Below are 72,089 nucleotides of genomic sequence, written 5' to 3'. Positions count from 1 at the left end.
TGTTATTATATGCGAGTAAATCAGTTCTAGGTATTTTGGTCATGATTTCACTTGCTCTATTGAGTGACCATGTGGGATAACCTCTTGCTCTAAGTCTAGTTTATTCGTAATTTGACTGTGAAAAAACATTTCCTTGGGCAGGAGACCCTCCCTCTGGATGATGTTCCAACTTCATCTCCCCCTACCACATCTGTTGAAGAGTGCGTCCTTCCAGCTCATCCGCCACCTAGTCTCGAACAATTCTCCTTTCAAGAACTTACCACCTTAGCAGCTCTGGATCACCTGCGTACGGAAACCTATAATCAAACGGTGACTACAGCCCCAAATTTTCGTACTTCCAACCCCAAGTTCTACCCAACGAACTCTAGAACTGACTCGATGGACCGTTTCCAAACGGTAATGGAAAAAGAATTACAAAACTTGGCGGACAGCCTCAAATCCCAATACCCAACAACAAATATGACGATCCAACACAAACAAGCGGTTAAGTCTTTACATGACAACAAAGACATAGTGATAAAAATGGCGGATAAAGGAGGCAGTGTTACTGTAATGAATAAGAACGATTATAAACAATCCATTACCAACCTGCTAAGTGACAAAACAACCTATAAAATACTGGAGAACAACCCAGTAGACAACATAAAAAATCGCATGAACAAACTCTTAAAAGATGGCGAACGAGGAGGTTTCTTAAATAAAAAACAAGCCGAATTTATTCTTGTTGATCAACCCATTACGCCAATTTTTCATGCGCTTCCAAAAACCCACAAGCTAATCTTTCCACCACCAATGAGACCCATTGTCTCAGGTATAGGTTCAATTTTAGAACGATTGTCGGAATGGTTAGATACATTACTGCAACCATTAGCACAAACAGCCCCTGGATTTTTAAAGGATACTAAAAATGTCCTTAATTCACTATGCCATAAAAAATGGGAGAAAAATTACACTTGGCTCACGTGTGATGTCGTGTCTTTATACACTTCTATTCCGCATCACATTGCTTATGCCGCTCTTGACTACCACTTAACCAAACACAGTTTGTATGATAAAAACTTCCAAGTATTCATTCTGGAAGTACTCATGTTTCTAATGACTAATAATTACTTTCAATTTGACACAAAATATTACCTCCAACTCAAGGGCGTATCCATGGGAGCCAAGTTTTCTCCATCGATAGCCAATTTAGTCATGTCCTGGTGGGAACAGTCCTACATCTTTTCTACCGATAATACATATGGCCACTGCATTGAATGGTATGGGAGGTATATTGACGATATTTTACTAATCTGGAAAGGAGACACTGACACTATCCCGGTTTTTGTAGAAACCCTCAATCAAAATCACTGCAATCTTAAATTTACTTACAAATTTGATAACACCAATATCATATTTTTAGATCTTGAATTAAACGGAAAAGAAGGGCAAATAATCTCTACCCAGACTCACCGAAAACCTACCTCCTCAAATAATATCCTTCATGCAAGAAGCAATCATTCAATACAGACCATAAAGGCCATACCAGTGGGTGAGTTGCATCGTGCCAAAAGGAATTGCACCTCCCACAGTCAGTTTGAAGTTGAACAAAAGGAAATCAAAACTAGACTTAGAGCAAGAGGTTATCCCACATGGTCACTCAATAGAGCAAGTGAAATCATGACCAAAATACCTAGAACTGATTTACTCGCATATAATAACAAATATACCAAAACAAGTCCTAAAATTCAATCTAAAGACAACCAACCCACTTTAATCTTACAACAGAGCAACCAGTTTATGCAAATCAAAAAATTAGTCACCAACAACTTACCTATCCTCCAAGAAGATGACGGTCTACGTTCCATCTTGGCCGAAGGTTGTCGTATCGTGGCAAGAAAGGCACCCTCCTTGGGCAGCGTGTTGTCTCCGTCACTGTTCACACCAAACGAAAATGTTAAAACAACATGGCTAGAAACAAAAGGCTTCTACAGATGTGGGCAACATCCATGCAAGACTTGCTCCTTTGCCCATCCAACTAAAATATTCAGCAACTCTACACAAACAGATACATACAGCATCCAGAATTATATCAATTGTAACAGCGAATCCGTAATTTACGTCATAGAATGTACTGAATGTCAACTAAAATACGTGGGTTGTACAAACAGAAAACTGAAAACAAGAATTCTTGAACACCTTAGTTACGTGAGAAATATTAATATCACTAACATCTCCAATGTATCAAAACATTTTATTGTACAACACAACCGTAACACAAAAAATTTACGTTGCTACGCTATTGAAAAAATCTACCCCCCAAAAAGGGGAGGCGACCTCAAACATAAAACCCACCTTAGGGAGGCATTTTGGATTTACAGATTAAAAACTAGATATCCAGATGGCCTAAACCTCAGAAGAGATCTAATGTTTCAGTATTAATAACAGATCTCTGAGCCTCCCATCGTGGTTACCAAGACCAAGAAAAATAATAATAACCATACCAATAAAAATTTCATAAAAATAATCCATTTATTGGAGATCATCCAATACCATGGTATTCCAGGACTTCCTTCCCCGCATATTTACAGCCTGTACATGCATAACATGTGCTTTTTGCCATGTACATTACTGTTCATATCTTTTAAACCACTTTTTCGTTAGTCACAATCACTAATTAGGTTTTTAATTAATTTTTTGCTCCAGTTGTTGTCCTACCCTCACTTCCTTCCCTGGTCACATCCTCATTATCAAAAGTAAGCGCCCGTCTCTGTCCTTCGTTAATCCATAAGAGAACATTGACTATACCTCTTTAACAACACTGTCTAATTTTACAATCAATACTGCCAACATATAAAAACAAATAACAGCGTACTATCGACTGACAGTATAAAATACATCATCTTAAAAATCAAAGTAAAATACTCTGACACCTACATGACTATGCACATCAACTATGTCTAAGTAATTGTTTGATTTCTAGAAATAAATAATACTCACCAATTTTATATGCACCATCGTCTATAAGATAGCCATCTGGACAATAGCGAATAGGCAAAATGACAGCATCTTCCGTCGATATAGTCTCCACTCCATACAACAAAACACCATCTGAAATACACAATACACTTATGTTAGGTTGAACTTACATAACCCTACATTCTCAATCATGATACTAACGCAGCTACTAGTTGAGAGTACGCAAGTGAAAATACAAACAACAGAATGGGCAGCAACCATTCCTACTTCCGGCTTGCGTTCCAAAGGGATAACAACAGTGGAACGCACTCAGCAATCAGCTGTACCATACAGACTAGGATAAAAACGAGACAACGCGCGCTATTCAAAAACAGACATCACAGCCAAGACTAAGGATGCAGCAGCATCCGAAACGCGTAGGCTTTTGAGGACATTACCGCCCGCTTACCCTCACATCAGGACTATTCTTCTGGACTATTTTAATTGAATATTATTAAACTTGGAAACCTGCTTCCATTCTAACTACTTTATACAGCGCTGGAACAACTCTTTCCTCTTCTTCCGTACTTCAACGTGTGCCGACACGAGATTCCGGGCGCTGCTGAGACACACTCCCGTAGTGTCAGGTGAGCTGGAGGATTCCTCCCCCCTCTTCTTCTATTTTTGTGATACCATCGGCCTTTTCCTACGAGCTCCCTAATTTTTCATGTTCTAATACAGAACACCGGAGGGTCCACAACAGATGTGTGCATCGTAAGCGTGACTTTGTATAGATTTTCTAACATAACAAGGGTCTAGACAACTAAACAAAAATCATATATACCACTGAAACGAAGACTTTGGTTTTGGTTTTGTATTGTGAATTGCATTGTTTTTAAATTCACCACATTTTGCAACAGTGTCCTGGAGAACATTTCTTGGCCTTAACATGACGCATCAATCTGCCAACATGCCCCCTGGGGTTCAAATGTCTCGCTCTGAACTAGCTGAAAAAGTCTTTGGCAATCAAGATAATCACATCGGAAACAATCTAGAACTCGAAGATTTATTTCATACTTTAGAAAAGCACCTCGCACAACAGGCCAAAATTTGGTGGGACCTTACAACCTTAAAGAATTACATCGCAAAAGATATGATACCTAGAGGTCTACGCCTCAGGAAAACTCCAACTTTCATCTACACGGAAGAATTTCTAAAGGAATGGAACCAGACCCTCTCCACATGTTCCATGAATTTGATGAAACTAATTACTAAACAAGAGGAGATTAAACTATCCGAATTAGACATCAATATCACTGATATTAGAAAATCAATTGATGTTTATTCTGACTCACCTTCCTTTTCTTTTCTTCAAATCCGTACAACGACTGCTATTGATAAATTAGATCAATCCATTGCTGAAACGAAAAAAAGCAAGTTCCAACGAGATATGAGAGATTATACACATAACGAAATTTACAATTGGAGTCAGAGAACAAGAAACTACACAAGACCTAGACCCATTCTCAAAAAACGGAACCAATACCGCAACCAATACAGGGATTTACCGAACAGAGTGAGTTTCAGCTCCACAGAACCAGACTCCGCTGACGGCCTGTCAGAAGATGATAATTCAAGGACTCGCCCACACTCTACCCATAGAACACAAAACCAAAGTTATCAGTCAAAAAACGAGGTAGGAGGGGGGGCAGGAAGCACAAATCGAATAAATCAAGATTTCAACCGTTGCCTGCGCCCCCGGAAATTCCAACAGTACTAGAATTGAACGTCACCAACTTATCCTCCTTCACTCTAACCACGGCACAAACTGAAGTTTTATCCTTGGGTCTCAATTTTGCCCCAAAAAACAATTTCAACCTATTTAATACGCTACTGGACATTAATAAATTTATTCGTAATTTGACTGTGAAAAAACATTTCCTTGGGCAGGAGACCCTCCCTCTGGATGATGTTCCAACTTCATCTCCCCCTACCACATCTGTTGAAGAGTGCGTCCTTCCAGCTCATCCGCCACCTAGTCTCGAACAATTCTCCTTTCAAGAACTTACCACCTTAGCAGCTCTGGATCACCTGCGTACGGAAACCTATAATCAAACGGTGACTACAGCCCCAAATTTTCGTACTTCCAACCCCAAGTTCTACCCAACGAACTCTAGAACTGACTCGATGGACCGTTTCCAAACGGTAATGGAAAAAGAATTACAAAACTTGGCGGACAGCCTCAAATCCCAATACCCAACAACAAATATGACGATCCAACACAAACAAGCGGTTAAGTCTTTACATGACAACAAAGACATAGTGATAAAAATGGCCGATAAAGGAGGCAGTGTTACTGTAATGAATAAGAACGATTATAAACAATCCATTACCAACCTGCTAAGTGACAAAACAACCTATAAAATACTGGAGAACAACCCAGTAGACAACATAAAAAATCGCATGAACAAACTCTTAAAAGATGGCGAACGAGGAGGTTTCTTAAATAAAAAACAAGCCGAATTTATTCTTGTTGATCAACCCATTACGCCAATTTTTCATGCGCTTCCAAAAACCCACAAGCTAATCTTTCCACCACCAATGAGACCCATTGTCTCAGGTATAGGTTCAATTTTAGAACGATTGTCGGAATGGTTAGATACATTACTGCAACCATTAGCACAAACAGCCCCTGGATTTTTAAAGGATACTAAAAATGTCCTTAATTCACTATGCCATAAAAAATGGGAGAAAAATTACACTTGGCTCACGTGTGATGTCGTGTCTTTATACACTTCTATTCCGCATCACATTGCTTATGCCGCTCTTGACTACCACTTAACCAAACACAGTTTGTATGATAAAAACTTCCAAGTATTCATTCTGGAAGTACTCATGTTTCTAATGACTAATAATTACTTTCAATTTGACACAAAATATTACCTCCAACTCAAGGGCGTATCCATGGGAGCCAAGTTTTCTCCATCGATAGCCAATTTAGTCATGTCCTGGTGGGAACAGTCCTACATCTTTTCTACCGATAATACATATGGCCACTGCATTGAATGGTATGGGAGGTATATTGACGATATTTTACTAATCTGGAAAGGAGACACTGACACTATCCCGGTTTTTGTAGAAACCCTCAATCAAAATCACTGCAATCTTAAATTTACTTACAAATTTGATAACACCAATATCATATTTTTAGATCTTGAATTAAACGGAAAAGAAGGGCAAATAATCTCTACCCAGACTCACCGAAAACCTACCTCCTCAAATAATATCCTTCATGCAAGAAGCAATCATTCAATACAGACCATAAAGGCCATACCAGTGGGTGAGTTGCATCGTGCCAAAAGGAATTGCACCTCCCACAGTCAGTTTGAAGTTGAACAAAAGGAAATCAAAACTAGACTTAGAGCAAGAGGTTATCCCACATGGTCACTCAATAGAGCAAGTGAAATCATGACCAAAATACCTAGAACTGATTTACTCGCATATAATAACAAATATACCAAAACAAGTCCTAAAATTCAATCTAAAGACAACCAACCCACTTTAATCTTACAACAGAGCAACCAGTTTATGCAAATCAAAAAATTAGTCACCAACAACTTACCTATCCTCCAAGAAGATGACGGTCTACGTTCCATCTTGGCCGAAGGTTGTCGTATCGTGGCAAGAAAGGCACCCTCCTTGGGCAGCGTGTTGTCTCCGTCACTGTTCACACCAAACGAAAATGTTAAAACAACATGGCTAGAAACAAAAGGCTTCTACAGATGTGGGCAACATCCATGCAAGACTTGCTCCTTTGCCCATCCAACTAAAATATTCAGCAACTCTACACAAACAGATACATACAGCATCCAGAATTATATCAATTGTAACAGCGAATCCGTAATTTACGTCATAGAATGTACTGAATGTCAACTAAAATACGTGGGTTGTACAAACAGAAAACTGAAAACAAGAATTCTTGAACACCTTAGCTACGTGAGAAATATTAATATCACTAACATCTCCAATGTATCAAAACATTTTATTGTACAACACAACCGTAACACAAAAAATTTACGTTGCTACGCTATTGAAAAAATCTACCCCCCAAAAAGGGGAGGCGACCTTAAACATAAAACCCACCTTAGGGAGGCATTTTGGATTTACAGATTAAAAACTAGATATCCAGATGGCCTAAACCTCAGAAGAGATCTAATGTTTCAGTATTAATAACAGATCTCTGAGCCTCCCATCGTGGTTACCAAGACCAAGAAAAATAATAATAACCATACCAATAAAAATTTCATAAAAATAATCCATTTATTGGAGATCATCCAATACCATGGTATTCCAGGACTTCCTTCCCCGCATATTTACAGCCTGTACATGCATAACATGTGCTTTTTGCCATGTACATTACTGTTCATATCTTTTAAACCACTTTTTCGTTAGTCACAATCACTAATTAGGTTTTTAATTAATTTTTTGCTCCAGTTGTTGTCCTACCCTCACTTCCTTCCCTGGTCACATCCTCATTATCAAAAGTAAGCGCCCGTCTCTGTCCTTCGTTAATCCATAAGAGAACATTGACTATACCTCTTTAACAACACTGTCTAATTTTACAATCAATACTGCCAACATATAAAAACAAATAACAGCGTACTATCGACTGACAGTATAAAATACATCATCTTAAAAATCAAAGTAAAATACTCTGACACCTACATGACTATGCACATCAACTATGTCTAAGTAATTGTTTGATTTCTAGAAATAAATAATACTCACCAATTTTATATGCACCATCGTCTATAAGATAGCCATCTGGACAATAGCGAATAGGCAAAATGACAGCATCTTCCGTCGATATAGTCTCCACTCCATACAACAAAACACCATCTGAAATACACAATACACTTATGTTAGGTTGAACTTACATAACCCTACATTCTCAATCATGATACTAACGCAGCTACTAGTTGAGAGTACGCAAGTGAAAATACAAACAACAGAATGGGCAGCAACCATTCCTACTTCCGGCTTGCGTTCCAAAGGGATAACAACAGTGGAACGCACTCAGCAATCAGCTGTACCATACAGACTAGGATAAAAACGAGACAACGCGCGCTATTCAAAAACAGACATCACAGCCAAGACTAAGGATGCAGCAGCATCCGAAACGCGTAGGCTTTTGAGGACATTACCGCCCGCTTACCCTCACATCAGGACTATTCTTCTGGACTATTTTAATTGAATATTATTAAACTTGGAAACCTGCTTCCATTCTAACTACTTTATACAGCGCTGGAACAACTCTTTCCTCTTCTTCCGTACTTCAACGTGTGCCGACACGAGATTCCGGGCGCTGCTGAGACACACTCCCGTAGTGTCAGGTGAGCTGGAGGATTCCTCCCCCCTCTTCTTCTATTTTTGTGATACCATCGGCCTTTTCCTACGAGCTCCCTAATTTTTCATGTTCTAATACAGAACACCGGAGGGTCCACAACAGATGTGTGCATCGTAAGCGTGACTTTGTATAGATTTTCTAACATAACAAGGGTCTAGACAACTAAACAAAAATCATATATACCACTGAAACGAAGACTTTGGTTTTGGTTTTGTATTGTGAATTGCATTGTTTTTAAATTCACCACATTTTGCAACAGTGTCCTGGAGAACATTTCTTGGCCTTAACATGACGCATCAATCTGCCAACATGCCCCCTGGGGTTCAAATGTCTCGCTCTGAACTAGCTGAAAAAGTCTTTGGCAATCAAGATAATCACATCGGAAACAATCTAGAACTCGAAGATTTATTTCATACTTTAGAAAAGCACCTCGCACAACAGGCCAAAATTTGGTGGGACCTTACAACCTTAAAGAATTACATCGCAAAAGATATGATACCTAGAGGTCTACGCCTCAGGAAAACTCCAACTTTCATCTACACGGAAGAATTTCTAAAGGAATGGAACCAGACCCTCTCCACATGTTCCATGAATTTGATGAAACTAATTACTAAACAAGAGGAGATTAAACTATCCGAATTAGACATCAATATCACTGATATTAGAAAATCAATTGATGTTTATTCTGACTCACCTTCCTTTTCTTTTCTTCAAATCCGTACAACGACTGCTATTGATAAATTAGATCAATCCATTGCTGAAACGAAAAAAAGCAAGTTCCAACGAGATATGAGAGATTATACACATAACGAAATTTACAATTGGAGTCAGAGAACAAGAAACTACACAAGACCTAGACCCATTCTCAAAAAACGGAACCAATACCGCAACCAATACAGGGATTTACCGAACAGAGTGAGTTTCAGCTCCACAGAACCAGACTCCGCTGACGGCCTGTCAGAAGATGATAATTCAAGGACTCGCCCACACTCTACCCATAGAACACAAAACCAAAGTTATCAGTCAAAAAACGAGGTAGGAGGGGGGGCAGGAAGCACAAATCGAATAAATCAAGATTTCAACCGTTGCCTGCGCCCCCGGAAATTCCAACAGTACTAGAATTGAACGTCACCAACTTATCCTCCTTCACTCTAACCACGGCACAAACTGAAGTTTTATCCTTGGGTCTCAATTTTGCCCCAAAAAACAATTTCAACCTATTTAATACGCTACTGGACATTAATAAATTTATTCGTAATTTGACTGTGAAAAAACATTTCCTTGGGCAGGAGACCCTCCCTCTGGATGATGTTCCAACTTCATCTCCCCCTACCACATCTGTTGAAGATTGCGTCCTTCCAGCTCATCCGCCACCTAGTCTCGAACAATTCTCCTTTCAAGAACTTACCACCTTAGCAGCTCTGGATCACCTGCGTACGGAAACCTATAATCAAACGGTGACTACAGCCCCAAATTTTCGTACTTCCAACCCCAAGTTCTACCCAACGAACTCTAGAACTGACTCGATGGACCGTTTCCAAACGGTAATGGAAAAAGAATTACAAAACTTGGCGGACAGCCTCAAATCCCAATACCCAACAACAAATATGACGATCCAACACAAACAAGCGGTTAAGTCTTTACATGACAACAAAGACATAGTGATAAAAATGGCGGATAAAGGAGGCAGTGTTACTGTAATGAATAAGAACGATTATAAACAATCCATTACCAACCTGCTAAGTGACAAAACAACCTATAAAATACTGGAGAACAACCCAGTAGACAACATAAAAAATCGCATGAACAAACTCTTAAAAGATGGCGAACGAGGAGGTTTCTTAAATAAAAAACAAGCCGAATTTATTCTTGTTGATCAACCCATTACGCCAATTTTTCATGCGCTTCCAAAAACCCACAAGCTAATCTTTCCACCACCAATGAGACCCATTGTCTCAGGTATAGGTTCAATTTTAGAACGATTGTCGGAATGGTTAGATACATTACTGCAACCATTAGCACAAACAGCCCCTGGATTTTTAAAGGATACTAAAAATGTCCTTAATTCACTATGCCATAAAAAATGGGAGAAAAATTACACTTGGCTCACGTGTGATGTCGTGTCTTTATACACTTCTATTCCGCATCACATTGCTTATGCCGCTCTTGACTACCACTTAACCAAACACAGTTTGTATGATAAAAACTTCCAAGTATTCATTCTGGAAGTACTCATGTTTCTAATGACTAATAATTACTTTCAATTTGACACAAAATATTACCTCCAACTCAAGGGCGTATCCATGGGAGCCAAGTTTTCTCCATCGATAGCCAATTTAGTCATGTCCTGGTGGGAACAGTCCTACATCTTTTCTACCGATAATACATATGGCCACTGCATTGAATGGTATGGGAGGTATATTGACGATATTTTACTAATCTGGAAAGGAGACACTGACACTATCCCGGTTTTTGTAGAAACCCTCAATCAAAATCACTGCAATCTTAAATTTACTTACAAATTTGATAACACCAATATCATATTTTTAGATCTTGAATTAAACGGAAAAGAAGGGCAAATAATCTCTACCCAGACTCACCGAAAACCTACCTCCTCAAATAATATCCTTCATGCAAGAAGCAATCATTCAATACAGACCATAAAGGCCATACCAGTGGGTGAGTTGCATCGTGCCAAAAGGAATTGCACCTCCCACAGTCAGTTTGAAGTTGAACAAAAGGAAATCAAAACTAGACTTAGAGCAAGAGGTTATCCCACATGGTCACTCAATAGAGCAAGTGAAATCATGACCAAAATACCTAGAACTGATTTACTCGCATATAATAACAAATATACCAAAACAAGTCCTAAAATTCAATCTAAAGACAACCAACCCACTTTAATCTTACAACAGAGCAACCAGTTTATGCAAATCAAAAAATTAGTAACCAACAACTTACCTATCCTCCAAGAAGATGACGGTCTACGTTCCATCTTGGCCGAAGGTTGTCGTATCGTGGCAAGAAAGGCACCCTCCTTGGGCAGCGTGTTGTCTCCGTCACTGTTCACACCAAACGAAAATGTTAAAACAACATGGCTAGAAACAAAAGGCTTCTACAGATGTGGGCAACATCCATGCAAGACTTGCTCCTTTGCCCATCCAACTAAAATATTCAGCAACTCTACACAAACAGATACATACAGCATCCAGAATTATATCAATTGTAACAGCGAATCCGTAATTTACGTCATAGAATGTACTGAATGTCAACTAAAATACGTGGGTTGTACAAACAGAAAACTGAAAACAAGAATTCTTGAACACCTTAGTTACGTGAGAAATATTAATATCACTAACATCTCCAATGTATCAAAACATTTTATTGTACAACACAACCGTAACACAAAAAATTTACGTTGCTACGCTATTGAAAAAATCTACCCCCCAAAAAGGGGAGGCGACCTTAAACATAAAACCCACCTTAGGGAGGCATTTTGGATTTACAGATTAAAAACTAGATATCCAGATGGCCTAAACCTCAGAAGAGATCTAATGTTTCAGTATTAATAACAGATCTCTGAGCCTCCCATCGTGGTTACCAAGACCAAGAAAAATAATAATAACCATACCAATAAAAATTTCATAAAAATAATCCATTTATTGGAGATCATCCAATACCATGGTATTCCAGGACTTCCTTCCCCGCATATTTACAGCCTGTACATGCATAACATGTGCTTTTTGCCATGTACATTACTGTTCATATCTTTTAAACCACTTTTTCGTTAGTCACAATCACTAATTAGGTTTTTAATTAATTTTTTGCTCCAGTTGTTGTCCTACCCTCACTTCCTTCCCTGGTCACATCCTCATTATCAAAAGTAAGCGCCCGTCTCTGTCCTTCGTTAATCCATAAGAGAACATTGACTATACCTCTTTAACAACACTGTCTAATTTTACAATCAATACTGCCAACATATAAAAACAAATAACAGCGTACTATCGACTGACAGTATAAAATACATCATCTTAAAAATCAAAGTTAAATACTCTGACACCTACATGACTATGCACATCAACTATGTCTAAGTAATTGTTTGATTTCTAGAAATAAATAATACTCACCAATTTTATATGCACCATCGTCTATAAGATAGCCATCTGGACAATAGCGAATAGGCAAAATGACAGCATCTTCCGTCGATATAGTCTCCACTCCATACAACAAAACACCATCTGAAATACACAATACACTTATGTTAGGTTGAACTTACATAACCCTACATTCTCAATCATGATACTAACGCAGCTACTAGTTGAGAGTACGCAAGTGAAAATACAAACAACAGAATGGGCAGCAACCATTCCTACTTCCGGCTTGCGTTCCAAAGGGATAACAACAGTGGAACGCACTCAGCAATCAGCTGTACCATACAGACTAGGATAAAAACGAGACAACGCGCGCTATTCAAAAACAGACATCACAGCCAAGACTAAGGATGCAGCAGCATCCGAAACGCGTAGGCTTTTGAGGACATTACCGCCCGCTTACCCTCACATCAGGACTATTCTTCTGGACTATTTTAATTGAATATTATTAAACTTGGAAACCTGCTTCCATTCTAACTACTTTATACAGCGCTGGAACAACTCTTTCCTCTTCTTCCGTACTTCAACGTGTGCCGACACGAGATTCCGGGCGCTGCTGAGACACACTCCCGTAGTGTCAGGTGAGCTGGAGGATTCCTCCCCCCTCTTCTTCTACAGTTGCTCTGTATTCTCTATAAAGAGCAGCTGTATCGTTCACTTTACAGTGAACCCGTCAGTCCCACGGACCTGACAGGTTCAGTGTCGGTGGGTTCTGCGTGTCCCTGACACGTAGGATCCACCTGTAAACGATCACATCTAAGTTCATAATTTAGATGTGATCGATTACAGGTGGATCCTGCGTGTGTGACCCACCGACACTGAACCCGTCAGGTCCGCGGGACTGACGGATTCAGTGCAAAGTGAACGATAAAGCTGCTCTGTATAGACAATATAGAACAGCTGTATCTCCAAAAGTAAAACGAATTTTGATCAAAATAATTTACAAAGTTACATAATTCACACTGACTAATTTATTTATATAAAAAAAAATATACCCTCAAAGATTTACATAGCCTTTATTGCTGCCAAGGATTAATTTTGTATCAGGCACAACCACAGTAAGTTTAAAATACAACTGAATGTGGAGCAAAGTTAATGCTGAATGGGTTAATCTTTCTACCCATTTCACGGGAACTGGGTACAAAGACCCCACACAGAGTTCGCTTTATATATTACACTTTGGACTTAATGGACTGAACATTTACAGAGATGTCAGGACTTCTAATTACAGCTGTTAGAGCACATTAGAGTAGGAGGGGAGAAAGGGAAATGGAGAAGGAAGGAGAGCAGCGAGCTGGAGAATAATAGTTCAGAAATCAGATGCAGAGAGGTAAAAGGCAGGACGGGGGCAAGAACTGGATGAAAAGAGCAAAATGGGACATTAAGGGTTTGGTGTTTGTGAGGCAGTAAATGAAGAGGAGCAATTAAAGAACTCTGGGAACTGCGTAGGATGAGAAGTGGGGGATATGAGTCTTGAGAAGGAGAGAAAACCTGCGTGATACGTCATCTGAAGGAGCATGCCACGATTACTTTTCTATCAGAATCTGTATGAAATTGGGGCATATGGAGGTACATTGGAGCCATATAGAAGTCTATAAATGCCTTATTACGGCTCCATACAGCTTTGAGGTTGTACCGATCCACACTATGATTGTGTGCATGAGGCCTAAGTGTCTAGGTAGTCTATTATTTCAAATTCTCTTACGTTATATCTGGTTTTCTTTTCTTATCATGCAGCAGTATAGGGAGGGACATTGAGTTGTATTACTGCATTACTAGTTCGATTTGGCATTCAGAAGACTGAAAAAGCAGAGTAATAATCTAGAAAGAATGTATATGGGATGCAAACCTATGTTGACGGTGTGGTGCAACACTGGCTAGTCTGGCAGACGTCCATATACGATTCTTTACTACATTTTCAGCGACAGTGATAAAGGCTGTGGATTGGCCGAAACATCTATAAAAACGCTGATTACATATGAAATAATATGATATACAGCTTTGTGGAAAAAATAAATCTATTCAACTTGCAACTTGCTTTCTTGTGAGTGCTGGGGTAGTCGAGACTATGAAAAAGCAGGGTGACATATTCTTTAGGAGCCTTATTGGCTGTCGCCCAGCTTTCCTAGTTAGCAGATATAACTAAGATAGGAATAGAATCTATCAACTTGACAGAAGGAAACAACATATTGTATGTACTGGCGAGTTTTATATATTTTGGGTATAGGAAGAAGTGCGACATGATCAGAACTGCTGAGGGCCATTTAGAGTGACACGAGTTCAGGGATGAGTGTAGAGAGGAGTAATACGATGCTGCAATATCTGGTAAGGTTGAGGCACTCAGAAGACGTGGAAATTTCTCATTCATTTGTGCTTTAATTCACTTTTCACCTCCAGTCTGGAGATCTAATTCCGATCCAATAATTGTAACTAGCCAGGAAAGAGCAGCAGAGAGAGGGCAAGAATTAAATCAGTAAGGAGCACTCATCACCCCCTTCCCTGAATGTTAATAAGGGCTCAGTAACTCTTTACTGGTTGCAGCCTATGGCAGGCATGGCCTTAGTGAATCGCTCTGAGACAATATTCACTCACTCTTCTTGTATTCATCTTTTTCATTCTTCTTCAGCATCTTAATTGTTATTAATTTCTGCTTTGCATCAAAACCAGTGGTTGTGGTGTCCATGCCAGCATACAAATGTCAGCTCACTACAGCTTCAGTATTGATAATGTACTTTTTCTGTACATTGAACACCTTGGGTGGCAAAACACTGCATTGCCTACAATGCATTTGCTAATAATTATAAATTAGTTATGATAATAAAAGTATTAAAAGGACGAGGCATGTCAGTGGGGCACCAACAATCTAAAGTGCCCTAACTAGGGTATTTAAATAAGGGCTATGCCAGTGAACTTAAACTGTCCCAGGTAAGGCAAAGCCTTGCTTTACCTTTGGAATCCAGATATGATAAGAACAAACCCTTGAGTTGTAAGTGACAGCATTGGTCAACGTCTATTACAGCATAGTATGTGACAAAGTTAGGCTCTGTTCACATCTGCGTTGGGGAACCATTCTGACGTACCATCGGAGCTTTCCATCAGAACGGGACCCTGAGTAGACACAAACTGACAACGACGGAAACCAGAGGTTTCCATTTCCATCACCATTGATTTGATGTATTAATAATGTATTAATAATGTATTAATAATAATCAATCCGGTGCCAGTGGTTTCCGTTGGTCTCTTTTGTACCCGGGTCTGTAGTTTTGCCGGAAGCAATAGTGCTATCTACTAGCGCCACTGTAGATCACTGAAGGAGCGGAATCCCCGTGTGGCCGGGGATTCCGCTCCTGGAGCGCTCCGCTTGATGTCTTTGTCCATATATGGACAGTGACATCAGGGGTAACTCCTGAAGCGGAATCCCCATCCATAGCGTTGCCGACTCTGTGACTGGGGATTCCACTCCGGGAGAAGCTAATGACTTCACTGTCCATAAATGGACACAGACGACAGGAGCTTCTCCTGTAGTGGAATCCCCGGTCACAGCGTCGGCAACACTGTGGACAGGGATTCAGCTTCAGGAGTTGCCCCATATGTCACTGTCCATATCAAGTGGAGCGCTCTAGGAGCGGAATCCCCGGCCACACAGGGATTCCGCTTCTTCAGGGAGCTACAGTGGGGCTATCTACAGGAAGGGGGGTGCTATCCACAAGGGGGCTGTGGGCTGTGTAGCACTACCTACAAGGTGGCTTTGAGCTGTGTGGCGCAACCAACAAGGGGGCTGTGTGGCACTACCTACAAGGGGGCTGTGTGGCACTACCTACCAGGATGCTGTGTGGCACTCCCCCCAGGAGGCTGTGTGGCACTACCTACCAGGGTGCTGTGTGGCACTACCTACAGGGGGGCTGTGTCGCACTACCTACAGGGGACTGTGTGGCACTACCTACAGGGGACTGTGTGGCACTACCTACAGGGGGCTGTGTGGCACTCTCTACATGGGGCTGTGTGGCACTCTTTAGAGAGCTGTGTGGCACTCTCTACAGGGAGCTATGTGGCACTATCTACAAGGGGGCTGTGTGGCGCTATCTACAAGGGGGCTGTGTGGCACTATCTACAAGGGGACTGTGTGGCGCTGTCTACAAGGGGGCTGTGTGGCGCTATCTATAAGGGGGCTGTGTGGCGCTATCTACAAGGGGGCTTTGTGGCACTCTCTACAGGGGGCTATGTGGCACTATCTACAAGGGGGCTGTGTGGCACTATCTACAAGGGGACTGTGTGGCACTATCTACAAGGGGGCTGTGTGGCGCTATCTACAAGGGGGCTGTGTGGCGCTATCTACAAGGGGGCTGTGTGGCGCTATCTACAACGGGGCTGTGTGGCGCTATCTACAAGGGGGCTGTGTGGCGCTGTCTACAAGGGCTCTGTGTGGCGCTATCTACAAGGGGGCTTTGTGGTTCTATCTACAGGGGGCTGTGTGGCGCTATCTACAAGGGGGCTGTGTGGCGCTATCTACAAGGGGGCTGGGTGGCGCTGTCTACAAGGCTCTGTGTGGCGCTATCTACAAGGGGGCTTTGTGGTTCTATCTACAGGGGGCTGTGTGGCACTATCTACAAGGGGGCTGTGTGGCACTACCTACAAGGGACTGTGTGGCTCTACTTACAGGGGGAATCTGTGAGTGGTGGGCTGATGGTCATTTTACTGTGCGTGGTGGGCTGATGGTCATTTTACTGTGAGTGGGGGGCTGATGGTCATTTTACTGTGAGTGGCGGGCTGATGGTCATTTTACTGTGAGTGGCGGGCTGATGGTCATTTTACTGTGAGTGGTGGGCTGATGGTTATTTTACTGTGAGTGGCGGGCTGATGGTCATTTTACTGTGAGTGGTGGGCTGATGGTTATTTTACTGTGAGTGGCGGGCTGATGGTCCAATTACTGAGAGTGGGGGCTGATGGTCATTTTACTGTGAGTGGGGGGCTGATGGTCATTTTACTGTGAGTGCTGGGCTGATGGTCATCTTACTATGAGGGGAGGGGCTGATGGTCTTCAAGTGGTTTCCACCGCTGACCTCCAATTAAAATTAATGGGAGCCAGAAAATACCTGCGTTGCCCGTTTGGAGCTTTTTTGTCGTACCTAAAGTTTGTCTAAGCAAATGGTCTCCTAGTGTTTTCCAGTTCCCAGTGTTCCCCGTTCCTGTACCTGTATCCTGTATCCCGTGCTAACCTGTTCAAGTGCTGTGCTGAGCTGTAGTCGTGCTGTGCTGTATACCATGCCTGTCCTGCTACACCACGCCTGACGTCTGCCTGCTGCCGAGTCCCAGCCGAGCCTGTCTTGCTACTGTCCGAGCTGCCACAGGTACACTATACAAGCTATAGACTGTGACCTGCGTCCTGTTGGTCAGCTGCCATACCGTCAAGGCGGTACGGTCCAGTGGGTCTACGTACCCAACGTTGCATACTGTGTGGGGGCCACAAAGCGGACATTATACTGTGTAGGGGTATTACAGGGGGAATAATATTGTGGGCACAAATAGAAGTCAAAATACTATGTCCTTAAAGGGGTTCTAATATATTATATTATTAAATATTATTATTATACTGTATGGGGGCACTAAGGGGGCATTATACTTTTTTTTATGGGGCATCTATACTAAGGCCGGCCCTAGGTCCACACCTTGGCGTTCACACCCCTCTTGGTATGGGTAGAGATGGAAGCCGTCTGTGATGAGAAGTTTGGGATAAACTGCTGGTCGAAGTTAGTGAATCCCAAAAAACGCTTTATTGACCACAGGCCCTGAGGACGTGGCCATTCCAGAATGGACTTTACTTTCTCAGGATCCATCTTGAGACTTTGATCCGAGATGATGTAGCGCAGAAAGGGCAGAGAATTATTTTTCAAAGACGCACTTCCCCATCTTTGCATACAGGTGATACTCCCGTAAGCACAGCAGAACTTGACGATCATGCCTCTGATGAGTCGTCGGATCTGGAGAGAAAATCAAAATATCATCGAGACCACAACACAGACATAGAGGAGAACGCGGAAGATATCATTGACAAATTTCGGGAAGACTGCGGGAGCGTTACACAGACCGAAGGACATCAATAGGTGTTCGTAGTGCCTGTCTCGAGTGTTGAATGCCGTCTTCCACTCGTCACCTTGACGGATTCGGATCAAATTGTAAGCCCCACACTAGTTTTGAGAAAATCCTGGCTCCTCGTATGCAGTCAAACAGTTATAGGATATTAGTGGCAATGGGTATTTGTTCTTGATCATGATCGGGTTGAGACCACGGTAATCAATGCAGGGTCAAAGAAATCCTTCTTTCTTCTTAACGAAGAAGAACCCGGCCCCGGAGGAAGACTTTCGTGTGAAACCCCTCTCCAAATTCTTCTTGATATAGGCCGACATGGACTGAGACTCTGGCAAGGAGGGAGGAGAAGCGTTAGGAACCAGTTCAATCGGACTGTCGTAAGACCAGTGTGGAGGAAGCATCTCAGCCTCCATTTTGCTGAAGACGTCTGCAAACTGGGAAAAATGAGTGGATATTCCCGCTAATGACTGAGGCAGTGAAGGCTGGACGGGATGGATCTGTCCCTGGCAGGGGTGGGGACATTTGGGGCCCATTGGAGAACTTCTCCTGAATTCCAATCCAGGACTGGAGCATGCAACTGAAGCCAAGGCAGACCCAGCAAAACCGGATTGACGGCTTTAGGCAAGACAAGGAGTGTAATTAGTCCCGTGTGAAGAGTTTCAACTTGAAGCTTCAGTGGCTTGTCGGGCAGAGGAAGACCATTCACCTAGGCAACAGCCAAAGAGGAAAAGTGGGCAACTGGAGATGATCCACTAGATCTTGCTGGATGAAGTTTGCCGCGGATCCAGGTAGGCAAAGATCCAGTGCGTCTTTTCGACAGACACTATGGTCGCGGGGATGGACAATTTGGGAGAGAGTCTTTTATTTAGCGCCTTTCCGCCTAGGGTTGTCTCTCAAACCAAACCTAGGCACTGGAGTTTTTGTTTTTTGGGTACACAGAAGCGCAAAATGGCCTCCGAGGCCGTAATACAGACACAAGTCCATGGCTACGGCCATCGGGGGGTGAGTAGTCCCGACGGTCCGAGACCGTGGATTTTACAATCACTATGTCATCATACACATAAGATAATTTTTTACCGAAAAGACCAATTTTGCCAATTTCGGGCAACCATCGTTTAAACAATCTTTTGCGATGACTATTGTCTGCCATAGATGTGGTCGGTCAGGTTGGACTTTTTCGGCGGTGGTCGACTGAAAATACATGTGTTTGTCATGATCGGGTGTAATCAGCCGATCATTTGGCATTTTGCGCGTGTCCAGCCTGTTGCATTTTTTCTATTTCTCCTTGGTCTGCCAATTTTTTCTGACTTGTTACGAGAGGGATCCCACGAATGGTTGATCAGCCGCATCTGGCCAATCAAAATCCTATGTGTATGACCAGCTTTATACACATCACACTGTAAATTTTAGACAGAATGTATCTGTGAGTCCACGTCAACAGGTGTATACAGATCATTATGTGCAGGCTGGAAAGCAAAATGGTGCTTCCAACCAAGCTATTTGTTTTCAGCATATTGCTTATTCCCAAGGAGGCAGCCTCTTCCTCTGCTGAAATGTTGTTGTTGACAATTTTTAAGAATTACTGTCAGGGAATGTATATGATTAAGAGGCTCAAAATATGCAAGTGATGGGAATGTTACTGGGGTAATAAAGCATTGACGTTTTAGCCAAACTAGCACTGGATCTCTCCTCCAGCAGAGTTGACAACTTTTGAGACATTCTAAGTTTGTTGCACATAATCCAGCCCGTCAAATACTCGACACCCCCCCCCCCCCGTTACAACAGCCATAGTACCTCAGTGTAAGCCAAGGAGTGTTACCCTAAACAGAGTCCCATAAACATGCCAGCCACATAAACAATGTCAGTCAGAGCATGTCCCCATAATCAGAGCCAGCCACAGAATGCCCCTATTAACCACCCCAGCGAGAGAGTGCCCTCATTAACTGTGCCAGCGCCATTGCTTTAAAATAAAAAAAGATAACGTTTATGCTATAGGTAAGTGGCCAACTTCCTCTACCGTTCTGCTCATATCTGCTGATAGAGTGTAATATTCTGTTCACTGGAGTGGTGAGTAACTTTGCTCTTCTCGAGGTTCATCTTTTTTCAGAAACTAAAGGGGTTTTATCATCAGGTACATTTATGGCATAGCCACAGGATATGCCATAAATGGCAGATAGATGTGGGTCCCACCTCTGGGACCCGCTCCTATCTCTAGAACGGGGCCCCCTGAACCTTGTTCTTCCTTTCTGTATTCCCGCTGGCACTTGTAACTTCCGACCATGTAAGTAGAAAACAACATAGATCGCATTGCTACGCTGCTTCCGTAACTGCCCTTCATTTCTATGGGAGTTACGGAAACAGCGTAGCTCAGCGTGAGTTTTTGGAGTACCCTTAAAGAGGACCTGGTATGAAATACAGACCTAACATGTCTGTTTTAGTTATTACTTTTATTTCCCAAGAACTCTTCATTAGGCGTTTCCTCTGTTAGTCCTCCTGGAAATGTATGAATAAATTGACTTTACAGGCTTTTGTGAATTCCATATGTAACTTTTTGTAACCCAAAAAGATCCATGTCCACTAATACTCCAAATGAAATCAGTGACGTATTTGACTGAATGTAGATTTTGGACAATGAATTGATACTATGGGCCTGTGTGAACAGCCAACACTGCATTTATTCCACTTACCTTGACACTTGTGAGTTTGTGACTGATGCTGCGGTTTATTTTACAATATAATTTTATGTCTAGTTAGTCTGAAATATTCAGGATCAAGTGGTCCTGGTCTATATCCTTGTATTTATATACTACAGAGCAGGTGCATAGTGCAGATGGAAATGATATAGCATAAGGGTGGTAAAATGACAGTATGCAGCTTACACGGATACACAGGCATACTGTATATACAATATCAGTTTTCGTCTAACATTGCTATACCATATATAACAGGTACTGCTAGGGCATCGGTAGCGTTGTCCTCACTCATACTAGCTGATGCTGCTTTTTTCTGGGTGAAGCTGTGAAATTATTTTTCTACTTGAACAGTTTTCAATTTAGATTAAGAAAAATTTGAGACTCCACGTCAAGAGGCGTCAGTAACTCAACCAGGACTGCCTGACATAGAGCGAGAGAAGGAGGAGAGGGAGGGAAAGAGAGATAAAAAGAGAGAAAGATTATGGAAAGGATGGGGAGAGGTGTTTCTAATAAAAAGGGAAATTTGAAAATAGATGGAAATGAAGAAGGAGGGGGAGTGTAGGACAGACCATTAAAAGAAGCAGATGAAAATGTGAAAAGGAAGTATAATGTTCATCCTCTTAAAATACCTAATAAAAAGTATAATCATGTTTTAAAAGGTTTGCCTGCCTCAGTTTTGGGTGTAATGAGCCAGCAGAGAGGGGTCCCCCACTAGAGACCCTTCTGTATGAGCTAAACCCGAGACCTTATCCCAGAATCTCTATTGTCACTGGACGAGAAGTATCCGTTGAAAAGCATTATATAAATTAGAGTCTGTAATGCACTTTCACAGGCAAATAACATCTGGTCATGAGGGTTCCCAACAGTCAAACCTCTCACCAACCTCTGATGGGTTTTGTTTGCGGTTTCCTGTAAAACTTGGAACCAATATAAACATAATCATCTACTAGAACAGAAATCCAGCAACACCACTAACTCTTCCTATAGACCTCTATTACACAGAACCATGGGCGGATCAAGAGTAGTCTGGGCCCCTTGGCTGTAATGATCATGGGCCCCTTACCAACCAACCAACATAGTTATGAATTATAATTTTCACATAAAAATGGCTTTTAATCAGCTTTTATTTCTATGTTCTCCGAGAGATATTAAGAGACTGTGGTCCCCTTTCTGACCATGAGCCCTATGACCACTCTGCCCCTAAGCAGTACACCACTTTGTTCTTCGATCCTTTACCTTGGGTAACACCATTACACAAATGACCTTTGCATAGATATCTCCTGAGTAGAAAAGCCAAGACCTGAATTATTTTGAGACATGTTTGCTTCAAGTGCATCATGTAAGTGACGCCCTGTGTATTAATACTCTGCTGCAATGGCTGATATCGTAGATTACCCTGATCGCGGCCGTTTAACCATTCAGAGGCCAGGGTCAATAGCTGACCGCAGCATCTAAGTGGTTAGACAGAGGGAGGGGGCTCCCTCTGTCACCCCATCTGCACCCCAGTGATGCAATTGTAGGGTGCCGATGTATTGCTGACAGTTGGAGGCCTAAAGAAGGCCCCCAGGTCTGCCGTGTGTATGGCACAGGACTCTGGCAGTGCCTAAAGCTGGCCATACAGTTGAGATACAGTTGGCTAACAGCAATTCCTCCCGACTCGTCCATACACGCGCATGGGTTTTCAACAGGGAAAAGTGAGAAAGCCTTATCTATTGGCCAACAAAAGGATCGGGGATGTTGAAATTGAACATGACTGACCCTTCTCTCCCTCGACATCAACCGTCAGGGGATAGTCGGGACGCCACCATATTACAAATCGACGGGTTCGGCCAACATACTGTACATCTAATGTGTATGGCCAGCCTTACCTATCAATTTTACACTGACAGTCAAAATACACTGCAATACAGAAGTATTGCAGTGTATTATGTAAGCGATCAAATGATCACTTGGTCAGATCTCCTAGTAGAATTAAAAGAAATGTAAAAAAAAAGTTAATGTTCAAAAGTATAAAAGAAAATCTAACACAGTAAACTCTTTTATTCCCATTACAAAATGCTGTAGTATGGAAAAAAATAAAATATTTTTTTAAAAATTACACATAATTGGTATCGCTGCAAACATAATGACCACTATAACTCCTACTGTATGTACCCCAAAATGGTACCAATGAAAACTATAACTCGTTCAGCTAAAAAATAAGCTCTTATAAAGCTCCAACAGAACAATATTTATGGTTCTCAGAATGCAATAAAACAAAAACAATTTTTTTTATATAAAAAGTGTTTTTATTGTGTAAAAGTAGCAAAAGATAAAAAAATTGAATATCAATTTGGTATAGTTGTAATTGTAATAACGCACAGAATAAAGTTAACATATCATTTATAGAAAAAAAGAAAGAAAAAGTTCATACGTACCCCGGCCGTTGTCTTGGTGACGCGTCCCTCTTTTGACATCCAGTCCGACCTCCCTGGATGACGCGGCAGTCCATGTGACCGCTGCAGCCTATGAAACTTCATCCCAGGAGGCCGGACTGGAGGAAAAAGCAGGGAGTTCTGGGTAAGTATAAACTTATTTTTTTCTAAGTTGGGGTTTTTGAAGGAAACATTAGAAATCTATATTGTGATCGCCGCGCATGGTACTCACTGTCCGGCGGTAGTCACTGTCCCGGGTGCTGAAAGAGTTACTGCTGATCAGTGCAGCCCCTTCTCTCTATCCAGCACTGATCGTAACTCTTTCAGCACCCTGGACAGTGACTACCGCTGGACAGTGAGTACCATGCGTGGCACAGAGTACACATGGGAACCACACTGATCCAATCACGGACACGGATCTGTGAAAAATGGCCATGAAAACGGAGATGGAAGTGTGCATGAGGCCTTAGGGCTCTCAGAACATAATGAAAACAAAATGAAAAGAGAAAAAAATTTCTGTATCCAAAATAACTGCATCCTAAAAGGACACTAGCTTTTTAAAGAACTTATTCTAATCTAATAGTATACCTGGTATAAAACAACTTTATAATTTACTTACTGTTAAAATTTAGTTGTTTTATCCATGTAAAGTTACTGCCACTTAGATTCTCCCTTCCTGTAGTCTGCTGTCCGCCCCCCTGTTATCATGCCTTGTCTGTCCCTAGTTACTCAGCAGAATTGACAGACTGCAGAAAGTGGGGGTGCGTCTCTATACTGCCTGCCAATACAAGACTGGAGAAGGGAAGGTGGCAGCAAGAGAAGGGAGAAGAGAGAGAGGGTGAGTCAGACACAGACACACTGCATTTAAGTTTATGGGGGAGGAAGGGGGAGCAGGGGAGCAGAGGAATTCAGACACAGACAGGCTGCCAATACAAGTCTATGGAGAGGGGTCTACTAGCACCACTGTAGCTCCCTGAAAGAGCGGAATCTCCGCGTGGCCAGGGATTCCGCTCCAGGAGCACTCCGCTTGATATCTCTGTCCATATATGATGTGATAGTCATTTTGCTCAGTGGGGAGCTGATGCTCATTTTACTGTGAGTCGCGGGCTGATGGTTATTTTACTGTGAGTGGCGGGCTGATGGTTATTTTACTGTGAGTGGGGGGCTGATTGTCATTTTACTGTGAGTGGTGGGCTGATGGTCATTTTACTGTGAGTGGGGGCTGATGGTCATTCTACTGTGAGTGGTGGGCTGATGGTCATTTTACTGTGAGTGGTGGGCTGATGGTCATTTTACTGTGAGTAGCGGGCTGATGGTTATATTACTGTAAGTGGGGGCTGATGGTCATTCTACTGTGAGTGGGGGGCTGAGGGTCATTTTACTGTGAGTGGGGGGCTAATGGTAATTTTACTTGGAGCGGGGGGGCTGATGGACATTTTACTGTGAGTGGGGGACTGATGGTCTTCAAGTGGTTTCCACCTCTGACCTCCAATTGAAATTAATGGGAGCCAGAAAATACCTGTTTGGTGCTTTTTTTGCTGTGTCTTTTGCATTTGCTTCAACAGCTAAGGCTGGATTCACACGAGCATGTTCGGTCCGTAAAGGACGGAACGTATTTCGGCCGCAAGTCCCGGACCGAACACACTGCAGGGAGCCTGGCTCCTAGCATCATAGTTATGTACGACGCTAGGAGTCCCTGCCTCTCCGTGGAACTACTGTCCCTTACTGAAAACATGATTACAGTACGGGACAGTTGTCCCGCAGCGAGGCAGAGACTCCTAGCGTCATAGATAACTATGATGTTAGGAGCCCGGCTCCCTGCAGTGTGTTCGGTCCGGGACTTGCGGCCGAAATACATTCCGTCCTTTACGGACCGAACATGCTCGTGTGAATCCAGCCTTAAGAAAAAACGAAAAAAAAAAAAAAAGGCCAAACAACGCTGTCAATTCCTGAAGCAATTTTAAGGCAGATTTTGTTTTGCCTTACAAAAATCGCTGTGTGAACATACCCTACGGGTGTAGTGCTTGTGTTTAGCCGTTTTCTGTCTTTCTTGGAACAATTTTTGGTAGGGGTGCCCTGAGGAAATGTTATTTTTTGAGTGCTACCTCAAGTCCGAAAAGGTTGGGAAACTCTGTACTAGGCTACAAGATCACGCCGGCCTACGCAAGGATCCCGTTGTGGAGCAGCTCAGTTCGTTGTGGGAACGTGGCCGAGGCGAGTACAATTTTCATTTTTGTTTGGGGGCACTGTCTACAAGGGGGAGGTGGGGGGCGCTGTATGGCACGATCTACAAGGAGGAGGTGAGAGATTATGGCACTGTCTACAGGGAGGCTGTATGGCAAAATCTACAGGGGGCACTATACTGTGTGGGGGCCACTAAGTAGACATTATACTGTGTAGGGGTAACTACAGGGGGCATAATATTGTGGGCACAATTAGAGGTCAAAATACTGTGTCCTTGAAAGAGTTGTAATATATGATATTATTAAATATTATTATTATTATACTGTATGGGGGCACTAAAGGGGCATTATACTTTTTTATGGGGCATTTTTTTTAATGATGGGGTGGGGTGACGAAAGATCATTTCGCACAGGGCGCAATCTATCCTAAGGCCAGCCCTGACTACCCCCAATATTATTTTCTAACATGTCTATGTGATATGTCAAAATATAAATAATAGTTAAATTTAGAACAGTCATTTTGGAAGCTTACATACATAAAGGGGTTGTTTCATGTCGATAACCCCCTTCCATATGTCCCATTAGGACATATAGAACTCATTCCTTGCTCAGGGCCTCCCACTTTGAGCTATAAACCCCCAGCCCATCCTATGCGTTATATAGTTGGACATTAATTAGTATGGCTTCCATATAATACTTAATTTCCCCAGCAGCAGTCACTCCAGGTAACAAGTATGACCAGATACGGCATCCCCTGGTGATAACATTTCATTGCTGGAGTGGAAGGGTCTTGAGACTAGTCCTTTAATGAAATGCCATGATTGGGTATCATTTCAGTCATAGCTGTTGCTGCTTTCTTCACAGTATTTGCTCTAAAGTGTGATTCTTTGAATGTTGGGCATCTGAAGGCAAGATGTTCATGTCATGCAAATGGTACCATAGATCTTACCAAATGTATTACCATAACCCAGGTTGTAGTCCTCCTAGTGACATGCAGTTTCTGTGGCTTCTCTAGGTAGAACCTGCTAACTTTATTTTACAATTTGTTTATTAAACACTGAATAAAGTAGAGAAACAAAAAATATCAATGTTTATGCGTTTTATATACACAGGAACAACACTGAATCATAACAAAGCCTAATCTGTCATGTGGAAGGAGGACAAAACCCAATACTCAGACTCTGTTCACATCTGTGTTTGAGGCACTGTCAGAAGCCTCTGTCGCAGATTCAGTCATATTTGACTGGAAGAATAGCGCAGCATGCAGTGCTATTGTCTTTGTCAAATCCACGGACACTACGATGAAACCAGAGGGACCCCATTATAAGTCAATGGGATCCGTCGGGCGCTGTTGGCGTCCATCGTGTGACAGATCCATCACATTTTGAATTCTGTTTTTCTGCTCCTATAACGGAACAGAAAAACTGAATTTACAACATCATTGTGAACACAGCTTTAATTAAATTATAATAAAGAGTATAAACAAGGAACACAAGAAAACCGACTCAACCAAAGCCAAAACTGAACAGTAGGCAACCTAAAGGAGACAACAAAACAAGACATATCATGGTACTAAAAACAAAAAGAGAGATAAGACTAAGGACTAAAAAATTTTCCTGCTTTCCTAAATACCCGCCGGACAGTATGGGTATCTCTGGCTTTATGTAGCAGTGACAGTGGTGACATCATAGTAATGTTCATGACATCACAATAGCAGCTGACGTAAACTAATAGGGACAGCTCAGTGTTATGTGGGCACCATTACAACCTGTTGTATTTCTGACAAATACATTAAAATAAGCAACAGTTTAGTAATTTGTGGATATATCTGATACTTATTTTCCTCTGTGATGGATGCTCTTTAATTCTTCTCTAATCTGCATTGTCTAAGGGGCTTCTGAAATAGTCTGAAATTCACCTCCTTCTCTGTTCCCTATCTATCTATCTATCTATCTATCTATCTATCTATCTATCTATCTATCTATCTATCTATCTATCTAAGCTATATCATCTATCTATCTATCTATCTATCTATCTATCTATCTATCTATCTATCTATCTATCTATCTATCTATCTATCTATCTATCTCATCTATCTATCTATCTATCTATCTATCTATCTATCTATCTATCTATCTATCTATCTATCTATCTATCTATCTATCTATCTATCTATCTATCTATCTATCTATCTATCTATCTATCTATCTATCTATCTACCTACCTATCTATATCATCTATGTATCTATCTACTATCCATTTGCTTGTTGCTCCAGATATTTATCTATTTATACATCTATCTATTTTTTTCATATATTTCTGTTCTTTATTACCAAGTTGCCTTCTCTTCAGGTTTGGGCAGGCTTGTAAATAGTAATATGCTATTGTGTCTAAAATGAGCGACTACATTTAAACAGAGTCTCTATTAGAAAAGTAAAGCTTGTCTGATGCTCTTTTACTTGACCCATATTGATATATTCTTGGAGAATGTTGTGACCCTACTATCCTCTACATTTTTACTCTCCCCCTACCCCAACATCTCCCAGTCTCTCCCAGTCCTCCTTTCACATTCCTTCTCTCTTGGCATTCCTACTCTCACAGTCAGCAGTCTCTTTATGGTGTGGTTGATTGTAGCAGTGTCTCTGTATACTTGTATATTTCACCGTCTTTCTATAATGGTAAGAAGGATGTCTCTCCCGTGTGACTGCCCGATAATTACTATGTGTGGGCCAGGGGTTAATTGAGCTCTCGGATGTGAGTCTCTTATATTACAGGTGTCATTGCTCCTTCTCTTTCTGTATCTTTCTCTCTCTTCTCTCTCCGTGTTTCGAATCTCTCCTCCTATTTTGCACCTTGAGCTTTTATCACCGCTCAGATTTCTATAACGTCATTACTTTTGTCTTCATTTTATTCACTCTTCATTCTACCGATACTCTCCAATCTTTACTTCTTTCTTACTTATCATTAGTTGTCTAATTAGCTCTTCCTTTCTTTTTTAAGATGCTCTGAACCCGTATTAGACACAAGAGCTGACTCTCTTTGACATTCAGAGTCCTTGAACATCAGTATTCTAAGGAAGGCTGGTACAGCAGGGTTAAATCAGCCAAGCTGTGGCTGTCGGGAGGAATTTACTTCCCTGTGTTTAAAACGAGTGGGACATTTATCACTTCCTGCTCCAAATGGGTTTGTGTCACTGGCTGGCAGCTGCAATATGTCACCCGCCCTGCTTTGCTTGCTTGGCCCATCTGTCATTGTCACCCTTGGACCAGGGGGGAACCCGGCCCTTGAGCCCGCTGCTGCCAGGGCATTATCTGGTCTGTGTGTGCCACTCTCTTTTCAGTGTCACGTAGGAGGGTGGAATATAGGCATGGATGCTTCTCATTTGCCCACAGCTCAATTCATAGGCATGGACCGCAGATTTTATTAGGGTGGGCTGATGGGAAATTTCAATACTTATATTACACAAGAGCGGTGGCATCCAAGCAGCAGGGGAAAAGAATAATTACATTTATATTAACTGCCTCTAACTACAAATGGTCTTACACTGGGCTTGGATCTATGTCCAATTTGCAGCGTTGGAGCGTGTCTTGGCACAGCTGGCACTACTCCTGATTCCTACTTTGAATCCTAATGCTCCCCACATCCACAAAATATTTTTTTCTTTCCCTATCTCATTGTCAGCTAACAAAATTTATTAGGTTTTTTCATCCAGTGGAAATTGCAAAAAAAAACCTCCTAAGCTACAGTGACCTTCAAGCACATAATAATGGTGGCGCTGTAAATGGGCAGTAACACAATGGCATATGTTATTTGCAATGTGCTGAGGCATAACGTGAAGCTTCCGAACCCCATTACAAAATCTATAACACGACCCCTCAATTATCATTTATAGTATTGATCTCCACTTATGGGGCATAGGGACTTTTTTGGGCTACAGATCCTGGGTGCGACTGCCCCCATTGCATCCCATATTCTGTAGTATGTCCCCCTGCATGGTGAATAATAATAATACATGGCATCTTTAGCTGGTGGGTCCAGGTATAGATTTTGCTCCAGGGCCTGTAAACTACACCATTGGTTTCATCCTTCTTTTCTATTAGTTCAGTCCTCTTATATAACTTCTCCATTCTTCTTTATTCTTCCACTTTCCACCTGTTGTATCTCCTACCTCTCCCAGCTTTCTGCTTGCCTGCCTGCTTCTATTTATCTCCTTCTGCTTTCTGTGCTCAGTGATAAATCTCCTTCATTTAAAGGCATTATCAGTGTGTAACAGGAGATCAGCAGCACGACAAGGGCACAGGGGCAAACTGATAAGTACCCTGTGAATGTCATATAGCAGCAGTGAGAGTGGTTACATTCACAGAATGCAGCAGATGTCCTGAGCAGTTTACCGGTGGCATTTGTTCGAGGCACAGAATTTACCCTTCTACATAAAAGGTCATTTTCTGCTCTTACTTTTAATGTTTTACATGAATATTGATGATGCGGTTCTGCTCAGATGCTTCAATTGTGTCAACTCTTATCCTGGCCCTTTAAATGATTTTCTTCTGTAAGAATAGATGGTGGTGCCATAAAATATACAGCAGAAATATTACAGTTAGGTCCAGAATTATTTGGACAGTGACACAATCTTCATGATTTGGGCTCTGCTGCCACCACATTGGTTTGAAATGAAACAACTGAGATGCAATTGAAGTGTAGACTTTCAGGTTTAATTCAAGGGGTTGAACAAAAATATCCTGTGAAACGTTTAGGAATTGCAACCATTTTTCTACACAGTCTCCTCATTTCAGGGGCTCAAAAGTAATTGGACAAACGAACATTACCGTAAATAAAATGTGCTTTTTGTTATATACTTAAACTGGAAAACTGGATTGTTGAAATGCGGTCCGTCAACTTCTAATTTTAAGTGTCGCTAAATGTAGTCCGGCGGCTCAGTTGGCAGCGTTTGGCAGACACACAAATGTCAAAATTGGGCAGCCCCTTTTAAGATAGTGCCACAGAGCCCTCTGTAGATACTGCCACAGTGCCCTCTGTAGATAATGCCAAAGTGCCCTTGGTAGATAATGCCACAGTGCCTTCGGTAGATAATGCCACACACCCCTAGCTAATGCCACAGTGCCCTCTGTAGATACTGCCACAGTGCCCTCTGTAGATGCTGCCACACACCCACCCATAGATCATGCCACAGTGCCCTCTGTAGATACTGTCACAGTGCCCTCTGTAGATGCTGCCACAGTGACCTCTGTAGATGCTGCCACACTGTCCTCTATAGATGCTGCCACAGTGACCTCTGTAGATGCTGCCACAGTGCCCTCTGTAGATCCTGCCACAGTGCCCTCTGTAGATGCTGTCACAGTGCCCTCTGTAGATACTACCACACACCCACCAATAGATAATACCACAGTGCCCTCTGTAGATGCTGCCACAGTTCCCTCTGTAGATGCTGCCACAGTTCCCTCTGTAGATGCTGCCACAGTGCCCTCTGTAGATGCTGCCACAGTGCCCTCTGTAGATACTGCCACAGTGCCCTCTGTAGATGCTGCCACTGTGCCCCCTGTAGATGCTGCCACAGTGCCCTCTGTAGATGCTACCACAGTGCCCTCTGTAGATGCTGCCACAGTGCCATATATGGACAGTGATGTCAGGGGCTTGTCCAGAGCTGGAGTCCCAGAGCAGAGCCGCTTCTAGCACTCTGCCTGGGACTCCATCTGTGCTCCTGACATCACTGTCCAGCTCTGGGGAAACCCTAGACATCGCTGTCCATATGTGGACAGCGATGTCAGGGGATTCCACAGAGTCCTGGCGCAGAGCCTATACTAGCGCTCCGCCCGGGACTCCGGCTCTGGGGATGCCCAGACATCGCTGTCCATATATGGACAGCGATGTCAGGGGATTCCACAGAGTCCTGGCGCAGAGCCTATACTATCGCTCTGCTCGGGACTCCGCTCTGGGAAAGACCCTGACAACACTGTCCATATATGGATAGCAATGTCCGAGAATTCCACAGGGTCCTGGAGCAGAGTTTATATTAGCGCTCTGCCCGGGACTCCGCTCTGGGGAAGGCCCTGACAACACCGTCCATATATATAGTGCCGGAGCAGAGCCTGTACTAGCGGCTCTGTGTCCCGCAGGCTGCAGATGACAGCCTCAGGGGCCACATGCGGCCCACGGCCCGCGTGGTTGAGACCCCTGTTGTAGAGAATCCTTTGCAGGCAATGACTGCCTGAAGTCTGGAACCCATGGACATCACCAAACGCTGGGTTTCCTCCTTTGTGATTATTTGCCAGGCCTTTACTGCAGCTGTCTTCAGTTGTTGCTTGTTTGTGGGTCTTTCTGACTTAAGTTTTGTCTTAAGCAAGTGAAATACATGCTCGATCGGGTTGAGATCTGGTGATTGACTTGGCCATTGCAGAATATTCCACTTCTTTGCCTTAAAAAAAAAAACTCCTGGGTTGAATTTGCAGTATGTTTTGGGTCATTGCCCATCTGTACTCTGAAGCGACGTCCAATCAACAGCATTTGGTTGAATCTGAGCAGAAAATGTATCCCTGAACACTTCAGAATTCATCCGGCTGCTTCTGTCTTCAGTCACATCATCAGTAAACACAAGGGACCCAGTGCCTTTGGCAGCCATGCATGCCCATGCCATCACACTGCCTCCACCATGTTTTACAGAGTATGTGGTATGCTTTGGATCATGAGCCATTCTAAGCCTTCTCCATACTTTCTTCCTCCCATCATTCTGGTACAGGTTGATCTTAGTTTCATCTGTCCAATGAATGCTGTTCCAGAACTGGGTGGCTTTTTTACAAGTTATTTGGCAAAGTCTAATCTGGCCTTTCTATTTTTGAGGCTGATTAATGGTTTGCACCTTGTGGTGAATCTTCTGTATTTGCTCTCATGAAGTCTTCTCTTTATGGTAGACTTAGATACTGATGCACCTACTTCCAGGAGAGTGTTCTTCACTTGGGTAGAGGTTGTAAAGGGGTTTTTCTCCACCATAGAAAGAATTCTGCGATCATCCATCACTGTTGTCTTCCTTGGACGTCCAGGCCTTTTGGTGTTTACAAGATCACCAGTGCGCTCATTTTTTTCAAGAATATATCAAACTGTTGAATTAGCCACTCCTAACATTTGTGCTATCTCTCTGATAGATTTCTTCATTTTTTTTCAGCCTAACGATGGTCTGCCTCACTTGCATTGAGACCTCCTTTGACCTCATGTTGCGGGTTCACAGCAACAGCTTCCAAATGTAAATGCCACCCTGGAATCAACTCCAGACCTTTTTCAGATAATTCTCCAATTACCTTTGGTGCCTTGAAAATGAGGCAGCTACATATTAAAGAGCTGTAATTCCTAAACCCTTCCTCAAATTAGGATGTGAATAACCTCAAATTAAACTGTATATTCAATATGTTTTGGTAAACAGCTAAAATGACAAAACTTGTGTCACTGTCCAAATAATTCTGGACCTAACTGTATATCCTCACCTCATGTTAAACTGGAAACACATGCAGCATTATTGCCAGATATCTCATTGCACAGTTGGCATTGCCAGTCTTCTGATCCCATCTGTATTGCTCATATATCTCCTGTATAGTCAGCTTTTCATCAAAGCATTAGCACGTCTGTGTAGGTCTGCCAGTTCTTTGGAAGCAATAGTGCCAATCTGCTCATTACATAATTCTACAACTGTTTTCCCACTACTCACTCATTAGAACTATATATACTGTGTGTGTGTGTGTGTGTGTGTGTGTGTGTGTGTATATATATATATATATATATTTATATATATATATATATATATATATATATACTAGTGTACTGTATATCTATATATATATATATATATATATATATATATATATAAACTACAGTTTTTTTCAATGAAGATAACATTAAATTAATCAGAAATACACTCTATACATTGTCAATGTGCTAAATGACTATTCTAGTTTTTAATGCAATATCTACATAGGTGTATAGAGGCCCATTTCCAGCAACCATCACTCCAGTGATCTAATGGTACATTGTGTTTGCTAACTGTGTTAGAAGGCTAATGGATGATTAGAAAACACTTGAAAACCCTTGTGCAATTATGTTAGCACCGCTGTAAACAGTTTTGCTGTTTAGAGGTGCTATAAAACTGACCTTCTTTTGAGCTAGTTGAGAATCTGGAGCATTACATTTGTGGGTTCGATTAAACTCTCAAAATGGCTAGAAAAAGAGAGCTTTCATGTGAAACTCGACAGTCTATTCTTGTTCTTAGAAATGAAGGCTATTCCATGCGAGAAATTGCCAAGAAACTGAAGATTTCCTACAACGGTGTGTACTACTCCCTTTAAAGGACAGCACAAACAGGCTCTAAACAGAGTAGAAAGAGAAGTGGGAGGCCCCGCTGCACAACTGAGCAACAAGACAAGTACGTTAGAGTCTCTTGTTTGAGAAATAGACGCCTCACAGGTCCTCAACTGGCAGCTTAATTAAATAGTACCCACAAAACGCCAGTGTCAACGTCTACAGTGAAGAGGCGACTCCGGGATGCTGGCCTTCAGGGCAGAGTGGCAAAGAAAAAGCCATATCTGAGACTGGCTAATAAAAGGAAAAGATTAATATGGGCAAAAGCACGCAGACATTGGACAGAGGAATATTGGAAAAAAGTGTTATGGACAGACGAATCGAAGTTTGAGGTGTTTGGATCACACAGAAGAACATTTGTGAGACGCAGAACAACTGAAAAGATGCTGGAAGAGTGCCTGACGCCATCTGACAAGCATGCTGGAGGTAATGTGATGGTCTGGGGTTGCTTTGGTGCTGGTAAAGTGGGAGATTTGTACAAGGTAAAAGGGATTTTGAATAAGGAAGGCTATCACTCCATTTTGCAACGCCATGCCATACCCTGTGGACAGCGCTTGATTGGAGCCAATTTCATCCTACAACAGGACAATGACCCAAAGCACACCTCCAAATTATGCAAGAACTATTTAGGGAAGAAGCAGGCAGCTGGTATTCTATCTGTAATGGAGTGGCCAGCGCAGTCACCAGATCTGAACCCCATAGAGCTGTTGTGGGAGCAGCTTGACCGTATGGTACGCAAGAAGTGCCCATCAAGCCAATCCAACTTGTGGGAGGGGCTTCTGGAAGCATGGGGTGGAATTTCTCCCGATTACCTCAGCAAATTAACAGCTAGAATGCCAAAGGTCTGCAATGCTGTAATTGCTGCAAATGGAGCATTCTTTGACGAAAGCAAAGTTTGAAGGAGAAAATTATTATTTCAAATAAAAATCATTATTTCTAACCTCGTCAATGTCTTGACTATATTTTCTAGTCATTTTGCAACTCATTTGATAAATATAAGTGTGAGTTTTCATGGAAAACACAAAATTGTCTGGGTGACCCCAAACTTTTGAACGGTAGTGTATATATATGAAAATAAATATAAATTAAATTGTATATCTATATTTAGGCTGTGCAGCCGACATCTTTTTGGATATATATATATATATATATATATATATATATATATATATATATGCACAAGCCACCACTTAATATTTGCTTTTGCTGTAAGCATACCATTATTTTTACAGCTGTGATGCCAGTCATCCAATTACAGGCATCAGTAAAAGGTAGTGCCAATCTGCTCTATTCTCGAGAGGGCATACAACTTTTCCAAGCATCAACCTTTAGTTATGCACATGAACGAGGTACTAGAAAAGGCATACTGTGGGTGTTAAATGCATATTATTGTAGTTGGCATTTTTACCACCGCTGGTAGTGTCTTACACTGCAGGTTGATACTGAAAGGGCAATAACGACCTCTGCTGGTTATATGTGGAATTTACTTTGTGAGGAATTTGTAAATATATGCTATATTTTTATTATTTTTTGATGTTTACTTGTTTACCAAAATTAGGATTTTCATGCATTTGGAAATGAGAAAAAGGTAATACTCCTGACCACCACCAATCACCCCTCCTTATTTCAGAAAAATAAGAGATCTATGTGGCTAGTCACAGATGCCCCATAACATTATGCTACAAAAGCCCGCCCTCGGCCACAATGTGCCGCAGAATTTTGTATGGTTATAATGCTTTCAATTATTGTATATTTCTCAGTTTGGAGGAATTAAATATTCTTAGACATGCAATATGCATTAATTTTACACATTATCCATCTTTATAGAAGAGAGTCAGTACAGAACCTTTAACCCTTTCACGCCGCAGCACTTTTTTAAGATTTTCATTTTCGTTTTTCCCTCCCCACCTTCCAAAGGCCATAACGCCTTTATTTTTCCGTCGATATAGTACTATGAGGGCTTGATTTTTGCGGGACAAGTTGTAGTTTTTCGTAGCACAATTTATTTTGCCGTATAATGTACTAAAAAACGGGAAAAAAATTATTTGTGGGGTAGAAAATAAAAAAAACTTTATCAATTAACCAGGAAAATAACAATCATAATGCAATCTTTATATATATAATAATAATGATAATAATAATAATAATAATAATAATAATAATAATAATAATAATAATAATAAAAAAGATGTGCACAACAGAAGGCAATTTAAAGAACGCCACCAATATGACACATAGACTAGAACTAAGCCGGTTTAACAAAAGGCACAGTTCTAAAATTGATGACTTGTAAAGCAATTTAAGTAAATACACTAACCAATTTACTCCTGTTGAGAACAAGTACAAAAGGAATAATCAAAGCCGTGTCGTTTACTTCAAAGGAGAAGAGAAATAAGTGGAAAGAGAAAGACATTAAAATAAAACTCACAAGCTTCAATCATTACTTAGAAGTAGGGCCATGGCAAAATCAAAATGGTATCAGAGGTGATCCGCAATAACGGGACATTAAACATAATAAGTCAACAGAGCAAACTGGGAACACTGTGCCAGGTCTCAACACATTCTGTATACTAGGGCAACTGAAAGGGGGGATCTCAAATAAATGTCTACCTTTAAAACATAAATTCGTTTTAGATCCAAAAATCTTTTTGCATTAATTTTAAAATGTATCTTCCACAAGTGGAAGCTTACCAAAATTTAGAGGGTTACCAAATGCTGATTTATTAATGAGTTTATCGACGATAGTTTGCCCTAAGTTCTTAGATTTGCCCCATGTGATCAGCCTTTCTCCAGAAACTGCTGTTTCCGACATCTCCAATCACTAACCTATCGCAGCAGGCACACATAGAAAGTGACAGATAAACAGCACCATTTGTTTTTTCATTAGATTCTAGGCAAGAGGACAGACATATCTATAGGGGGTTCAGAGTTTGCAGTCACACCTGGGCCAAAGGGCCTAGGAGAGTCCATGGCCACTCAGTATTTATTATCTTTTTCTACTATGACATCACTGTGTGCATTATTCTTGTATTACTATGTAGTGTTTATTATCTTTGTTCTTTGACAACACTGTGCGCAATAACACAATAACAGTGTTTATTATCCATGTACTGTGACATCAGTGTATCCATCATCCCTGTAGTGTGACATCACTATGCATTGTCCCTGTAATGTGACATCACTGTGTGCATTATCCCTGTATTGTGACATCACTGTGACTATTATTCATGTAATACTTCACTGTGGTCATCATCCCTGTGCTGTGACATCACTGTTTAATATCTCTGTATTGTGACTTCACTGCATTTATTATACCTGTACTGTGACTTCATTATGCAGTGACGTCACTGTGAGGTGTAGAGGTTGCAGTCGCACCTTGGAACTGGTGCCTGAGCTGACACACGGTCCCACCCTTGCCAATGTGAAGAGGATACCAGTACTATAAGATGCATGTAAATGATGTAAGTATGTGTACTATAACGTATACTTTGTATGTGGTTCTAAAAATCATATTTTTTGGAATATGTCTATACAATAAAAGCCTATGGGTACATAATAATACACTTCCGTATAACTTTTGCTGTACAGATATATGACGTAGGCCAGTCGGTTAACGAATGTTGTTGTAACGCCGGTGACTGGTCCCCATCGTTGGGTCTCGTACCTTGTCTAGTGGCCTGTCCCTCCTCTAGGCCCCCGGCATCTGACTGTATTCCCTGCTCGCAGCTGCACTACTCCTAGTGCGCGCGTGTTATCCAACAACATCTTAAAGGGCCAGGGCACGCAAAATTGTGTCTCACCAATCCAAGGACTACTTAAGGCACCTTCACTATCCACCAGGTGCCTGAGCAATATTGTTTTCCAGCGAAGGTTGCTGTATGCATTTGATCCTGTCTCCTATTGCTATTAGTTATCAGCCTGTATCCAGTTGTCTGTTACCAGCTTGTATCATGTGTGCTATTGCAATGAGTTTTCAGCCTGTATCCAGTTGTCCGTTACCAGCCTGTATCCAGTCCACTGTTGCTATCAGTTATCTGCTGGTGTCCTACCAGCTACTTGCTACCTGCCTGTGACCAGCTACCTGCTACTTGCCTGTGTTCTGCTACTTGCCTGTGACCTGCTACCTGCCTGCGTCCAGCTGCCAGCTACCTGCTGTGACCAGTTATCCGCTGTCAGCTTCCATTCAACAAGGTACCATTTGCCAGTGCCTGTCTCGTGTCTCTTTGGCCAGCAGCTACTCTGCCGGGACCACATCAAGAGGTTGCAACCTGGTAGCCAAGATCCCTTTATAGGGGTTAAAGGGTGAAGTCTGGGGAGGCTACTTAGACTACGCCTTTAGAGGTAGCCCTAAACCAAACCGGTGGAGTATCCCAGTGGGTCCACAAATCTGCTGGTCGTAACAGTTGTGATATATCAAACATGTCATTAAATTCAGATCAGTGGCCGTGGACCCCACTGATCCTGAGAAGTTGATGGTCCTAGTTGTTACCCAATTGTTATTTTAATGGGGAGATTGCCACTCATACCCAGTCACTATCCATTGAAATTAATGGGAGTTCTCCATAACTTCTATTTGTTTCATTCAACATGGCCATCTCTCCCATGAAACAAGAAGCTGGGGAGGGTCCGACATGTCTGATAATTAGGGGAAAGTGTAAAGGATCAATCTCGAATTGATGGAAAGTCTGGAAACTTTATATCGTACAAAAAAACTGATGAATTCCACGGCCTCCTCATAGTAATCTACTCTTCACAACTCAATTGTATTTCATTCTGCACAGCATATTAGGATTTTTTCAATGACTGATATCATTTCGCATCTTATAATTAGACTGTACTGTAATGCCTGTCTGCATCTCATGTCATATTAAAGATGTGCCGTCTAATGAGCATTCATCAGTTCTCTAGTGTATTGGAGGAAGCTCATCAGGGAGGACAAAGTAAACACTTGACATCTACAATTAAATATATCTATGGCCCTGGAATTACTATAACTGAGTTACAGGTTAATTTTTCTTTACTGTACCAAGGATTAAATGTATGGATTAGGCTGTGTTCACATCATTGTTGGGTTTCCGTTCATGGGTTCCGTTAGACCTTTCTGTCAAACCAAACATAAATCGTAGGTTCCGTTTGTGTTACCATTGATTTCAATTTCAATGGTAATGCTTCCGTAGCAAATGGTCTCCTTTTGTTTCCGTACTGTAAGGTTTCCGTTTTTTAGCGGAAAGAGTAGCGCAGTCGACTACGCAATTGCTCCCGCTAAAAAAATGGAAACCTTGCGGAACGGAAACAAACGGAAACCATTTGCAACGGAAGCATTACCATTGAAATCAATGGTAATGCCAACTGAAGCTATGGTTTCCATTTGGCTTTCCGTTCATCGGTTCGTCCGACGGAAAGGTCGAGCAGAAACGATGAACGGAAGCCCGACGATGATGTGAACCCAGCCTTAGATATCTGTAATTGGAAGGCCACTTAAACAGAGTCGTAGCTAGGCTCTCCATCACTGTGCGAAGTTTGCTACCTTCGTCCTGTATCTAACCACCCTGGCCGATGTGAAGTTGATTGTTGGCACCCAGAACGCAGGAAATATGCCTTGCCAGCCCCATTCTCTCAGCTATGCCCCTGACTTGAAGCAGGGGCATGCATAGAGCTGGAGAGGCGTCATAGCAAAGATTAAAATGGGGCTCCCGTCTGGTGCTGGTTAACACTACCACAGCCCTAACCAAATCCGTCCTTAGGGGTGTGCAACCTGTGCCATTGCACAGGGTGCATCACTCCAGCAGCTGGAAAGGGGCGCTGCGCTGGCTCCCTTCTCCTGCTTGTGTTTCAGAAGCGCCCAGGGCTGGCAACTCTGCAGCTGCCTTTCCGCCCGGGCGCTTCTTATCTCAGTGGCGTCACTACCTCTGTAGCAGCCATGGCGGCTGCTAGCGGTGACACCTGGCATAAGGGCACCTGTGCCACCTGCCAGAATGGGCCCCCCATGCCCAGTTGCCCCATTTGAACCCCTGAGGACGCTACCTTCATAGCGAAACATGTCGGGGGGGCTTCTTGCTATATTTTAAACGCAAGGTCTCACTGACTGTCAGCCACTGTTACTATCCTATTTAGCTATTAGAGCATACTGCAGACGCTGTTCAAATACTGACCAATTACACTGTACTGACGGATTGCATCTGAAGTATGCAAATCTCCTACTGCCAGTGAGCATTGGCTAATTTTTAATGAGTGTGTCGTTTTGTTTTTGGTTTATCTACCTATTTAATTATACTCAGATAAGATAAAATATAGCTTTTATTAATACTCTTGTAGCTGGCTGGAAATAAGGGCAAACCTCCCCTTTTTTGCCTAACCGCAAATTAGTTGAATTTTGTGACAGTATTGTGCCTGCTAGCCAGCTGTGTCCTCCTTTTCTCTTTTTCTGCTACATAGAGTATAATTCACCCATAGCTGCCCCCATGCAATATGATGCCCCCATAGTGCCTAATAAAAAAAAAAGTACTCACCTAACCCCATTCCCGCGATGAGTGGAGGAGTTCTGTCTGCTCTGCCAGGCTGTGCAGTGTGTGGTTCAGCACAGACAGGCGCAATGATGTCACTGCACTGTGCCTGTCTGCACTGAGCCGCTGATGGCCAGTGTTACACAGTGAATGCTGGAGCAGGTAGTTGACGGCTCCGTGCCCCAGAATTGGATTAAACTGTATCTGCGTCCTAAAGACGCAGATACAGTTGAAGCCGGAACATGTTACTGCTGGGGATCCGATATCAGTGGGCCCGGGGCCACTACCCCACCTGCTATCTACGCCTCTGGTTATAATTTATTATATTCTATTATTAAATATTATTATTATACTTTATGGCGCAGCTATGGGGTCATTATACTGTATGGGAGGCACAAAAGGGGCATTATACTGTGTGGAGGACACTAAAGGGGCATTATACTGTGGGGGGGCACTATATAAGGCATACTCTGGGGGGCATTATACTTTTTTATGGGGCATTTTTTTTAATGATGGGGTTGGGCGCCGATAGGATAGATGGCGCCCCGTGCGAAATTATCTAAGGCTGGCCCTGTCCCTAACCACCTGGGACAAGAGAATTTGGTTCTTGTTTACCTCATCTCCTTTCCAAGATTATCGGGCAAATTCCCCACAACATTACTTGTTGGACCTGTGGAGAGGGGATCCCTGCACGGGTTCTTGTTACTCATCTCACCCAGTTTCAGAACCGCGTCTCCTGAGTGGCGAAGGCTGCATTTGTTGCTATGCATACTGGACGCTTCCTCTCTTGCTGGCCTGACTCCTGGCTTTCGCCACGGTTCTGCCCCAGCAGGGCCGCACCTCTTCTGATCACAGTTCACAGCGGCATCAAGTTGCCAAAGCATCCCGCACCAGAAGATGCTGTCAGGCGGGGTGGCCTATTTAAAGTGCCATTGCAATGCATTGCCTGGTTATTGAGGTACATACTTCCTGGCTCTGTTCTTCTGTATTTGTATTGCTATTTACTATTGATCCTGATCCTGGCCTCGGCCTTGTCCTTGACTATACTCGGGCCTTGCCCTTTGGATACTTCACCTGGTACTTGTGGTTCTCCTGATGCTCCTGTGGTTCTTCATCTGGCTATCTCATGACTATTCTCCTGTTTCATCCCTTAGTTTCTGCATCCTGTCTGCTCTTCTGGTGAAGAATCCCAGCTCTGTTTCTGACCACACTACTGTACCAGGACAGCTAGTGCCGCAAATTCGAGACTATTCTGGGGACCACGATCTGGGGATTCTACTGCAGAAAAGCTGCAGGGGTTAAAGGAGTTTCCCATCTCGGATATTTATGGCATTTCCACAGGATATGCCATAAATGTCAGAAAGATACGGCTCACAACTCTGGGTCCCGAACCTTTCTCTCGAAGGCGGCCCACTGACCGCCATCGTACCCTCTCTTGCTCCCACAGCTCTCCGCCTACTGACTGATGAGGTGGTCGGGAGAATGGAAATATCTGTGCTACGCTGTTTCCATAACTAATGGAAGTCTTTGGAGACTTCTATGAAAGTTAAGGAAACAGCATAGCTCAGCGAGCTCGGCTGTTTCCATACTTCCGACCACTTTGTAGGTCAGTGGCTGGAGGTCAGCGAGAAGGTAGGATGGGGGTCAGGGAGCCCCATTCTAGGGATAGGTGAGGGTTCCAGAGGTGGGGCCTACATCAATCGGACATTTATGGCATATCTTGTGGATATGCTATAAATGTCCAAGATGGGAAAACCACTTTGAGGGTGAAAACCAGGAAATCCCTCAGACTCTGCACCCCAGTCTAGTCTGCGCCAATCGAATTGCGGCTTAGAAAATACACTATTCAGTATATGACTCAGAACAGTTCTTACCAGCCATTAAAATAAGGGATGCAGTAACCCTGGTTTTGGTCCCCTCTCTCCGTATAGCAGCCGCATAGTCTGCCTTTATGGTATGTACATCCTTCGGTTTTGAAGTGTTCTCGCTGGGTGATGTATTCCAGAGGAAAAGGCTACAGAACCAAAAGTCTTCTGAAATAGGAAAATAAATGCAGTCATATTCCTTCAATCCAACATCCAATAATCCATCAATTCTGAGAGAACTACATGATAATCTGGAATCTGACTTGCAGGTATCTAGTGGGTTTGAATGAAGGTTCGGAGGGAATAAGTCAGTGGGTGTTCTGGCATGGAGGGAAGTAGAGTACGTTATTGGGTGATGGGGAGGTATTGGTCAATAGGTTATCTAGCGTTCCACAAAAGTAGGTGGAAAGGTGCAGAGGTTACCTTACCATCATGAATGGTTGTCCGTTAAAATGCCTGTTGTCTAGTGGTGTGTAGTCCGGTGACCATAGTGTAGGCTGAGGGGAAACACACATTCAGGTGTCATTCATTTTTTTTCGTTAGGGGGAGCTGTGGCTGGCGCACTTTAATGGTGGAATCTTTGGTTGGTATTTATGGGGGCATATATAGTTGGGGCACTGTTCTGGGGGCATGTGAGGCTGATGTAGTGTTATGGGGCATGTTTGACTGGTTCTCTTATGTGAGATCTTTGGGGTGTATAAAATAGCATCTTGGAATATGTCACTGTGGGAATTCAGCAAATTATTTATTGTTTCCTATCATACAGGCATGTAGCAAATCTCAGCAGAAGTGGGCCTATGCTTTAACACCTTAACGACCACCCATACATATTTTTACAGTGGCCGTTAAGGGTACTTATACCCCAGTGGCGTGAAAAGGCGGCGCTGTGGCATAGGCCTGGCACGGATGTCCCCTGCCAGCGATAGCGGGTGTCGGGCTGTCTAAAGACAGCCGGGCATCTGCTCTAGCGGACGGGATCGAAATACAGAATTATTTAAGTGTATTATAAAAGCGATCAAATGATCGCATAGTAAAGTCCCCTGGTGGGAGTAAAATTAAAAGTTAAAAAAAAGTTGAATAAAGTTTATAATAAATAAACAAAAATTCCAAGTAAAAAAAAATAAAAAACCCACTTTTTCCCCTCCAAAATTATTTATTATCAAAAGACAAAAAAAAAGTAAAAAAGTTACACATATTTTGTATTGCCGCGTCCGTAATGACCCGAGATATAAAACTATTACATTATTTAATCCCCACGGTAAACGCTGTAAAAAAATAAAATAAAAATAATTGCTGTTTTCTGTTCATTCTACCTTCAAAATGTGATAAAAATTGATCAAAAAGTTGTATGTACTCCAAATGGTACCAACAAAAACTACAAGTTGTCCCACAAAAAATAAGCCCTATGTAAAAAAAAAGTTATGGCTCTTAGAATATGGCGTCACAAAAATAAATCGTTTGGAAAGAAAAGTGTTTTTATTGTGTAAAAGTAGTAAAACATAAAAAAGACTGTATATATTTGGTATTGCCGCAATCGTAACAACCCGCTAAATAAAGTTATTGTTATTTATACCACACGGTAAACAGTGTACATTTAAGACGTAAAAAAGAATGGCGACATTTATGGTTTTTTTCCCATTACCCCCCTAAAAAGTTAATAAAAGTTAATCAATAAATTATATGTACCCCAAAATGGTGCTATTAAAAAATAAAGAAGCTATAGCTCTTTGCATGCGGCGATGAAAAAAAATGGAGGCTCGACTCATTGTGGCCAAACGTGACAATGTTTGGACACCTTAACCGCTCATAAAGGGTTAAATGTAATTTCCTCGGTCTGAACGCCAGAGGGCGCCGTCGTCTTCTGGTTAGCAGCGGCGTGGTCTGTGACGTCCTGACGCAGGAAGGCGCATGACGTGAACTTGGAGCGTTCCGTCAGCTGCGAGTGGGAGCCGCGGCCTGGAGTAGTGGACGAGGTATTTATAGGGTTAATGTGTGGGATATCAAAGGGTCGCTATAAGTAGGGAGCGAGGTGTGTGGGGAACCCTGGGCAGGACATCAGGAGACGGCCGCGTCATGCAGGGGACACCTAATGACAATACGAGGGTCCGGTACAGGAGACGCTGCGGCAGGCTCATCATGTAGAAAGTTCTGGTTTGGAAGGAGTCGTTGGACACAAAGATAATATCGGGTTAAAGTAACGACACAGGGTGACAGAATGTGACAAAGATGGAAGGTGATAAGTAGTAGCGACTGTAGTATTGAGGAAGTAGTAGCAAAAGATCCAAGTTATGGGGAGCAGAGGCTGCATGTACAGGAGAGGGCTGTAGTTATGGGGAGCAGAGGCTGCATGTACAGGAGAGGGGCTGTAGTTATGGGGAGCAGAGGCTGCATGTACAGGAGAGGGGCTGTAGTTATGGGGAGCAGAGGCTGCATGTACAGGAGAGGGGCTGTAGTTATAGGGAGCAGAGGCTGCATGTACAGGAGAGCGCTGTAGTTATAGGGAGCAGAGGCTGCATGTACAGGAGAGGGCTGTAGTTATGGGGAGCAGAGGCTGCATGTACAGGAGAGGGCTGTAGTTATGGGGAGCAGAGGCTGCATGTACAGGAGAGCGCTGTAGTTATAGGGAGCAGAGGCTGCATGTACAGGAGAGGGCTGTAGTTATGGGGAGCAGAGGCTGCATGTACAGGAGAGGGGCTGTAGTTATAGGGAGCAGAGGCTGCATGTACAGGAGAGGGCTGTAGTTATGGGGAGCAGAGGCTGCATGTACAGGAGAGGGCTGTAGTTATGGGGAGCAGAGGCTGCATGTACAGGAGAGCGCTGTAGTTATAGGGAGCAGAGGCTGCATGTACAGGAGAGGGCTGTAGTTATGGGGAGCAGAGGCTGCATGTACAGGAGAGGGGCTGTAGTTATGGGGAGCAGAGGCTGCATGTACAGGAGAGGGCTGTAGTTATAGGGAGCAGAGACTGAATGTACAGGAGAGTGCTGCAGTTATGGGGATCAGAGGCTGAATGTACAGGAGAGTGCTGTAGTTATGGGGATCAGAGGCTGAATGTACAGGAGAGGGCTGTAGTTATGGGGAGCAGAGGCTGAATGTACAGGAGAGGGCTGTAGTTATGGGGAGCAGAGGCTGCATGTACAGGAGAGCGCTGTAGTTATAGGGAGCAGAGGCTGCATGTACAGGAGAGGGCTGTAGTTATGGGGAGCAGAGGCTGCATGTACAGGAGAGCGCTGTAGTTATAGGGAGCAGAGGCTGCATGTACAGGAGAGGGCTGTAGTTATGGGGAGCAGAGGCTGCATGTACAGGAGGGGGCTGTAGTTATGGGGATCAGAGGCTGCATGTACAGGAGAGGGCTGTAGTTATGGGGAGCAGAGGCTGCATGTACAGGAGAGCGCTGTAGTTATAGGGAGCAGAGGCTGCATGTACAGGAAAGGCTGTAGTTATGGGGAGCAGAGGCTGCATGTACAGGAGAGGGGCTGTAGTTATGGGGAGCAGAGGCTGCATGTACAGGAGAGCGCTGTAGTTATAGGGAGCAGAGGCTGCATGTACAGGAGAGGGCTGTAGTTATGGGGAGCAGAGGCTGCATGTACAGGAGAGGGCTGTAGTTATGGGGAGCAGAGGCTGCATGTACAGGAGAGCGCTGTAGTTATGGGGAGCAGAGGCTGCATGTACAGGAGAGGGGCTGTAGTTATGGGGAGCAGAGGCTGCATGTACAGGAGAGTGCTGCAGTTATGGGGATCAGAGGCTGAATGTACAGGAGAGTGCTGTAGTTATGGGGATCAGAGGCTGAATGTACAGGAGAGGGCTGTAGTTATGGGGATCAGAGGCTGAATGTACAGGAGAGGGCTGTAGTTATGGGGAGCAGAGGCTGCATGTACAGGAGAGCGCTGTAGTTATAGGGAGCAGAGGCTGCATGTACAGGAGAGGGCTGTAGTTATGGGGAGCAGAGGCTGCATGTACAGGAGAGGGCTGTAGTTATGGGGAGCAGAGGCTGCATGTACAGGAGAGCGCTGTAGTTATAGGGAGCAGAGGCTGCATGTACAGGAGAGCGCTGTAGTTATGGGGAGCAGAGGCTGCATGTACAGGAGGGGGCTGTAGTTATGGGGATCAGAGGCTGAATGTACAGGAGAGTGCTGCAGTTATGGGGATCAGAGGCTGAATGTACAGGAGAGTGCTGTAGTTATGGGGATCAGAGGCTGAATGTACAGGAGAGGGCTGTAGTTATGGGGATCAGAGGCTGAATGTACAGGAGAGGGCTGTAGTTATGGGGAGCAGAGGCTGCATGTACAGGAGAGGGCTGTAGTTATGGGGAGCAGAGGCTGCATGTACAGGAGAGGGCTGTAGTTATGGGGAGCAGAGGCTGCATGTACAGGAGAGGGCTGTAGTTATGGGGAGCAGAGGCTGCATGTACAGGAGAGGGCTGTAGTTATGGGGAGCAGAGGCTGCATGTACAGGAGAGGGCTGTAGTTATGGGGAGCAGAGGCTGCATGTACAGGAGGGGGCTGCAGTTATGGGGATCAGAGGCTGAATGTACAGGAGAGGGCTGCAGTTATGGGGATCAGAGGCTGAATGTACAGGAGAGGACTGTAGTTATGGGGAGCAGAGGCTGCATGTACAGGAGAGGGCTGTAGTTATGGGGAGCAGAGGCTGAATGTACAGGAGGGGGCTGCAGTTATGGGGATCAGAGGCTGAATGTACAGGAGAGGGCTGTAGTTATGGGGAGCAGAGGCTGCATGTACAGGAGAGGGCTGTAGTTATGGGGAGCAGAGGCTGCATGTACAGGAGAGGGCTGTAGTTATGGGGAGCAGAGGCTGCATGAACAGGAGGGGGCTGTAGTTATGGGGAGCAGAGGCTGCATGTACAGGAGAGGGCTGTAGTTATGGGAAGCAGAGGCTGAATGTACAGGAGGGGGCTGCAGTTATGGGGATCAGAGGCTGAATGTACAGGAGAGGGCTGTAGTTATGGGGAGCAGAGGCTGCATGTACAGGAGGGGGCTGTAGTTATGGGCAGGGGGGTACTTTATTGGCAGACAGGGCAGTGCTGTTTGTTATTAGGATTATATGGGTCAGATACTAGAAATGATATCTTGGTGACCTGTGCAGGCTGTTAAGACTTATTTTCGAGGGAGCCGGTAGGAAATCCCGCCGTATAGTGTGTATTACAGGAGGTGGATGGGTTTTTCTGGGGTTGGGGCAGCGGCATTTTTTCTCTATGGAAAGGCGAGTGACTATGGAGATGGGACTGGAAGTGGTCCATGTACATGTGTGTCCTGTGCAGGTGACCGTACATCCTGGCATAGCAGGGGGCGCTGGCTCTGCACGGTGGGCATAGTCCGTCTTCTATCACCGGTCGCTGCAGACTATGACGGGATGTTCTGCTTTGTCTCCTCAGGTTGTAGTTCAGGACTTCACCGCCATCATGTACTGTTTACAATGGCTGCTCCCTGTGCTCCTCATCCCGAAGCCTCTAAATCCAGCTCTTTGGTTCAATCACTCCATGTTCATGGGCTTCTACCTGCTGAGCTTCTTACTGGAGAGGAAGCCGTGCACCATCTGCGCCTTGGTCTTCCTTGGAGCCCTCTTCCTTATCTGCTACAGTTGTTGGGGCAATTGCTTTTTGTATCATTGCAGTGGCAGCCATCTTCCAGAATCGGCCAATGACCCGGCGGTGGTGGGCACCTAAAGAGGCTACGCAGTTCTCTTGCCCACGGATTGCTGCTTTTTGGCCAGGGACGTGACACAGCCTGCACCATTGTGTCTTGGGACAATACTGGGACTACAGGGACACCATTACGAAGATTTTTGTGCAATGGACCCTTTTTTTCCTGTTCTGCACGGGGAGGTGGGCAGAGACTTTTGCATTACCATCCCCTGGTATTATCTTTCTGGGGGGAGTTTTAATTACATGTATTTTAGGGGCTCCTCCAGCTCTTGGTTATGTTTACGTCTCTTCTGTCCATTTTGCTGACAGTCCTTTTCTGATACTGCCCCCCAGTACTGTGCGAGTGCCCTGCTCGTACCCTGCTGGTGCCATCTAATAAGACTGCAGTATTGATTGACATCCTGGAAATGGTATCTGTGGGCTCCTGCCTCGGTGATGCATCACATTTCGTAGTGAATTGATAGATTTGCACTTGTGTATACGGCACAGTCCACAAAACGTCTGCCTCGAGTGTTACCCGAGAACATGTACGCGTGACATTTACCCCAAGAGACGGCGTACGTGGTTTCATGGGAAGACTGCCCACGGCTTGTGGTTTCCCATTACACTGTATGAGAGGGTTCTCTAGTTCTTTGGATGTGTGTATGGACCACGAGATTTTATCCTTTTGTGTTGGGGCGAAAGAAATCTGAATAAAGCTTTATTAATCATTACATTGACACGTATGTCAGTGGCTTCCATGTGTAATTGTCTTACGGGGAGGAAATAACCGTGGATGCAGCGCTCGCAATTTATATAAGCTGCGCATACACGATAGATTAGCAGTTTCCATTGACAATCTAAGGCTGCGTTCACACTCGTGTTCAATCTTTCATTATTGAAAATTGGGAACGGAACTCCGCTCAGGGCAAAGTGGAAGCTTAATGCAAGTTAAATTTTATCATGTCTGATCCTTTGTCCCCCTCGGTTAGCCCTGCCAGGGGTGTCTGTAATAAGCTCACCCCCCCCCCCCTCTCCCTATAGCGTTGTTGACGATGCATGTTTATGAAGAAGTTCGGGCCCATTCACACGAACGTGAATCTCGTCTGTCTGCGGCCCCTTTGATTTTAATGGCGCCATTCACACACGTGTGAGTTTTCACGTGCGTATATCTGTCACGCTCGTGTGAACGTAGCCTTAATGTTTTTGTATGGTGATTTTTAGGATTTGGGGAAATTTTCAGTAAGGTCTTATTTACATGAACGTGTTTCACGCGCGTCGCACGGATCTATGTAAGTCAATGTGTGTGTCCGCTGCATGAAACTCACGACATGTCCTATACTTGAGCGTTTTTTGCGCATCACGCACCCATTTAAGTCAATGGGTGTGTGAAAACCACGCGCACCACACTGACACCGTGTGCTGCGCGTGATTCGCGCAACAGTAGATCAAGAAATGATGGAAAAAATAAAACCACCTCCTTCATTTCTTTTTCTAAACCTCAAATCCGCGTGTCCTAAGGATGGCATATGCGCGAAAATCACGCAGCCACGTACCAAACACTTATGACACGCGGAACTGCAACGCGCAGAAAACACACATGTTCGTGTAAATAAGGCCTAAGGGAAATATCTAAGTACATAGAGCAGTACAGAATCCTCATTTTGGAAATCCGTGGTGGTTATCTCAGACTACACCAATGTGATCTTCTGACATATATCCAAATTTTACAATACACATAAGATATCTGTCACAGCTAACACATTGATCTCCCATGAACAGCATATATGTCTATTCAATATGGAGAGGCAGACAATTTGCTGCCAGACACCTCTCCAATCCTCATTTCACCCAACATTTGCTGTCAGGGGACAGTTGGAAGGCCACCGTACACATTCGATTTCTCAACAGATCCATCCAAAATCGTTAAGGTTCGCTGCCAAAAATCTACAGCGTATGTGCGCTCAGTTTCTACTTTTAACCTCTTCCCTGCAAAAGTCGTATCTCATTCATCCTGGCAGGGAAGCACTTCAGTAGCCAAGGACATATATGTTACGTACGTGCTACAAATGGACCTAGCTCAGGCTACATTTTGACTTTAAAAAAAAAAAAAAATACAGATTGCGACTCTAGCTCAAGCTAGAGCAGGCTGAAGTTGGAACTCCGAATTCAGCCTGTATGAGAAGAAGAGGAGGATCCGCTTTAGGCATGCGGACAGCATGCAGGGAGAGGAAAAGGATCTGTGATCCTCCTCCTGTCCCTGTATGGCTTTAGATGACACGTGGGGCATGGATAACATGATCCTTTGTACATGTTGTCACCCCTCCTTATGAGACAGAGAGCAAATATGCTCTCTGATTAATATAGTAGGGTTTTTTTCCTTCAAGAAAAAGAGACAGAAGATGGGTAATCACCCCTCTATATCTAACTAGGCCATTTAGTGACTCCACGGCTCAGTTGCTTACCAGCGTTCAAAAAGCGTCAGGTAAATCTCACCAAACACTGGCACCGGACGCACAAACAAACATTAGTAAATGTCCTTATCCTGTCTGTAAACGATCTTTAGCATAAAATCCTCTGACCGCTTATCTAGTGATACCCGATACACACAATAGAGATTATCAAGGCCGAAGAATGTGTAATACATTTCTATCACTCAGAAATGACATTCACCCACTGTCACCACAAATGATCATTTCCTACTAGGTCCACCAAAAATCCGTATTACTTCATGCAATAGATTTGTTTTAGGGATTTGGGATTAGGGTTACAGTTCATGTAGGGGGTTAGAAAATCATATACGTAAAAATTAAACAGGAGGATATATGTGTAAAACTCAATGCATTCCTGGGGTTTGCCGTTTTTTTTTAACACACAACAGTGAAGTGAATATATAGACGTGTGGTATTCACTGTGCTTGTAGAAGTGTTTTGTCACGAAATTAAATTTTTTATTTTATTGTCACAAAGCTACATGGAGATGGACATGGCTGTGAACACCGTTATTACTACTGCAATTGTCAGGTTGTCTGCTTTCAGGAAATATATAGGGTGTGGGGGGGTACACTAAAATGAAAAGGTCTGTAATCTTTATTGTTTTTTTTTTTATATGTTGTTACTTTTTTTTTTTTTTTTTACATTTCCAGATTTCTGGTGATTTTGTGAATCCTTTAATATAATTAGAATCCTTTTATATCCGTCTATATCCAGAACGCATGGCCGTTACAGTTGCTGGGAACAAAGTCCTGCTATGTTATCAGGTGGCTTTCGTTTTCACTAGAAAGGATTGCGATAACATAAGGGAACGGTTAGTTATGGAATTCTCTAATCTAAAGGTCTACATTTTCTACTATACGTGCTCTGTAAGAGAGCTGGCCGGCCCAGGTCAAGGGAATAGGTTATGTTTGTAGCAGGTACGTTATGAAATTGTTGTGCACAGATTCCTGTGGTGTCCGGAACGAAACCATGTATTTCTATCAGGCCGGGTTCACATGTCGTGTAAATACTACGGATTTTATTGCGGAGAATCTGTTGTGGGTTTTCCCCATTGAATTCAATGGGGATGTAAAACCTGCCACAAATAGCCAACTGTTGCAACAGTGATTCCGCTGCAAAAATCGCAACTCTCAAAGAAAAAAATACAAAACTTACACTTACAACCTGGGTGTTGTCATGATGACACTTTCTTCTGTTGTTCTTCCAGGCTGGCCTCCTGGGGTGGCGTTTTCATTCAATGGGACTTCTGCAGCCAATCACAGGGTGAAGTGGTCACATGGGCTGCATCGTCATCCCGGGAGGCCGGACTGCACATCAACGTAGGGACCCGTCGCTATGTCTATGGCCGGGGTAAGTATGAACAGGTTTGTTTTTTTTCTAGCGCTGCTTTCCGCATAGGAAATTCCGCCTGAAAAACTGCAGTTTTTCGGACGGAGTGTGCTGCATGCAGAATGTAGGTCATGGTTTTATGCAGCATATCCAATTTGCGGGAACTTGGCCTTAAAGTGCACGAAATATGCAGAAGTTATTGCTCCATCAGCTCTATAACCTGGTTTATGACGGTTAGTGCATATGTCAAATGTAGTGCAATGAATGTGATGTGAAGAGAGCCATAGGTGCAGAATACACTTGTGACATGCGTGTCCGTTGCTGGACACTGCTCGAGTTAAGAAAATCCAGTATGTTAGCAAGGCATGTTAAAATTCACTTCCCTCATGCACACAAACGTATTTTTTCCCTGGCGTAAATACGGGTCCTTGGTCACACGTATTCGACCCGTTTTGCACCCGTATTTACGGGCACATTTTCGATGCAAAATTGCACTGCACTAATCGGCAGCCCCTTCTCTCTATCAGTGGAGGATAGAGAGAAGGGACAGCCCTTTCCGTAATAAAAGTAAAAGAAATCCATACTTACCCGGCCGTTGTCTTGGTGACGCGTCCCTCTCGACATCCAGCCCGACAACCCTGGATGATGCGGCAGTCCATGTGACCGCTGCAGCCTGTGATTGGCTGCAGCGGTCACATGGGCTGAAACGTCATCCAGGGATGTCGGGCGGGATGTCGAGAGGGACGCGTCACCAAGGCAACGGCCGGGAGACCGGACCGGAGGAAGAAGCAGGGAGTCCTGGGTAAGTATGAACGTCTTTTTTTTTTTTTTTTTTTTTTTTTTTTACAGGTTGCTCTATATTGTGATCGGAATTCACTGTCCAGGGTGCTAAAAGAGTTACTGCCGATCGTTTAACTCTTTCAGCACCCTGGACAGTGATTATCCCCTGACGTCGCCTAGCAACGCTGCTATAATGACGGGTGCACACACGTAGTCACCCGTCATTACGGGAGCTCCATAGACTTCTATGGCCTGCCCGTGCCGTTATTACGGCCTGAAATAGGACATGTTCTATCTTTTTCAACGGCACGGGCACCTTCTCGTAAGCATACGGGGAGGTACCCGTGGCCAATAGAAGTCTATGGGCCCGTTATTTCGGGTCGTAATTACAACCCGTAATAACGGGAGTTTTTACGCTCCTGTGCATGAGGCCTAACAGGGCGTATACACTAGCCCACCATGGACTGATTGTTTTCTGGACACGCTTTGTTCAGTCAATAGGGGAGAATTATTAAGACTGTCATTTTAAATGCCAGTCTTAATGTGTTACATCCTACACCAATGCATTGTTTATTAAGCGGTGACTGCCTCTTAATAATTGTCACATTTTTCGACTGGCCATGCACCATCCGTCCGCCCCATTGGACAAAGTAAAAAAAAATTGTATGCTCAGTGTGCTCCCTCCACATACTGCGGTTCATACAAGGTCCTGACGCCGCGCAGCGTCAAGGCGTTACATGCAACGCAGCACTCAACGTTCGAAGGGCAGATTCACACCAACGTGGAGAAACTCAAGCGTGACGCTTTTCACATCTGGGGTGCCCCCGTGTGGGTTCCATTTTCACAGATCTCCATAGACTTAGGTCTATGGAGGGATCTGTGAAAACAGAACAAAATAAGACATGTTCTATTTTTCAACGGTCCGTTTAAACAACGGCCACGTGAACAGTCTCATTGAAACATCCGTCTTTACATACGTCTACCCATTGCTGCTATTAAGCATCCTGTGTGGTAAGCTGTGTGTGTATTCCCATGATTAGCCTAAGGCCCCTCTGAAGTGGGTTTATGGTCTCCCTTTGATGTATAAACCGGGGAAAGTGCCCAACTTGGGCATCGTCACACTCTCTGTTTAACGTGTAGCAGTGACTTCATCTCACCCATAAACTATTCTGGTATCTGTTAAACCGATACGTCATGAACGCGCATTACCTTTTCATGATGTGTCCGACAGTTAAATGGATCCCATAATAGTCTATAGGTGACAAATGCCACTATTAGGATGTGATCCATAGGCTATTATGGCATCCGTATAATTGATGAGATGAAAAGGGACTTGCATATTAACTCAACGCCTCTATCCGACATTACCCAAACCCTCATCGTCACCCCATAGAAGTAAACTATCTGTTTAGACAGTCATTGAACAAATGACAGAAAAAATATGTTCGAAAGAAGAGAAAAAAAGTAGTATAGAAAAGATTAAAAGATATGAGGGAAGAGGGGAGTCATCTCTCCCAGCTCTCTCTCCCCCCCCCCCCCCCCCGCAGACCACCCCAAAGAACCAGATATTCTAAGAACTCCCCACTTCATTCCCATTTTGTTCGCCCATACCCCCTTTGTATCTGTCTGATCCACAGAATTCGAGCCAATAGAACCATGTTTTCCGGAATCTACCTGCTTGTTCAGGAGAGAAATGAAGCAGCTCCTCCATTCTCCGAATGTCATGTACCCGCTGCAACCATTGTCTAATCCATGGAGGCTCAGAGGACTGCCATTTCGCTGGAATACATGCTTTAGCCGCATTTAATAAGTGTCTCACCAGCGACTTCTTATATGTCCCTATGGAGATGTCATGAGTCCCGTAATCTCAAATATGACGTCTTGGACTTCTGACCAAAAGGGGCGAAGACATTCACAATCCCAAAATATATGTAGTAGCGTACCTTCTCCCCTGCCGCATCTCCAACAGAGATGGGAAACATCAGGGAACATTTTGTGAAGCATGTGTGGGACTCTGTACCAGCGGGATAGTATTTTATAATTCGTTTCTTGATAGGCATTACTAATAGATGCTTTATGTGAAAGGAGCATGACCTTCTCTTTCTGTTCTTACGATAGGGAAATCTGGAGATCTCGCTCCCATTTTGCAATAAACGGTGGCGTGAAATCTTCTGCAGGAGAAATCAGTAAACCATATGTTTTAGACAATGCTCGTTTCACATGTCCCGCCTGGGAGCACAGCGTTTCAAACTGGGTTAGCCTGCGATCATAAGTAGTAGGGGCAGTTATATGAGCCAAGTAGTGAGTTAGCTGTAAAGTCTGCCACTGTGATGCTACGGGCAAACCCTCAGGCCCAGAAAGTTCCCTCTCGCGTAGCCAAACAGCATCCCTACGAAAGTGACTAATTCTAAAATGGCCCTGTTGAAGCCATTTCTTAAATGTCACTTCCGATAATCCTGGTCCAAACTCTGGTGTACCCAGGATCGGCGTGAGTGGTGAAGGGGTCGGTGAGACCCCTTCCCGTCTCCGCATATTCCTGAACTGTAGTGTTGGGTGTATAGTAGGGTGATCCCATTTCCAATGAGTCATAGGTATCCATGGCAAACATTTCAATGGGAGATCAGTAAAGCCTTGTTCTACAGCTATCCAATCCTTAAGAGAAGCATGGCGGTACCAGTCAACTATTCTTGTCAAGTGTATGGCATGATAATACTGCTCTACATCAGGCAGCCCAATCCCGCCACGACGCTTGGCAAGCACCAGAATTCCCCTCTGCAGTCTCGGAGATTTATCAGCCCAAACAAAGGAAGTGATGTATTGATATACAGTTCTAAAAAAGGAAGGAAAAACCTATTGGTACAGACAGGAGGCGATATTGCTAATAAATGTAACAGAAATATAATCAGAATGTTATATTAGAGACAAGATCTTACGTAAAACCAAGTGTGACTTGGTGCATTGACCTTCAACAACTGATAAATAGAGCCTATAAAGTGTGGGGTACAATTAACACAAAAAAGTATAGCAGAGAAAATATAAACTTTATTAACATATATCACAACAATTAAAAGATGAGTCATACAGAGCATGAATAAAAACGTTCAAAAATCGCAAGGGATAAGAGTATGTGGAAATGGGGACAGAGTCTAGTAAGATGAGGTAAACAGACTAATTGCGTCAAAGCAAAAATGCAGATGGTAGCATGTATAATGTAATACTGTACATAGGTATATAGTGATGAACACACTGAAGGTCTGTTGCCAACAAAAAATATGTTAAAGACCTCCCGGAAAGCTGCTTGGAAAACAGAAACATGAAGGTAGGTACATACTCAAGGTAAGTATATTTATGGGAGCAAGCAGCATGGGAGGAACAAATTACATGACATACCCATGGTAATGATGGTATCCCTGCAATGAGAGACCGTCAGACCCGACGCGCGTTTCGGCGGGATGCCTTCGTCCGGGGGTGGCGTCTCTCCAGCTGGGATCACCCCTTTATATGATCCTGTGCCCAATCATGTGCGTTTATAAAGGAATTCTTTTATTTATATTTTTCACTATCTACACTTGTATGTTTTTGACACCCATACACTGTATAATATATTCGAATTTGTATTTTTTTATTTATTATTTTTATTTTTTATTTTTATACATTATTAATTTTTGTACCTATTTAATACACATATAATTAATTTCCCATTTCTTAACTCACTTGTCTATTTGTATATATTCGTATATACTCTTTCTTACTTGCACTTTATTTCATAATTCAATTTTTTATTTTATGATTATTAATGTCTTTTTGTGGGATATTATCTATAAATATATATCACTTTCTTGTTATTATCATCTCTCACCAATTCTTATATATTAAATTATTTCATTCAGTCACTTTTTGTTTTTTCTGTCTAGCACTGTTCACACTGATGCATCTTTTTACATTAAAATAACCATATAGTTAGGTATTTTCCTCATTACTACTTCTTAACATATCTAGAGACTGACATTTATTATTATATGAGTTATATTTCTCTAATGGTCACTTCTATATATATATATGTGTACATGTAACACATATTGATTATCGCTATAAAGTTTTATGGGTTTAATGTTTCTATGTATTACATCGTAATATCATCTCCATGCTCCCTGACAACCTGCCCAATCATGTGCTTCCTTTGTAACATCCAGTTACTTTCTTTGTACTGGCACTTGTCTTGTGCGCTTACGTCAGGGGGAGGGGCTTCTCTTCCCTCCGATTGGTGCGTCTGCATCTGGGTGGCCGCGGCACTCCGGCGTCAGACGCCGTTGTCTCGCTCCCTCTCGGATGACGCGCCGTAGGAAGTATACGAGCGGCCGTCTCAACACCTGGCGCATGACGCCGATAAGAAGATCACATTGTTTTATTTGCAAACGCACATGATTGGGCACAGGATCATATAAAGGGGTGATCCCAGCTGGAGAGACGCCACCCCCGGACGAAGGCATCCCGCCGAAACGCGCGTCGGGTCTGACGGTCTCTCATTGCAGGGATACCATCATTACCATGGGTATGTCATGTAATTTGTTCCTCCCATGCTGCTTGCTCTCATAAATATACTTACCTTGAGTATGTACCTACCTTCATGTTTCTGTTTTCCAAGCAGCTTTCCGGGAGGTCTTTAACCCCTTCCCGACATTTGCCGTACATGTACGTCATGGAAAGTACTGACTTCCCGCATCTTGCCGTACATGTACGCCAAATGTTTGGGACCGGCTCAGAAGCTGAGCCGGTCCCATCATCACCGGATCTCAGCTGTATCTTACAGCTGACATCCGGCTGTAACGGCGGGGACCGAAATTAGCTTCGATCCCCGCCATTAACCCCTTAAGTGCAGCGCTCAAACGCGATCGCTGCACTTAAGGTGTTTGCAGCTCATCGGAACCCCAGTAATGAAATTGCCGGGGTTCCGGTGGCTGCAATGGCAACCGGAGGCCTAATACTGGCCTCCCGGTCTGCCTAACACCGAAGCCGGTCTGCCTAACACCGAAGCCGGTCAAGATCGGCTTCCGTAGCTGTCGGCAAGATGGCGCCGGGTCAGGAGCTGATCCGGCGTCATCAGCGGTGGAAGTCAGCTGTACTGTACAGCTGACATCCACCTGTAACGGCAGGAACCGGAGCTAGCTCCGATCCCTGCCATTAACCCCTTCGATGCAGCAATCGAAAGCGATTGCTGCATCGTAGCGGTTACTAGCAGATCGCCAGCCCTGACAGGCAATCGGGACTGGCGACTGCTGTTATGGCAACAGGAGACACAATGGTCTCCTGCTCTGCCATTACGGAAGCCGATTTAGGCCCCGCCGGGAGGCGAAGCCTAATCGGCTTGCTGTCAGTGAATGACTGACAGATCTAATACATTGCACTACATAGGTAGTGCAATGTATTAGAAAAAAAAAAATCTGACCGTTGGAACTTCAAGTCCCCTAGTGGGACTTGAGAAAAAGTGTAAAAAAAGTATAAAAAAGTGTAAAAAAAAGTGCACAAAATAAAAGTTTGAAAACAGTAAAAGTTTCAAGTATCAAATAAAACACAATCCCCCTTTTACTCTTATCAAGTCCTTTATTGTTGAAAAATAATAATAAACCATATGTATTTGGTATCGCCACGACCGTAACGACCGGAGGTATCAAAATATTATATTATTTATTGCACGCGGTGAACAGCGTAAAAAAAAACCGTAAAAAACGTTACCAGAGTTTCTGTTTTTTGGTCACTTTGCCCTACAAATATTAGAATAAAAAGTGATCAAAAAGTCGCACGTATCCAAAAATGGTACCTATAAAAACTATAGCTCGTCCCGCAAAAAACAAGCCCTCATACACCTCCGTCGACAAAAAAATTAAAAAGTTATGGTTCTCACAACTTGGCGACAGAAAAAATACATTCTTTTTACAAAAGTAATTTTATTGTGCAAAAAGTTGTAAAACATGAAAAAGTGCTATAAATTAGGTATCGCCGGAATCGTACTGACCCGCAGAATAAAGTTAACATGTAGTTTATAACGCATGGTGAACGCTGTATAAAAAAAACGAAAAAAGCTGTGCCAGAATTGCATTCTTTGTTTACCTAGCATCCCAAAAAATAGGATAAAAGGTGATCAAAAAGTCGCATGTACCCCAAAATGGTACAAATAATAACTACAGCTCGTCCCGCAACAAACCAGCCCTCATACCGCTACGTCTATGAAAAATAAAATTAGTTAAGGCTCCAATAAGTCAGGAAATAAAAAAATATGCAGTTGTGCCCGAGGGGAACATTTCTTCTGTTTCAAGAGGCGATTTATCAAGGACCTAAAATTAGGGAACCAGGAAAGGGAGGGCCCAAACATATCCGCTGGAAGCGACGGTGCCCGTATTATACCAGGACAACACTTCCTAGCAAAATTCCCCAAACTACAAAGGCGCGGAGTGAACCAAAAGGGGGATAATAAAGGACGCCATTTATCAGTGCGACACCGGCCTGTGCAGAAAGGATTGCTTCACAGCGTAACACACATCTATGGATTATTTTATTGGTTTTTTTTACCCCGTTATTATACCACCTGACTATGCCCCTTATATACTCCGCCCGGCTTACATGTACCCCCACATTATACACGGAAACACCAGTAAGACTCCAAACAAAACTACTACCAAGCAAAATCCACGCTCCAAAAGCCAAATGGCATTTCCTCCCATCTGAACCCTACAGCGTGCCCAAACAGCAGTTTCCTTCCACATATATGGCACCGTCATACCCGGGAGAACCCTTTTAGCAATTTTTGGGGTGTGTGTCTCCAGTGGCATAAGCTGGGCACGACATATTTGCCACTGAATGGCATATCTAGGGAAAAATATAAATTTTTAATTTGCACCATCCACAGCGCATTCATTTATGGAAAAGATCTGTGGGGTGAAAATGCTCACTACACCCCTTAATAAATGCCTTGAGGGGTGCAGTTTCCATAGTGGGGTCACTTCCCAGGGGTTTATTTTTATTATTTCACATCTGAGCCTCTGCAGTTGTGAACCAATACTTTGTAAATCGCCAAATTAGGCCTCAATTTTACATGGTACCCTTTCACTCCTGAGCCTGGTCGACTGTCCAGGCAAGAGATTAGGGCCACATGTAGGGTGTTTCTAAAACCAGGAAACCCAGCATAATAATTAGAGAGCTGTCTTGTTATGGTGGCACAAGCCGGGCACCACATATTGTCCACATATCTGTGGAAAAAATCCCATTTTCACTCTGCAACATCGAGTTCACACTAATTTCTACAAAACACCTGCAGGGTTAACATGCTCACTACACCCGTAGGTAAAAGCATTGAGGGGTGTAGTTTCCAAAATGGGGTCACTTCTGGGGGGTTTCCACTGTTTTGGGCCCACAGGCGCCCAGAAACCAATCCAGAAACATCTGCACTCCAAATGGCGGTCCTTCCCTTCTGAGCCCTGCCGTGTGCCCAAACAGCAGTTTATGACCACATATGGGGTATTGCCGTACTCGGTAGAAATTGCTTTACAAATGTTGGGTTCTTTTTTTCCTTTATTTGTTGCGAAAATGAAAAAATTTGCGCTAAAGCTACGTCTTATTGAAGAAAAAGGATTGTTTTTATTTTCACTGCCCAATTCTAATAAATTCTATGAAACATCTGTGGGGTCAAAATGCTCACTACGCCCCTAGATGAATTCCTCAAGAGGTGTAGTTTCCTAAATGGTGTCACTTTTTGGGCGTTTTCATTGTTTTGTCCCCTCAGGGGCTTTGCAAATGTGACATGGCCGCCGCAAACCATTCCTGCTCAATGTGATCTCCAAAAGCCAAATAGCGCTCTTTCCCTTCTAAGCCAAGCCGTGTCTCCAAACAGCCGTTTATTACCACATGTGGGGCATTGTTTTACTCGGGAGAAATTGCTTTACAAATTTTGTGGTGCTTTTTCTCCTTCAGTCCTTGTGGAAATGAGTAAAAATAAGCTAAACCTACATTTTCTTTGAAAAAATTTAGATTGTCATTTTCAGGGCCTACTTCCAATAATTTCTGCAAAAAACCTGTGGGGTCAAAGAGCTCACTATACCCCTAAATAATTTCCTCAATGGGTGTAGTCTCCAAAATGGGGTCACTTGTGGGGGGTTTCCACTGTTTTGTCTCCTCAGGGACTTCGTAAATGTGACCTGGCCTCCGCAAACCATTCCTGATAAACTTGAGCTCCAAAAGCCAAATAGCGCTCTTTCCCTTTTCAGCCCTGCCGTGTCTCCAAACAACCGTTTATTACCACATATGGGGCATTGTTTTACTCGGGAGAGATTGGTTTACAAATTTTACGGTTCTTTTTCTCCTTCAGTCCTTGTGGAAATGAGAAAAAATTAGCTAAACCTACATTTTCTTTGAAAAAATTTAGATTGTCATTTTCAGGGCCTATTTCCAATAATTTATGCAAAAAACCTGTTGGGTCAAAACGCTCACTATACCCCTAGATAATTTCCTCAATGGGCGTAGTTTCCGAAATGGGGTCACTTGTGGGGGGTTTCCACTGTTTTGTCCCCTCAGGGGCTTTGTAAATGTGACATGGCCTCCACAAACCATTCCTGCTAAACTTGAGCTCCAAAAGCCAAATAGCGCTCTTTCCCTTCTCAGCCTCGCCGTGTCTCCAAACAACCGGTTATTACCACATGTGGAGTATTGTTTTACTCGGGAGAAATTGCTTTACAAATTTTACGGTGCTTTTTCTCCTTTAGTCTTTGTGAAAATGAGAAAAAAAATCGCTAAACCTACATTTTCTTTGAAGAAATGTTGATTTTAATTTTCACGGCATACTTCTAATAATTTCTGTAAAAAAGCTGTGCGGTCAAAATGCTCACTGTACCCCTAGATAATTTCCTTGAGGTGTGTAGTTTCCCAGATGGGGTCACTTTTGGGGGATTTTGACTGTTTTGGCACCGCAAGAGCCCTTCAAACCTGATATGGTGCCTAAAATTTATTCTAACAAAAATAAGGCCCCAAAATCCACTAGGTGTTCCTTTGCTTCTGAGGCCGGTGCTTCAGTCCAGTAGCACGCTACGGCCACATGTGGGATATTTCCTAAAACTGCAGAAACTGGGCAACAAATATTGAGTTGCATTTCTCTGGTAAAACCTTCTGTGTTATAAAAAAAATTGTACTAAAAATTTATTTCTGCAAAAAAATATGAAATTTGTAAAATTCACCTCTACATTGCTTTAATTCCTGTGACATGTGTAAAGGGTTAAGACATTTTCTAAATGCTGTTTTGAATACTTTGAGGGGTGAAGTTTTTAAAATGGGGTGACTTTTTGGGGGTTTCTAATATATAAGGCCCTCAAAGCCACTTCACAACTGAACTGGCCCCTGTAAAAATGGCCTTTTGAAATTTTCTTGAAAATGTGAGAAATTGCTGCTAAAGTTCTAAGCCTTGTGAGGTCATAGAAAAATAAAAGGATGTTCAAAAAACGATGCCAATCTAAAGTAGACATATGGGTGATGTTAATTAGAAACAATTTTGGGTGGTATAACTGCCTGTCTTACAAGCAGATACATTTAAATTGAGAAAAATGCTAATTTTTGCAATTTTTCGCTAAATTTTGGTGTTTTTCACAATTAAATACTGAACATATCGAGCAAATTTTGCCAGTAACATAAAGTCCAATGTGTCACGAGAAAACAATCTCAGAATCGCTTGGATAGGTGAAAGCATTCCGGAGTTATTACCACATAAAGTGACACATGTCAGATTTGAAAAATGAGGCTCGGTCAGGAAGGTCAAAAGTGGCTAAAGAGGGAAGGGGTTAACATATTTTTTGTTGGCAACAGACCTTCAGTGTGTTCATCACTATATACCTATGTACAGTATTACATTATACATGCTACCATCTGCATTTTTGCTTTGACGCAATTAGTCTGTTTACCTCATCTTACTAGACTCTGTCCCCATTTCCACATACTCTTATCCCTTGCGATTTTTGAACGTTTTTATTCATGCTCTGTATGACTCATCTTTTAATTGTTGTGATATATGTTAATAAAGTTTATATTTTCTCTGCTATACTTTTTTGTGTTAATTGTACCCCACACTTTATAGGCTCTATCTAAAAAAGGAAGGCGGTATTTTAATTTGCAATGCCTGCATCGGGTATAGAAGTCTGGGTAACATGTTCATCTTGATAATACTCACTCTCCCAAACCATGAGAACGTCCCCCTTGTCCATCGAGCCAAATCATTCCTCAATGTTTGTAACAGAGGTAGGAAGTTTAGTTGAAATGCACGCTCTATATCGGCCGGCAATTGGATACCCAGGTATCCGATCGAGCCACGCGCCCATCTAAAGGAAAAACTAGCACGTAGGGAACTCTCTAAGTCATGTGGAATATGTAACATCATCGCCTCCGACTTCTGAAAGTTGATTTTCAGGTTGGACAGTAGGCCATATTCTCGAAATTCCTTCATGAGATTGGGCATAGAGATGTGAGGGGAGGTCACAAAAAATAGCAGATCTGCATAAGCCGCCACCTTGAAAACTTTACCCTTCAAAGTTAAGCCACTCACGTTAACATTGCCTCTGACCTTACACAAAAAAGGTTCCAGAGCTAAGGCGAAAAGCAGGGGTGAAAGGGGGCATCCCTGTCTTGTACCGTTATGAATCATAAACGGGGAAGAGTAAGTACCATTCACCCTCACAGAAGGCGACGAATAGAGTGCCCCAACCCAGGAGCGCATGTTAGGTCCTAAACCCAGATGTTCCAGAATACCCAATAGAAATGGCCACCCGACTCGATCAAAAGCCTTTTCCGCATCTGTGGATAAAATGACGGCAGGGCTCCTCTGTGAGTTGGCCCAATGGACAAGGTTGAGAGCCTTAGTCGTATTATCCCTCGCTTCCCTAGACGGAATGAAGCCTGTTTGGTCTCCGTGGATTACTGTGGTCATCAATGGGGCTAGCCGATTCGCCAGTATTTTAGAAAACAATTTCAGATCTGCATTGAGCAGAGAAATCGTCCTATAACTAGCACAGGAGGAAGGATCCTTGCCATCTTTCGGGATAACCACTATGGTAGCCCTCAATGAATCTGAAGGAACTGAGCTGCCCGATGATATCGCATTAAGAGCCCCCAAAAAGCCATCTGCTAACTGATCCAAGAACATTTTATAGTAACCAACCGTCAGTCCATCTGGGCCCGGAGCCTTACCCTTTTTTGTATCCTGCAGTGCCCCGGCAAGTTCATCATGAGTGATTGGATGATCCAATGTGTCACATGCATCATCAGGTATTTGTGGGAAACCTGAGGAGGATATATATTCCTGTATAGCTACCTTAGTCGGAGGAGAATGAGGTGCTAATTGGTATAGGGAGGAGTAGAACTCCCGAAATGATCTGGCAATCTCCCTCGGAGAAGTTACCTTTACCCCTGTGTGGGAAGTAATATGAGGAACATATGCTGAAGCTCTCTGGGTTCTCAAAGCATTTGCCAGTATTTTCCCCGGTTTATTTCCATACTCATAAAATACTCTCCGGCACCTAACTAATGTGGCTTTAGCCTTAACTTCATACAGTGCTCTAAGTTCTTCCCGAAGAGACAGCAATATTCCCCTAGTTTCTGATGTCTGACAATGTTTATGTTTGACCTCTACGTCTCTGATCTTATTCAACAGGTCACTCGTCTTTGCCACTCTCTCTCTCTCTTGAGCCGAGCCCCCCATTTGATGAAAATACCTCTTATATAGCATTTATGGGCCTCCCATAAGATGAGCGGGTTTGCTACTGAGCCCGTATTGGTAGAAAAATAGAGCTCCAGCTCGCGGCGAATTTCAGATTGAGCCTCAGGATGTTGAAGTAAAAACTTGTTAAGTTTCCACCGGCCTTGTGTCTGTGAGGGCGGAGCGAAAGAGAGAGAGAGCGCAATTGGCGAATGATCCGACAAAGGAGACGAGTGAATGTCCGCCCCCGCTACTCTATCCAGATGAAAGTGACTGACGAAAAAATAGTCTATTCTGGAGAACATATCATGAGTCGCTGAGTAATACGAATAATCCCGAGTCCCCGGGTACAGAGTCCTCTACACGTCCACTAGTTGGTGGTCATGAATAATTTTCCTAATGGAGCTGAGTTGAGAGTAAGGGAGATGAGAGGCGCCTCTTGAGACGTCCAGATGAGGCTCCATTGCTACATTAAAATCTCCTCCCACTACAATCATGCCCTCTCCAAAGGACTGGAGCTGCTCCAGGTAAGCAGCTATGGCAGCTGATTGTCCCGTGTTTGGTAAGTATAAGTTAGCTAGTGTGACTACCTGTGAGAATAGAGTACCCTTGACAAACAGAAATCTACCCTGAGGGTCAGCTTGAGAATCAATGAAGATCCAAGGTACATTTTGTGCAATAAGAATACTCACACCCCTGGATCTGGAGTCCTCTGAGCAACCATGATAGCAATATGGAAAGCGCCTATTGGAGAGCCTAGGTACCTTATCTTTCCTGAAGTGCGTTTCCTGAAGAAACGCCACCTGGGTTTTAAGTCTCCACAGTTCAGCAAGAATCATGGAGCGTTTCTCCGGCGTCCTCAAGCCTCGGACGTTATAGGAGAGCATTTTCATGTCCGTGTTCATGGTTCCCGAGTGCTGCGAGGGAAAAAACCGAAGGGAGGGAAGAAGAAAAAGGAACGAAAAGAAAACAACAAGAGAGATCGAAAACAGTTAAGTATATAGAGAAGAACAGGGAAATCTCTAAGGAAGGTTAAAGAAACCAAGGAGACTCCGCCAGCGAGGCACCCCGGAGGGAATTCCTAAAGGGGAGAGTTAGTAAGGAATCCAAGGAAGTGGAATCCACCTCCCGTGTAGTTATTTGTAAATAGTACAGTTTCAGCGACCACAAACACCCATCCCAGCGCCCCATCAAAAATCCACTAGGGAGATCGGATAAGTGATACCAATTCAAAATTTATAGCTATAAAGACATAGCACTGCCCCGTAGGGAACCTGAACCAGTCCCCAATCCCCAGCCCTGGTTAGACCGCTCGTGCAAGTAGGCCCATAAACTCCCAGAAGAGCCCTACATTTTGTACTAACCCATGTAGCGATACTCACGATAGGATAAAGCCCCTCTACCCTTCTCCATGGAATCCTTCAAATTCCCTTGCCTCCAGAGGGTGTTACGAAGCACAATCTGCTACCCAGAAACCTAATATCCACACTCAAGTAGTCCCAACTAACAAGTTCTAACTATACTGTTGGGAGTAGACCTGTTTATGTCCCATCAAATGTCTACAAAAGGGGCAACCCCCACCCTTGCCCTGAGCTCCGTATCTCTCAGACTCCACTGTAACCCGTGTAACGATATCCGAGAAATACACTTAAAAAAACACAGTCAAATCCTCCTCTGGATCACAAGGCCTAGAGCAACTAGTACAATGAAATTGATAACCTTAACTTGTGCACTATGAACCATTAAGCCCACATTATCTAGCTGTGTGTTGGTCTACCTCCTTCTCCTTAAACACCATTGGCCCATCTCATGACTCGTTCTAAAAGAAATATCTAACTACTAGAGAACATTTTTAGGAGACTATTACTTAGCACTTCAGTGTGGCTCAATTTATAAGGATACATTGTCTGACCATCTAGTCACTCGATCAGGAAACCAAACATATGAACCAGGTTAAGCAGGGAGTCCAGTATCATATGTAATCATGACTTCACAGCAATGCAAAATTATCACAGATCCTGGGTTTCCGTCTATGGCAGTTGTTGCCTCGCCGGTCTAATGCGCTGCGGTCTCGGTTGAAGTGGATCCATGGGTCGGTTCCTGCCGCGTCTAGCTGGGCGATAATTCATGGATGCCGCAATCCAATCCGGAATGGCACTCGGTGGGACTTCCAGGAAGACAAAAAGGGCGGGTAGGTCCTGTGGCGAATGTATAACAATCACTGAGCCTTGTTTCTTGAGAATAAGGTGGAACGGGAAACCCCACATGTATGTCGCTTCAGCCTCTCTGATGATATCCAGTAGCGGTCGCATCACCCGTCTCATATACAATGTACGAGCTGATAGATCAGGCAAAATATGAATTTCAGCCCCTCTAAATTTCACGTGGCCCATGGTGCGCATTTTACGCATTAAATTTTCCTTCACTGTAAAGTAGTGGATCCTACATACAATGTCCCGTGGACGATCCGGATCTGCAGACACTGGGCCCAGCGCTCTGTGCAATCGATCTAGTTCGATATGCGTGCTCAGTGGGTCTCCCAAAATACCGTTAAACAGTTCTACAACGATTGCGCAGAGATTATGACCCTCTTTATCCTCTGGCAATCCCCTGATACGGACATTATTGCGCCTGTTGCGGTTCTCTAGATCATCATGGTCCAGGGTCATAGCTTGTATTAATGCATGTTGTGAGCGCAGTTGGTCCTCCAACCTATCTAGTCTGTCGCCATGAGAAGATGTCTGTTGCTCAATGGCTGAGACCCGAGAGCACATCTGCTCCACAGTGCGGTTCACCTCCTCCAAACACATACGCTGCATTTTCTCCATTCTATCTAACATGGTGTCAAAAAAGTTCTGAGACGGGAGATGCTTAAGGGCCTCCGCCAGATCTAATCTAGTTAGTGGCGTCTCAGTGAAGGGCGGGGAGACAGGGCCCGGGGACCAAGAACCTCCATCATGGGATCTCTCTGGGCTTGGGCTGATAGCTAAGGCACTTTCAAGGGGTTTAGAAGGAGTAGACACCCTGATAGAGCGCTGGAACGGGCTGATGTCATCGTTCCCGGTCGTTGAAGCGTTCCACATTGAGCTGCGGTCGCCATGTTGGCTTCTTCCTGCCTCTGTGAAACACGTGGCCGTAGGAAGCGAGACAGTGAGGATGTCGGAATATTTTTGTCTGAGGTCTTCACAGGCTTCCCTCGGGGCATAACGCGAGGTGGCGGGGTGATTGCAGGTCGCTGTCAGCGTAAATGTCTCAGATTAAGTCACGGTCGGCGGGAGTTCCTAAGAATGCGTCCTTCTTCCTCACATGCCGAGACCACGCCCCCAAGCAGGAAATTAATTTTAAAAAATTTTAAAAATTCATTTCCTAAGTACCTTTTTTTTACACTTGATAACTCAGCAAATGATGGTTATCTTTTCTAAAAAGGGGCGTGAGTGGCTTGATGTCAATCAAGCCGCTCTGCTCTGCAGTGTGCACGCTCCCGATGTTGCTAGATAGTGTAGTTCTAGCAACATCGGAATAATGTTCGTCTCAAGCGAGCATGGTAAGCCCGATTGAGACGAACTTACCGTGAATGTCAACTACACTACACTACACTACATTTACCCCGTTTCGGCAAGCCACTTTTCCATCACCCACCCTGTCACTACATGTAATTTTTTTTATCCGCCGCACCGGTGCTGCATCAGCACCCGGCGAACAACTAAAATATGAAAAAAATAAACTCACCTAAGACGTTCTAACGGCGCTCTGAACGGTCCCGTCACTTGCCATCTTCCTTCTTCTTGGCGCCGCTCGCATTCATAGTAACAATGCGTTGTGGCACAGATGACGTAATCATATCAGGCACACGTGATTACGTCATCTGCGCCCACCGCTCTGTTATTGTGAATGGGAGCAGTAGGAAGAAAAATGACGGGACTGTTCAAATCTTCATGGGAACGTCTTAGGTGAGTTTATGTATGTATGTATGTATGTATGTTGTCATGTATGTATGTTGTCATGTGTGCGTGTATGTATGTATGTCTGCATGCATGTATGTTTGCATGCATGTATGTATGTTTGCATGTATGTTTATATATATATATATATATATAATGTGCATGTATGTAATTATGTTTGCATGTATTTTTGTTTGCATGTATATATTTGCATGTATGTATGTTTGCATGTTTGCATGTTGGCATGTATGTATGTTTGTTTGCATGTATGTATGTTGGCATGTATGTATATACAGTGGAGGAAATAAGTATTTCATCCCTTGCTGATTTTGTAAGTTTGCCCACTGTCAAAGACCTGAACAGTCTAGAATTTTTAGGCTAGGTTAATTTTACCAGTGAGAGATAGATTATATAAAAAACAGAAAATCACATTGTCAAAATTTATATATATTTATTTGCATTGTGCACAGAGAAATAAGTATTTGATCCCCTACCAACCATTAAGAGTTCAGCCTCCTCCAGACCAGTTACACGCTCCAAATCAACTTGGTGCCTGCATTAAAGACAGCTGTCTTACATGGTCACCTGTATAAAAGACTCCTGTCCACAAACTCAATTAATCAGTCTGACTCTAACCTCTACAACATGGGCAAGATCAAAGAGCTTTCTAAGGATGTCAGGGACAAGATCATAGACCTGCACAAGGCTGGAATGGGCTACAAAACCATAGGTAAGACGCTTGGTGGGAAGGAGACAACTGTTGGTGCAATAGTAAGAAAATGGAAGACATACACAATGACTGTCAATCGACATCGATCTGGGGCTCCATGCAAAATCTCACCTCGTGGGGTATCCTTGATCCTGAGGAAGGTGAGAGCTCAGGCGAAAACTACACGGGGGGAACTTGTTAATGATCTCAAGGCAGCTGGGACCACAGTCACCAAGAAAACTATTGGTAACACATTACGCCGTAATGGATTAAAATCCTGCAGTGCCCGCAAGGTCCCCCTGCTCAAGAAGGCACATGTACAGGCCTGTCTGAAGTTTGCAAATGATCATTTGGATGATTCTGAGAGTGATTGGGAGAAGGTGCTGTGGTCAGATGAGACTAAAATTGAGCTCTTTGGCATTAACTCAACTCGCCGTTTTTGGAGGAAGAGAAATGCTGCCTATGACCCAAAGCACACCATCCCCACTGTCAAGCATGAGGGTGGAAACATTATGTTTTGGGGGTGTTTCTCTGTTAAGGGCACAGGACTACTTCACCGCATCAATGGGAGAATGGATGGAGCCATGTAAATCCTGAGTGACAACCTCCTTCCCTCCACCAGGACATTAAAAATGGCTCGTGGCTGGGTCTTCCAGCACGACAATGACCTGAAACATACAGCCAAGGCAACAAAGGAGTGGCTCAAAAAGAAGCACATAAAGGTCATGGAGTGGCCTAGCCAGTCTCCAGACCTTAATCCCATCGAAAACTTATGGAGGGAGCTGAAGATCCGAGTTGCCAAGCGACAGCCTCGAAATCTTAATGATTTACAGATGATCTGCAAAGAGGAGTGGGCCAAAATTCCATCTAACATGTGCGCAAACTTTATCATCAACTACAGAAAACGTCTAACTGCTGTGCTTGCCAACAAGGGTTTTGCCACCAAGTATTAAGTCTTGTTTGCCAAAGGGATCAAATACTTATTTCTCTGTGCACAATGCAAATAAATATATATAATTTTGACTGTGATTTTCTTTTTTCTTTTTTTTTATATAATCTATCTCTCACTGGTAAAATTAACCTAGCCTAAAAATTCTAGACTGTTCATGTCTTTGACAGTGGGCAAACTTACAAAATCAGCAAGGGATCAAATACTTATTTCCTTCACTGTATGTGCATGTATGTATTTTTGCATGTATGTTTATATATATATATATATATATATATATATATATATATATATATAATGTAATTATGTTTGCATGTATATGTATGCATGTATGTGCGTGCGTGCGTGCGTGCATGCATGTGCATGCATGTATTTGTTTTTATGTATAGTTGTGCATGCTTGTATGTATCTTTGCATGTTTGTATGTATGTTTTCATGTGTGTATGTATGATAGTTTGCATGTATATGTATATATATATATATATATGTGTGTGTGTGTGTGTGTGTGTGTGTGTGTGTGTGTGTGTATGTATATTTGCATGTATATATGTGCATGCTTGTATGTATGTATGTATGTTTGTTTGTATATATGTCTGTATGGCCATGTATGATACTGTCTGCTGGCGCACTGTATCTAAGTCAACTTCGCGGCAGGCTTCTATACATGGTATAACAGTCAGTATCACACATTAAACTGAATCTAAGCCTACGACATGTTTTATTTCATTTATTTTTTTTATTTTTTTTACAGGTTTGGTGTTTGGACTACGTCGGTTTCGAGGACTACTTAGATGACGGGTTTTTTTTCTACAATAAAATGGTTAATGAGGGTTGTGTTGGGGGTGCTTTATTTCAATAAAATATTTTATCTATATCTTTGTCTTTTCTTTTCAAATTTTAATAATACCACTTTAGTAATGGCCGCTATCTGAGTGACAACATCCATTACTAAGGCGAGGCTTAGTGTTAGCCGGTCAAAACCAGTGGCCCTTCCCACCCATGTAATGCCAGACTGCTGCGGCCTTGTATATGGCTGGTTATTAAAAATGTGGGGGACCTGTCTATTGTTAACTAAAAAAAAAAAAAAAAAAACTACGTGGGGGTCCCCCCCATTTTTATAACCAGCCCGATACAACACAGCAGCAGCAGCCTAGCATTACACGGGTGGGAAGGTCCACTGTTTTTGGCCTTTCCCAGCCTCATAATACCAGCCTACGGCCGCCCCAGTACCCGACCATCACAACAGATGGTCGGGTACTGGATCGTACCAAGCTCTTCCCGGCACCCCTGGTGGTGGTGGGTACCGGGGTAATAATGGGTGGTTAGTGCTAGCCTCTGCATCAGCTAACACTAAGTACCGCCTTAATAATGGACGCTGTCAATCAGCCAACTACCATTATCTAGGCACTAATAAAGTTAAAAACAAAACACAAAGACAATTCTTTTTTTTATTGAAATAAGAAATCCCCAACAAAACCCTCGTTAACCATTTTATTTAAATTTGAAAAAACGTAGATCTACGCAGTAGTCCAACGAATCGAAGATGTAGTCCAATCGGTACATCAAAATCTGCAACAACATAAAAAACAGTTATCAATGTGAACAATACCAATACTTCTACTCACCTACACACATATATACACGCACGCACACACACACACACACACACACACACACACACATATATATATATATATACACATACACACACATACATATACATACACGCATATGCACGCACACACATATGCGCACACACACACATACGCGCACACACACACATACGCGCACACACATACATATACACACACCTTTGTAAAACTGTGCTGGCTGTCACTTGTAATACTATTTTTTGTCACATAATCCTGTATGCAGTCCCTCAATAGGCCCTCAAATATTTTCCCCACGATGGATGTTAAGCT

General features: G+C 43.1%; 1 protein-coding gene across 1 annotated transcript; it reads left to right on the top strand.

Moving 5' to 3' along the window:
• Positions 1 to 44,477: 44,477 nt before the first annotated feature.
• BLCAP (BLCAP apoptosis inducing factor) lies at positions 44,478 to 48,973 on the top strand. Its single transcript, XM_075846862.1, has 2 exons — positions 44,478 to 44,574; positions 47,991 to 48,973. The coding sequence occupies exon 2, from the start codon at positions 48,018 to 48,020 to the stop codon at positions 48,279 to 48,281; it is 264 nt and encodes an 87-aa protein (XP_075702977.1). The 5' UTR covers positions 44,478 to 44,574; positions 47,991 to 48,017; the 3' UTR covers positions 48,282 to 48,973.
• Positions 48,974 to 72,089: the final 23,116 nt, after the last annotated feature.

Source organism: Rhinoderma darwinii, chromosome 13, assembly GCF_050947455.1.
Source record: "Rhinoderma darwinii isolate aRhiDar2 chromosome 13, aRhiDar2.hap1, whole genome shotgun sequence".
NCBI lineage: Eukaryota > Metazoa > Chordata > Amphibia > Anura > Rhinodermatidae > Rhinoderma > Rhinoderma darwinii.
This window is presented reverse-complemented; position numbering and strand designations above follow the sequence as displayed.

Excerpts from the sequence above, each read along its gene's own strand:
- BLCAP (XM_075846862.1), top strand. The coding sequence starts at position 48,018 with ATGTACTGTTTACAATGGCTGCTCCCTGTGCTCCTCATCCCGAAGCCT.